The sequence below is a fragment of the Sciurus carolinensis genome, chromosome 9 (genome assembly GCF_902686445.1).
Source record: "Sciurus carolinensis chromosome 9, mSciCar1.2, whole genome shotgun sequence".
Taxonomy (NCBI): domain Eukaryota; kingdom Metazoa; phylum Chordata; class Mammalia; order Rodentia; family Sciuridae; genus Sciurus; species Sciurus carolinensis.
The window spans coordinates 78,445,952-78,518,040 of record NC_062221.1 but is presented as its reverse complement, the minus strand read 5'-3'; the positions used below and the strand labels follow the sequence as shown (position 1 = coordinate 78,518,040).

Here is a 72,089-nt window from a genome sequence, read left to right as displayed (position 1 = left end):
AGTTATAAAAAAATCTTTCAACACAGAAAAGTTCAGGACCAGATGGAGTCTCAGCTGAATTCTACCTTTTTTTTATTGTAAACAAATGGGGTAAAACTTGTTTCTCTGGTTGTACATGAAGTGGAGGCGAACCATTTGTGTAATCATACATTTACACATGGAAATAGTGTCTGATTCATTCTGTTACTTTTTCCTTCCCCCCACCCCTCCCACCCCTCTTTTCCCTCTATACAGTTCCTCTTTCCTCCATTCTTGCCTCCCTCCCTCCTCCCATTATGTATCATCATCTGGTTATCAGTGAGATTTGTCTTTGGTTTTTTGAGATTGGCTTATCTCACTTAGCATGATATTCTCCAATTTCATTCATTTACCTGCAAATGCCATAATTTTATTATTCTTTATGGCTGAGTAATATTCCATTGTATATATATACCACAGTTTCTTTATCCATTCATCGGTTGAAGGACATCTAGGTTGGTTCCACAGTCTGGCTATTGTGAATTGAGCAGCTATGAACATTAATGTGGCTGTATCTCTGTAGTATGCTGATTTTAAGTCTTTTGGGTATAGACCAAGGAGTGGGATAGCTGGGACAAATGGTAGTTCCATTCCAAGTTTTCTAAGGAATCTCCACACTGCTTTCCAGAGTGGCTGCACTAATTTGCATACCCACCAGCAATGTATGAGTGTACCTTTTTCCCCACATCCTTGCCGACACCTATTGTTGCTTATATTCTTGATAATTGCCATTCTAATTGGGGTGAGATGGAATCTTAGGGTAGTTTTGATTTGCATTTCTTTTATTACTAGAGATGTTGAACATTTTTCCATATGTTTGTTGATTGCTTGTAGATCTTCTTCTGTGAAGTGTCTGTTCATTTCCTTAGCCCATTTGTTGATTGGGTTATTTGTATTCTTGGTGTAAAGATTGAGTTCTTTATAGATTCTGGAAATTAGTGCTCTATCTGAAGGATGAGTGGCAAAGATTTTCTCCCACTCTCTCTCTTCGCGTTGCCGATAGTTTCCTTTGCTGAGAGAAAGCTTTTTAGTTTGAATCTATCCCAGTTATTGATTTTTGCTTTTATTTCTTGTGCTATGGGAGTCATGTTAAGGAAGTCTGATCCTAAGCCGACATGTTGAAGATTTGGACCTACTTTTTCCTTCTATAAGATGCAGGGTCTCTGGTCTGATTCTAAGGTCCTTGATCCATTTTGAGTTGAGTTTTGTGCAGGTTGAGAGATAGGAGTTTATTCTCATTCTGCTGCATATATTTTTCCAGTTTTCCCAGCACCATTTGTTGAACAGGATGCCTTTCTCCATTGCATGTTTTTGGCACCTTTGTCTAGTATGAGAAAATTGTATTTATTTGGGTTTGTGTCCGTGTCCTCTATTCTGTACCACTGATCTACCTGTCTAATTTGGTACCAATACCATGCCATTTTTGTTACTATTGCCTTGTAGTATAGTTGAAGTTCTGGTATTGTGATACCCCCTGCTTCACTCTTCCTGCTAAGGATTGCTTAACTATTCTGTGTTTCTTATTTTTCCAGATGAATTTCATGATTGCTTGCTCTATTTCTGTGAGGTACATCATTGTGATTTTAATTGGAATTGCATTGAATCTGTATAGCACTTTTGGTAGTATGGCCATTTTGACAATATTAATTCTGCCTATCCAAGAACATGGGAGATCTTTCCATCTTCTAAGGTTTTCTTTAATTTCTTTCTTTAGTGTTCTGTAGTTCTCATTGTAGAGGTCTTTCACCTCTTTTGTTAGATTGATTCCCAAGTGTTTTATTGTTTTTGAAACTATTGTGAATGGGGTAGTTTTCCTAATTTCTCTTTCTGAAGATTCATCACTTATGTATAAAAATGCATTAGATTTATGAGCATTGATCTTATATCCTGCCACTTTACTGAATTCACTTATGAGTTCTGAAAGTTTTCTGGTGGAATTTCCCGCTTTCTCTAAATATATAATCATGTCATCAGCAAATAGGGATAGTTTGAGTTCTTCTTTTCCTATTTGTATCACTTTAATTTCTTTAGTCTGCCTCATTGCTCTGGCTAGAGTTTCAAGGACAATGTTGAATAGAAGTGGTGAAAGAGGTTATCCCTCCGTTGTTCCAGTTTTAGGGGGAATGCTTTCAGTTTTTCACCATTTAGAATGATATTGGCTATGCGCTTAGCATAGATGTCCTTTACAATGTTAAGGAATATTCCCACTATCCCTATTTTTTCTAGTGTTTTGAGCATGAAAGGGCACTGTATTTTATTAAATGCTTTTTCTGTGTCTATCGCAATAATCATGTGATTCTTGACTTTAAGTCTGTTGATATGGTGAATTACATTTATTGATTTCCACATGTTGAACCAACCTTGCATCCCTGGGATGAAACCCACTTGATCATGGTGCACTATCTTTTTAATCTATTTTTGTTTGCGATTTGTTAAAATTTTGTTGAGAATTTTTGCATCAATGTTCATTAAGGATATTGGTCTGAAATTTTCTTTCCTCGATGTGTCTCTGTCTGGTTTAGGTATCAGGGTGATATTGGCTTCATAGAATGAGTTTGGGAGGGTTCCCTCCTCTTCTATTTCATGGAATACTTTGAGGAGTATGGGAATGAGCTCTTCTTTAAAGGTTTGTAGAACTTGGCTGAGAACCCATCTGGTCCTGGACTTTTCTTTGTTGGTAGGTGTTTGATGACCTCTTCTATTTCATTACTTAAAATTGATCTATTTAAATTGTGTATGTCCTCCTGGTTCAGTTTAGGTAATTCATGTGTCTCTATAAACCTGTTGATGTCTTCGAGATTTTCTATTTTGTTGGAGTATAGATTTTCAAAATAGCTTCTAATTATGTTTTGTATTTCAGTCGTGTCTTTTGTGATATTTCCTTATTCATTCTGAATTTTAGTAATTTGGGTTTTCTCTCTCCTTCTCTTTGTTAGTGTGGCTAAGGGTTTATCAATTTTGTTTATTTTTTCAAAGAACCAACTTTTTATTTTGTCAATTTTTTCGATTGTTTCTTTTGTTTCAATTTCATTGATTTCAGCTCTGATTTTAACTATTTCCTGTGTTCTTCTACTTTTGGTGTTGATCTGTTCTTCTTTTTCCAGAGCTTTGAGCTATAGTGTTAGGTCGTTTATTTGTTGCTTTTTCTTCTTTTATTGAATGTGCTCCATGAAATAAATTTTCCTCTAAGTATTGCTTTCATAGTGTCCCAGAGATTTTGATATGATGTATCTTTGTTTTTGTTTACCTCTAAGAATTTTTTTTATTTCCCCCCGATGTCTTCTGTTATCCATTCATCATTCAATAGCATATTATTTAATCTCCAGGTGTTGGAGTAGTTTCTGTTTTTTATTCTGTCATTTATTTCTAGTTTCAATCCATTATGATCTGATAGAATACAAGGTAGTATTTCTATCTTCTTGTATTTGCTAACAGTAGCTTTGTGGCATAATATATGGTCTATTTTAGAGAAGGATCCATGTGCTGCTGAGAAGCAAGTGTATTTGCTCTTTGTTGGATGGTATATTCTATAAATGTCCGTAAAGTCTAAATTGTTGATTGTGTTATTGAGATCTATGGTTTCCTTGTTCAATTTTTGTTTGGAAGATCTGTCCAGTGGTGAGAGAAGTGTGTTAAAGTCACCTCGTATTATTGTTTTGTGGTCTATTTGATTCCTGGAATTGAGAAGGATTTGTTTGATATACATGGATGAGCCACTATTTGGGGCATAGATATTTATGATTGTTATGTCTTGCTGATTTATGCTTCCCTTAAGCAGTATGAAATGTCCTTCTTTATCCCTTCTAACTTTGACTTGAAGTCCACATTATCGGATATGAGGATGGATACTCCGGGTTTTTTTTGTGTCCATGTGCATGGTATGCTTTTTCCCATCCTTTCACCTTTAGTCTGTGGGTATCTCTTTCTATGAGATGAGTCTCTTGCAGACAGCATATTGTTTGATCTTTCTTTTTAATGCAATCTGCCTGTCTATGTCTTTTGATTGATGAGTTCAGACCATTAACATTCAGGGTTATTTTTGAGTTTTGATTTGTGTTCCCGGTCATTTGGCTCATTTTTGTTTTTTAACACAACTTGGATTCTCCTTTATTTGGCTATTCCTTTAGGGTAGTTCCTCCCTTTGCTGATTTACATTATTGTTTTTCATCTCTTCCTCATGGAATATTTTGCTGAGAATGTTCTGTAGTGCCAGCTTTCTTTCTGTAAATTCTTTTAGCTTTTGTTTATCATGGAAGGATTTTATTTTGTCATCAAATCTGAAGGTAAGTTTTGCTGGATATAAGATTCTTGGTTGGTGTCCATTTTCTTTCAGAGCTTGAAAAATGTTGTTCCAGGCCCTTCTAGCTTTTAGGGTCTGGATTGAAATATCTGCTGATATCCGAATTGGTTTCCCCCTGAATGTAATTTGATTTTTTTTTTCTCTTGCAGCCTTTAGGATTCTATCTTTATTTTGTATGTTAGGTATTTTCATTATAATGTGCCTTGGTGTGGATCTGTTGTAATTTTGTATATTTGGAGTCCTATAAGCCTCTTGGACTTGATTTTCCATTTCATTCTTCAGATTTGGGAAATTTTCTGATACTATTTCATTGACTAGATTGTTCATTCCTTTGGTTTGTTTCTCTGTGCCTTCCTCAATCCCAATAATTCTTAAATTTGGCCTTTTCATGATATTCCATAATTCTTGTAGATTCTGTTCATGCTTTCTTACCATCTTCTCTGTTTGGTCAACTTTGTTTTCAAGATTAAATATTTTGTGTTCAATGTCTGAGGTTCTGTCTTCCAGGTGTTCTATCCTATCGGTTATGCTTTCTATGGAGTTTTTAACTTGGTTTATTGTTTCCTTCATTTCAAGGATTTCTGGTTTTTTTTTTTTTTTCAGTATCTCTAACTCTTAATTGAAATGATCTTTTGCTTCCCCCATTTACTCTTTTAACTGTTGATTGGTACGATCATTCAAAGCCTGCATTTGCTCTTTCATCTCTTCATCTGCTTCTCTGATCATTTTAATTATGTACATTCTTAACTCCCTTTCTGACATTTCTTCTACCATGCTGTCATTGGATTTTATTGATGTAGCATCTAGGTTTGTTTGGGACATTTCCTTCCCTTGTTTTCTCATATTGTGCATGTATTTTCCCCTCTAGTAGTGAAACTCTGAGATATTGCAGATTTCCCCTATTGACTTATAGTGTCCCTGTAGATTTCCAATAATTCACCTCCTAGCCTTCAGTAGCCCGAAGTCTTGGAGGAACTTGATAATGCAGTGATCCACCAGGAAGCTGCCCCTCTAGGGGTAGTGACCTTCAGGTGGGTATATTCCCTGCTAGTGGGCAGAGGCGCCTCCACTTGTTGACCGATGGTCAGCCAAAGGGAGACTAGACATCAGGCTGGGGCACGGCGGGTCTGGGCCTGGGTCTCTGGTTCTACAATCCTGTTGGGAAAGCCTTGCCTGGCGGGGAAGACTCACTTGGCAGCCCTCCTCTGTGACATTCCCTGTGGTCTGCAACTACCACCTGGACTGGGGAGCATGGCCCTGGGAGGGAATCTCCCGCTGGGCAGCCCTGCTCCGTGAAGCTGCCTGTGGTCCGGGCCTGCTCCATGGGTGGGAGGAGCCTAGCTCTGCGTGGAAGCCTCTTTCTGGGCAGCCCTCCTCTGTGACTCTTACAGCTGTCCGGGGTCACTACTCCAGTTGGGGAGTCCCGCTGGGCAACTCTTCTCCACAAAGTTCCCTGACTACCACCCGGCTGGGGAGCCTTGCCCAGTGGGAGAGACTCACCTGGCAGCTCTGAGTTGGTCCCGAGTCTCTCAAAACCTCCTCTTCTTGAATCCTGAGTTCTGGAGCCTCATGAGATGCAGTCACCCTCTAGTCCGCCATCTGGTCTCCTCCCTGAATTCTACCTTTAAAGAAGAACTAATGCCAATGCTCTCAAATTATTCCATGAAATAGAAAGGGATGGAACATTTCCAAATTCATTCTTTGAAGCTAATATCACTCTGATACCAAAACCAGGTAAGGACACATCAAGGAAAGAAAAATATACATCAATATCCCTAATAATCTTAGATGCAAAAATCTTCAATAAAATATTGGAAAATCATATGCAACAACATATTAAGAAGATCATACATCATGATCAAGTTAGTTTTATCCCAGTGTTGCAAGGATGGTTTGACATTTGCAAATCAATAAATGTAATTCACCACATAAATAGAATTAAGGACAAAAGTCACATATCCTCTCAATAGATGCAGAGAGACCCTTTGACAAAATTCAGCACCCATTCAGGATAAAAAGCACTGAATAAAATAGGGATAGAAGGTACCTCCCTCAACATCACAAAGGCTATATACAACAAACTCAAAGTCAATATCATATAACTGGGGAAAAAACTGACACATTTTCCCTTAAAATTCAGAATAAAACAAGAATGTCCACTCTCATCACTCCTATTCATTGTAACACTAGAATTTCTACACAGAGCCATGAGACAAGAGAAGGAAATAAAAGGGATAAAATAGGAGTAAGTCGAATTATCAATGTTTTTCCTATACTTGGAAGATCCAAAAAGCTCTATCAGAAGACTGCTAGAGCTAATAAACAAATTCAACAAAGTAGAAGTTTATATAATCAGCATGCAAAAATCAGTAGTTTTATTATACACCAATGATGAATCTACTGAGAAAGAAATCCAGAAATTCCATTCAGAATAGCCTAAACAAACAAAAACAAACACTGGGAATAAATATAACCAAAGAGATTAGAACACTGAAGAAAGAAATTGAAGAAGACAAAAGAGAGAGAGAGACCTCCCATGTTTGGGGATAGGCAGAATTAATATATCTGATAAAGGATTCATATTTGGAAGTTATAGAGAAGTGCTAAAATTCAACAACAACAAAAATGACAAAACCTGATTCAAAAATGGATAAAGATATTGAATAAACTTTTTTTTCCCAAAGAAGATGTACAAATGGCCAATAAGCACATGAAAAAAAAAAAAAAACTTCACTGTCACAATCATTAAGGAAATCCAAATCAAAACTATGAAGAGATGTCACTCACATCCATAGAGATGGCTACTCAAAAAAAAAAAAAAACTATAAAATACCAAAGATTGGTGAGAATGTAAAGAAATTGGAACCCATTAGCACTGTTGGTTAGAATGAAAAATGATGCAGTCACTGTGGAAAACAGATCCAGAAATTTCATTTCTGAATAGGTTATGACCTGAAGAATTAATATTGTTAAAATGGTCATATTACTAAGAGAAATATACAGACTCAAGCAACCCATATCAAAATACTGATGACATTCTTAACAGAACTAGAAAGAAATGGTATATAATTCATTTAGAAGACCAAAAGGGCCAGAATAGTCAAAGAATTCCAAGTCAGAAAAGCAACACCGGAGACAACACAATAACTGACTTCAAACTATACAGAGCTATAGTAAAAAAACTGCATGGTAGTGTCATAAAAATAGACACACAGACTAATGATACAGAATGGAAGACACAGAGACAAACTCACACAGATACATTTTGTGTTTGTATTTTTGTTGCCAAAAACATACATTGGAGAAAAGACAGTCTTTTTAACAAATGGTGCTGGGAAAAATGCTTATAATATGCAGAAGAATGAGACTAGATCCTTATCTCTCAGCATGTACAAAACTCAAATCAAATGGTACACAGACATAGGGATTAGACCAGAAACTAAGGATTGAGAAAGTTCAGGAAATAATACCAAGAATTAGTAAATGAGATGGCATTAAATGAATAAGCTTCTGAACAGCAAAGGAAACAATTAGGGATGTGAAGGGTGAATCTTCAGAATGGGAGAAAATCTTTGGTAGCTTACTCTTCTGACAGAGGATTAATATATGGAATACATAAAGAACACTTGATAAGGAATTTATATCTAGAAATATAAAGCAATTCCATTCAGAATAGCCTAAACGAACAAACAAAACAAACATAGGAGCACTGCTGATGAATTACTCTTACAACTCAATAACCAAAAGAGAAAATGCCTAATTAACTACGGGCAAAAGATTAGAATAGATATTTTCTCCAAAAAGGTATATATAAATGGCCAATGAACACATGAAAAGACGATTAACTTATTCATCATTGGTAAAGTGTAAATCGAAACCACAATGAGGTTCCACTTCACATCTGCTAGGATGATGAAACTGAAAAAGACAGTAACCAGTATTGGCAAGGATGTGGAGAAACTGTAAACCTTGTATATTGCTAGTGAGAAAGTAAAGTGAGGCAACCACTTTGGAAAACAGTCTGGCGGTTCCTCAAAAATTCAAACATGGAGTTACCAAAGGACACAGCAGTTTCACTTTCAGATAGTCATAAGAGAAAAATTAAAACATAGGTCCATGCAAAAACCTGTACCTGTGTGTTCATAGCACATGATTCATAATAGCAAAATTAAAAACAACCTAAATGTCATGATAAGTAAACATGGTTTGTGATGTAAATGGAATACTACTCATCCACAAGGAACTAAGCACTAACGCTACAACATGGATAAACTTTAAAAACATTATCCTATGTAAAAGGAGTCAATCATGAAAGAATTTGTATTGCTTCATTCCATTTATATGAATTGTCCAGAACTGGTAATTCTATAGAGATAGAAAGTAGGACTGGGAGTGAAAGAAAGGAATGAGGATTGAGTGCTAGTGGTTATGGAGTTTCTTTTTGGGTAAAGAAAAAATGGAGATGGTTGGCTCATGGAGATGGTTGAACAACTTTGTGAATAAAAAGCATTGAAGTGTATACTTTAAATGGGTGAATTTTATGTATGTGAATTAGATCTCAATAAAGCTATATTTTCTGCCTTTTTGAGAACCATATTCAAATGTTCAAAAGAAAATTTCATTTCAGGCATGTACACAATAATATAATGACCACCCTTATATTTTCATGCAGCTTAATAGATAAAATCCTTCAGATGCAATGAAAGCTTCTTGACTCAAACTCATGCCACTTTTGGAAGAAACTGGATTGTTCATCCCTAGAGGTGAACTTGCTAGCTATCATTTCTTAAACATTTTTTAGTCGTTTGCCACATCTGTATTTATATATGTGCATTTAGGAAACATATACATTTACTTGCAACGTGTACCCTGCTCTTCATCTATTACTCTGAACTCTTCCAAAGTCTAGGTTGTAATCCAGTGTAATCCAAGACTGCATTGCCACCAGTCCTATGGAGATCTTCCAGAATATCCTGAGGAAGGTAAGGATCGCTCTGCTTGCAACTCTTTGAAGATTCTAAATCCATTCTTATAAAAGAAACATTTCTCTTGAAGAAACTGAGGATGAAAGGTATCACTTTCTGTGCTATGCAGATTGAGTGCCACAGGATCACACAGAAAATTTATGCTTTGGAATCACAGTTGTCTTTTGCTTCTATTTCTTTGTGGTTCACATTCTTTTAGGAGGCACTTCTATATGGTAATTTTCCACCTGTTCTTTAAAAGGTTTCCCAATACCCTAAAAAACAAAAAACTGAGAGTTAATCTAACTAAGGAGGTAAAAGAGCTCTATAATGAAAACTATAGAACACTGAAGAAAGAAATTAAAGACAACCTTAGAAGATGGAAAGACATGCCATGTTCTTGGATAGGCAGAATCAATATTGTCAAAATGGCCATACTATGAAAAGCAATATACAGATTCAATGTAATCCCATCAAAACATCAATTACATTCTTCACAGAATTAGAAAAAACAATTCTTAAATTCATTTGGAAGAATAAGAGACACAGAATAGCCAAAGCAAAGCAGGAGGCAGCAAAATACCTAATCTGAAATTATACCACAGAGATGTAGTAACAATACAGCATGGTACTGGCATCAAAATAGACTTGAGGATCAATGGAACAGAATAGAAGACACAGAGACAAATTCACATACCTATAACCATCTGATATTTGACAAAGGTGCTGAAAATTTATCTTGGAAAAAAGACAGTCTGTTTAACAAATGATATTGGGAAAACTGCATACTATATGTAGAAAAACAAAATTAGACTCCTATCTCTCATCCTGCACAAGATTCAAATTGAAATGGATTAAAGTCTTAGAAATTAGACAAAAAATGTTACAACTGCCAGAAGAAAACATACAGTCAACCCTTCTCAGATAGGTGCTGGTACTGACTTTCTTAATAAGACCCCCAAAACACAAGAAATAAAACCAAGAATAAGTAAGTGGGATGCCATCACACTAAAAAGCTTCTGCACAGCAAAGGAAACAATTAAGAGCACGAAGAGAGAGCCAGAATAGGAGATAATCTTGGTTAGCTACTCCTCTGATATGGGATTAATATCTAGAATCTACAAAAAACTCAAAAAACTTAACACCAAAAAAACCCCCAAATAACCCAACCACTAAATGAGCAAAAGAATGAAACAGAAACTTTCTCAAAAGAAGAAATGTATGTGGCCAACAAATATATAAAAAATACATTCAACTTCTCTAGCAGTCAGGGAAATGCAAATTCAAATCAAAACTACACTAAGATTTTATCTCACTCCAGTCAGAATGGCAACGATCAATAATACAAACAACAGGGCTTTGGTTATAGCTCAGTGGTAAAGTGCTTGCCTGGCATGTGTGAGGCACTGGGTTCGATTGTTGGCACCACATAAAAATAAATAAAATAAAGGTACTGTGCCCATCCACAACTAAAAATATTTTTTAAGAAAGAACACAAACAGCAATAAACACTGCCAACATTGTGGGGAGAAAGGTACACCTGCACATTGTTGGTAGAACTACAGACTAGGACAACCACTAGTACAACCACTCTGAAAAGCAGCATGGAGTTTCCTTAAAAAACTAGGGATGGAACCATCATATGACCCAGCTATTCTACTCTTTGGTATTGTTCTAAAAGATCCAAAATTGGCATACTACAGCAATACAGTCACATCAATGTTTATAGTAACGCAATTCACAATGGCTAAATTATGAAATCAACCCAGATGCCCATCAATAGATGAATGGATTAATGAAGTGTGATATATACATACAATGGAGTTCTACTCAGCCATAAAAAGAATGAAATTATGGCATTTGCTGATAAAGGATGGAAATGAAAAGTATGCTAAGTGAAATTAGTCAAACTCAGAAACTCAAAAGTCAAATATTTTCTCTCATATGCAGAAGCTAGAGTAAAATAAAGGAAAGGGGGAGGAAAGGATAGGATACCATAAAGAACCAGTCAAATATAAATTAATAAATGAGTAAAAGGAAGTCTAGTAGAAGAAGGAGAATGGGAGAGGAGAGGGAGGAGAGGAGGGGAAAGGGTGAGGGAAAAGGGGATTATGAACTGAAATTGAATTCCTTGCTTGTATGAGTGTGTTGGGATGACCCAACTCCTGTGTATAGCTATAAAGTTCTAAAAAATAGAGTGTGTTTTGTTGTCTAAACTGTTCTGTTGCAAGTCAGTAGAAACAGAATATTCCCATTATTTAGTCTTAAAAGCTGGTCCCTGAATCCAGCTATAGCTGTGAAGGATTCCATTTCTATGACTAAAACTTAGAGTAGCTCCTTTCTATCTGGGGCATACCCAATCATCTCAGGGTGCTCTTGGACTTCTTTTTCATCCAGCACTAAGTCCTTCATAAGCTCATCTGTGTTGATAGGCCTGTAGTCTTCCCCAATTCATCCCATAAAAATGCTTAGTTTAGAGAGATATTCCCTTGCCATCTCTGTCTACCACAACTGTATAAAGCACAGAAAGAAGGAAGAAGAGCAGATCTGTATGAGCAGATCTTTGGCCACGATCACCTCTATAACTCCAATTTGAGATTTAAAACAGCAGATGGACACTGTGTTCATTTTAATTCAGTGTATTTCCCACCACATTCAGGATTCCCCACCATAAAACTCTTAGGTCATTGGCTGAAAAGTGAGATGCAATCTTTGGTTGTTTGGATGTGGAGGTTCATGGCCTCTCTAAGAACTTATTAACTAATTCTCCCATTACCGTCCTTTCCAACAAACCACTCCAGCCAGAGAACAGGGGCTAAGATGAGGAAGAAGGGATCTTGTAAATAACCTATTCTTGAGTATAAGAGGGGATCTCCCAAACTGTGCCTTCCCCATTCTTTTCTTATAGCTTCTTCTCATTTTCTTGTCTACTTAAAGGCTGCTCCGTACTGTTGGCCCAAAGCTCTGAAGCAGCCAGTTTGAAGACTCTTCTGTTAGTAGCTAGACAGGTGTGGCTATTATCATTTTAGGACTTCAACTGAAGACTCTTTGAAGATTTTTTTGGGGGGGGACTCCTCAAACAAGAGCAGTAAACAGAGTTCCTCCACATGTGGTCTAGTGCTGTTTTTGACCTTAGGTAAATGTTGAACTGATTATTTTGATGGTGAGCTCTGGAATTTTTGTACAACACAGACTGATTTACTTCAGCCCACTCTTTCTCTCCACTAGTTCTTTAGAAGATAGTGCTCAGTTTTATAGGTTTTTATTGTGACCTACAGGTTCAAATCTTTCCTAGGAGCTGATAGATAATAACTCTTTATCATTCTGATATGCAGAGAACCCAGAGCAGGGTTCCCTTGAGGAACCCTCTCTCTCACATGTTCCAAAATAGAGGAGTTGTACATCCTTCAAAATGCCCAACTGATCCGGTCCCTGAGTGTTTCTCAAACAGTCTCTTTATTTATTCAGTAAAACTTAATTGATGGACTCTAGTTCTAGTCAAGATTGAATAGCCCCATTTCTCACTAGTCTTACTTCTTATAACTAAAAACTCCTGGATATAACAAACAAAAGATGAATGTGAAAAGTGAGAGGGAAGAGGCGAATTGCTGGCACCTCAGGACTTGTAGAATCACACCTTGGTACCTTTCCTGGGTCCTTTTACTTCTAATATATCCCGAACTACAGGGTGTTAGAGAGGGCTGCAGTCTGGAATTGCCAACAGGCAAAGACAAAAGAAACCCCAAGAGCAGAAAACCTTTTTGATAGCACCTGGCTTCCTCCAGGCAAATGCCAAAGCAAAAACAATGACTAATCTGTGGTGACAGATGTATAAAGTGCAAAAGTAAATGAAGCGGATGAAACTGATGACACAGGCAGTGCCTATATTTGAGGAGGACCCTGTGAACCAGAGGAAGCATAATTAAGCATCTTTGTACTTTGTTGTAAGATTAGGGGAACTATAGATATGACTTAGGGGAAAAACATCAAGTTCAGATTTGAGTTTTAGGTGGATCATTTTAAGGGTTAATGGAGGCAATGGCAGTATTCCAGGTGAGAGGTGCTGAAAGTTTCAATCTGAGCAGGGACATTGGGAATGTGAAGAAGGGACAAGATTCCAGAAATTTAGGGGCTTGGGAACTTGATAGGTGGTGGTGAAAAATAAGCAACGGGTCAAGAATGACTTCTAGGCTTCTGACTTGGATGGCTCGGTATATGAGAGGCCACCAACTGAGAGAGAGAACATAGAAGAATGATATTTGGGAGATGGAAATGTTGAGTTCATCTTTGAACATGGTGAGTTTGAGGTACCTGTGAGTCATCCAGGTAGGGAATTTCTCCCATGTCACTAATGTAGAGTCTAGATACAGGAAGTAGATTAGCACCCAATTAGCGTGTCTTGACCACTTGGACCTTCTAGTCCTATGCAAATGAGTCTGGGTGCATAGTCATGACTCACCCATAATTTTCCCCTGGAGGGCAGAGTCATTTGGTCTAACCAGGGTCTTTCAGTTATTTTCTTTCTACAGGTTACACATCTCAGAAGCAGCCCAGGTCTTTTTTATAGACCTGGGCAGCCATATCTGCATAGTACATTTGATTAGGCGAATTCTCAGGGAGCTCTTATTTTAACCTGAACCTTTTGAACAAAGTAGGATTTTTATAAGACCCTCCAAATGGGCCCAAGTCCACCTCCCCCGAAATATCCCTCTAATTTCCAGCATAAGAAAGAGTGAGTTACTCTGGCTGACATCTTAAACAAAAACTGGAAAGGATAGCATGAGTGAGCTGCATTTGCAAGAAGAGTGGTAGTGCTCAGTTTATGCTCACTTTGCAAACCTCAGGGCTATCACCCCTGGTCATAGTGGGGCCAGCCTCGACAATGTGCCTTTCTCTGAGGATGTTTTTTAAATTTTTTTAGTTGTAGATGGACGCAATACCATATTTTATTTATTTATTTTGATGTGGTGCTGAGGATCAAACCCAGTGCCTAAGGTGTGCTAGGCAAACGCTCTACCACTGAGCCACACTCCCAGCCCTGACCCTGGTCCTCTTATCAAATGATCTTCAGTTAGCTTGAATTAACAGGTGTCTCTGCAGAGGCAGCCAGCAGCACCCAGATCTATCAATCTGCAGACATCTAAGAGCAAGCCCAGGATCTCTGCATCTAAACCTTATGGATCCTCTGTGCACAGGAGCAAGACAATGATGATTCAGACTCATGACCCCTGGTAACAAAGACATTTGCTGGTAAATGACATAGACTCATGCCAAGTTAAGAAGAATGTATTACAGTCCCATAGAGGTGATTGCAAATTAATGAAGGATTAATGCTGTGATTTAATTTAGAGAAGAGATAGGGTGGCAGGTTATGAATTTGAGAGATGCTTCCTGATGAGGGTAGGGAGATTTTATATTAAGTTGTTAATTAATGATTGATTAAGCCCCAATAATTTCTGAGGCACTACAGTTGGTGTATTGGAGAATGTGAAGGTGGATAAGACACTGTTCCTACATTCAAAAGGCTTATAGCATGCATGGAGATACACATACAGGTGGAGATGAAGGCTAGAAGTTTTTGTTCTGTACCCTCCCTTTGAAGTCACAAAGGAGATAGTCAAAGACCAATGGGAATTAGAATACTTATGTTTATGTAGTGATACTACTTTAACTCATTTTAAAATTTGGTTCAGACAGGTGTGGTGTTGCAGGCCTGTAATCCCATCCACTCAGGAGTCTAAGGCAAGAGAATCACAAGTCAGAAGCCAGTCTGGGTAACATAGTGAGACCCTGTCTCAAAATAAACAAATAAACAAACAAACAAAAAAGGGCTGAGGATGCAGCCCAATGGTGGCGCACCCCTGGTTTAATCTCCAGTACTGCAAACCAAACCAACCAAAAACTCAACCAACCAACCAACCAAAAAATTGGTTCTTAAAACAACTCTTTGAAGTTAATGAGTAGGTGGTACAACTTTTATTTTACGAATGAAGAATTTTAGTTCAGCAAAATCCTAGTGTGTGAGGTTCTAAGATCTAAGTAAGAATGCATGCCTTCTCAACTGGGCCTTGTGGAGAGAGTTTGTTGTAATATGCCAAGAAAGACACTCTGGGCCAGCAGAGGCCTTGCCTGTGAGGTCATCCCACACCCTAGGATGCTGAAGGAGAGGAAAGTAAGAAGGAATAAGGTGGTAACATTCTGTCGTTGCCTGTTTCCCAGGCCTCCCCTGTAGCTGTAAGAGGAGGATGATTACTTTTATATTTCAAATTATACCCCCCTTTGCCTTGATAAGCTTGATAGGCTTCCTGCTCTTGAACCATTTCTACCAGCTATTTCTTGGAGTTCCCACCAGGAGGGTGGGTCAGTCTGCTTGGATTTTATGTTGGTAAAAACGGAAATCTCACAGGATGGCGTCACTGGTGTCCATGGAGAAGGGAAGAACCCCCCTTCTAGTGATTCATGAAGTTATAAGGAGGCTTAAACAGGGAGGGGAACAGATATTTAGTTTTTCTTCAAATCCCTGACTCTCATCAGGGTCCTGAATTCAGATTGTCTGAAGGATAAGAGCTAGGATAGATCCAGGTGACATATGCCCTTTGGGATCTGACAGGAGAAGAGATTCTGAGAACCTAGACTTTGTTTCACTACAGAGGGCCTCATACTGGATTCTCTTAGGAAGACCACTCTCCTGGACTTTCCAGTCCTCTGGTAAATAGGTTTCTGGTAGGCCTGCCCCATCTGGGACACATATACCCAAATTCCCGTTTTTATGTCAACAAGAAAAAAGGGGGCTGAGATGGGAGGAGGGTAAGTGGCATGCCAGATACAAAGTGGTAGCTCTGAGGTGCAGTAGGGAGTGGTCTGAGTCCAGGAAAATAGTTCAGGCAGCACAAAACATATTCCAGAACATGATAAGGAGATGGGGTAGGAAAGGAGACTGTAGGAAGTCAGGACTTTCTATGACAGGCTCTGCAGTCAAGTTAGGGAGGAAGGGTCCATAGTGCCAAAGTTGGAGTATTTGGACCACTGGGAAAGAATCTGAAGGATCAGTGAGATCAAACCACAGGTGGGGCCCTGAAAGAAACTTTCAGTGTGTTTTTTTTATTTTTATTTTTTTAAATTTTTTTAGTTGTCAATGGATGTTTGTTTTATTTACTTGTATGCAGTACTAAGGATGGAACCCCAAGGCCTCACACATGCCAGGCAAGCATTCTACCACTGAACCACCACCCCAGCCCCATCATTCAATTTTTATGGACCTGGTCACCTCCATCCGCCCTCAGGAAAAGAGAGGAACCAGAGGGTCGTGAGTGACTGTGGTGTTCCTGGACCTCTGAGTGAAGGTGAGTGAGTGGCAGGAAACTTCGTGGGTGACATGAAGTTCATCCAAACTGTACATGGCTTGCAGGAATTTAGAAAATGCCCCAAATTTCTCTGAGACTCCTTCCTCTGAGAGGTGTGGTCCCTATCCACTCCCCTCAAACATGAGCATGTTTGTGACTGCTTTGTAAAATCAAGCATGGTGGAAGAGATGCTATGTGACTTCTGAGGCTAGGTTATAAAATGTCAAGCCTGGGCTTTCATGGGAGCCACCACCATGTGTAATATCTGACTGTCCCAGATAGCCAGGATGGAGAGGCCACGTGACAACACTCATCAACAGTCACACTGACCTCAACTTTCAATCATCCCCATGAAGCACCAGACTTATAATTAAAGATATTTTAGACTCTCCAGACTATACCATCTCACCATTTGAGTCCCATTGAATGACATCAGTGAATGTCATGTAGGAGCAAATAAAATTCACTATTGTGGGCTGAATTTTGACCCCTCACCCCTACCAAAACTCATATATTGAAATCATAAACCCCTGTACCTCAGAACATTACCGTATTTGGAGACAGGGCTTTACAGAGGTGGTGAAGGTAAAATGACGTCCTATGAGTAGGCTCTAATCCTATATGACTAGTGTCCTTATTAGAAGAGGAGATTTGGATGGAGACACACGGAGGGCATGCGAAGACACAGGGAGAAGAAGTCAAGGAGAAGGGCCTCTCAAGAAACCAACTCTGCCAGTACTGCAGTCTTGGACTTCGACCCTCCAGAACTGTGAGAAAACGTATTTCCAAATCTTGTTAAATTAGTTTGTAACTGTAGTATTTTGTTATGCAAACAAATACACTCCCCCACTTAAGAATTTGTCACCTATGGGAATAATAAATAGTAATAACATGATTGCTGTTTTAAGTCACTAAGTTTTGGGGTAGTTGGTTACACAGTGACAAAAATGGGAACAAGCTCGGATTTTTAAAGTTCCTCTTGCTTTAGGGATTGAGTTTTCTGTACAGAATGGACTGCAATGGGCAAACCGGAAGAATGGATTCAACCCAGCCAAGATGATGGGGCCAAAGGCTGCACCTCAGGGCTTTTGAGGGACTTGAGATACAGGAACTTAGAGGTTTAAAAATATATTCTCATTAGTTTGAGAAAAATGGAAAAAACCTGCATACAATGCATCTTTATGCAGCTATTTTATGGATATGCCATTTGGTCAGGTGGGATTCCTTGGGAGAGAAAATTACAGTACCAGATTGCAGGCCCAGGGCCCCGTCTGACCTAGATTCTGGTTTTTTAAAAGAGTGATTATAGCTCTGGAGGTAGGGGTTAGGTCTCAGGGCCTCTACCAGGAAGCACTTTTCTTAGCCATGGGGGATACTACATTACAGCTAATTACAGGCTGTCTGCTAAGATTTTCTAATTACTTCATTTGCATTAGTCTTAGTTTCTTAAGGAGCCTGTAAGCTTTTTGAAAGCATCTTGAGGACAGGGACACACTTCTCTGGGTTTTCTACCCCAGGCAAAGCCTATCTCTACCAGATGCCCCAAAGACATTATTGAAGAGTAGAGTGAGGGAGTTTATCACCAGTCATTATGTTATGATCATGGGTTCTGCGGTCAGCCTGGGTGGGCTCAAATGCAAATTTTACTTTTTACTAGATATGGGACCTTGGGCAAGTTGTCTGACCACTCCACAACAGTTTCCTCATCTGTCCAATCAAGATATTAATATTATCTATCTTATAAAGCACTTGGAACAGTGCCTGGGACCTACTAAATGCTTATTCCATGTCAACAAATATTTATATTAATTAACATTTTAAAAAACCTTTCATTTGGCTCCTATATACTCACTACTGTCAGGTTTGGGGTTTGCATTTGGGGAGGGGAACAGGGAGGCAGGTAGGCAGATGCTGCTGGAGTTGAAAGACATGGCTTTTGGAGACACCTGAATCCCAGTTCCCCTATATATAGGCTGGGTGAATTTTACATAAGCCCCTGTCTTGACACAAGCCCATGTGTTGATTTCCAGGGCTTAGCCATCACTGCTTCTCTCTCCCCCACTACTGCTGATCCCAAGTGGACAAATCCCAGATATCCACCTGGTTTCCAGACCTACCTGGCTCCTCTGTCATACCTGTCCCCATACCCCAAAGACTAAGGATCCATCCCAGCCATAGGAGGGGCTTTGAAAAATTAAAAGGGAGCAAGTTAATTAGAAAATGCTTAATTAGAAAATTAGTTCCTTAGAAGAAAGGGAATTAACTGAAAAGTAGACCTTAATCAAGAAGCTTTGGGTACAAGAATTAACAGCTGGAGTTGGCTTATACTGGTCTGTGAATCTCAGGGATGCACATCTTTTTCCAAACTCCATGTTCAGCAATGTCATATAGGTAGCTTGAAATTAGCCACAGTGGGAGTATTTACACCACTGGCATTGACCAATGCTTCAAACTGGGGATTTTTCTTGGTGATCTGCTTGTTAAATATTTAATGTGACACCACTGCAAAAATCTAATTTAGATCCCTAGTCCAGAAGCCTGTGTCTCTGGTGATATTAGTTTAGTAGATTCAGAAATTTAAAGTGGAATCTCAGACCTCACAATGTCTCAACTCCTTCAAGACTGGTATCTCCAAAATGATTTGCACAAGACAAGTCATTGGAATGCATAAAGAAAATACCTCACCCTTTTTTTTTTTTGAGATAGGACCTTGCTAAGTTGCTGAGGCTGGCCTTCAACTTGCAATCCTCCTGCCTCAATCTCCCAAGCTGATGGGATGACAGGTGTGTGCCACACACTTGGCAATACCTCACCTTTTATTTTATCATTTTAACTTAATTTCTATTCTTAGTTTTTATACTATATAAAATAGATCACTATGGACATACATGTCATACTTTATATAAATATATATATTTGAGAATTCTCAGCTTAAAATTTTATAAACTGAAAACATGCAAAATAAAAAGAAAAAAGACATGAGATCATCATTTTAGGATAAGAAAAAAGAATTAGTGCTAATAAATTCAGATAGCATGATTCATGAGTAAAGTCTGTGTGTATGTATATTAGAAGTTAGAGGTGAAGATAAAAGGTAGAAAAGATGGTTTCTTTACTATTTTAGGAGAGGTTATTTTAATTAATATGCAAGAAGGGAGCTGGGTCCCTGTAGAGATCAAGGCAGTGGATCAGCTGCTCCTCACAGATCTTGGGAGGAGAGGCCTGGCCAGGTGCCTCATCCACTACTGAAATGCTTGGAGGGCTTGTTACAGTGCAGCACTGATAGCCGGCCCCAAAGATTTGGATTCATTAGGTCTAGGATAGGGTCTGAGGATTAATCCCCCAATTATTTGTCAGGTTCCATTTAAAAATTTATTAGGATCTGGGAATATAGCTCAGTGGTGGAGCACTGGCCTAACATGACTAAGGACCTGGGTTCAAACCCCAGCTCTGCTAAGTAGATAAATAAATAATAATAAAATTTAAAAAATACAAAATAAAATTTAAAAATAAATAAAATAAAAATTATTATACTAATCAGACATGAAATCACAGTTAATTTATTATATACCTCTAGACCTTCACTCTAGTTTCTGGTCTTCTCTTAATGTACACTAGTAACAAACAGCTTGCTTCTGGCACTGGTTCCTAACTCCCACTAGAGTAGAGGTGGGGTAAGTTTTGCTAGGGTCAATGATGTGGTGTTCCTTACATAATCACTCTCTTCTCTGGACCGCCCCCCCCCCTTCATATGTTGGCTTTTATTTCTAAATGAATTGACATAAAACATGTCCAGATGACAGCAGAGGGAGAACTAGCAAGTTTTTAAGTGATGTGATGTGGCAGGTCCAGGCCCACACTTTGAAAACCAGTGATTTAAAGAAAAATTTAAAAATAAAAGGGATTTTTGCCGATGAAAAATCATGAGACCTATGGAGCAGAATGGAGGCCATTTGGAGTAGGAGAATGGGAAGGGTGGAAAATTTGGACAAATTAAAGTCACAAAAGAAGAGGGATCTAGGTGCCCAGCATTGACCTGGGAGGCTTGGACTTATGGTGCTGCTTTACACAATCAGTAATGGAGGTCATGTTGGGCTTAGCCTGGCATGGAAACTCCCTGTTGGCATTAGTCTCTAGGCAGATAGTGCTGTGGGGTGGGCAGGAGGTAGACTGGGTTGGTAGGAGGGATGGGGAAAGGTCTTATTGGGAGACAAATGGAGATGTGGAGGCCACACGTATAGTTTGATTGTGTTTTTCTCCCTTGGAGAATTCTACATGCTCTTAGTTACTCGTACCTCAGATCATCTCTCCCTTTTTGAAACCTTCTCTCAGGTACTCTGGAAGAGTAGCTTCAATTGGATAAGGCAAAGAAAATGTGTGTCTGTTTTGAGAAGGACATTTGGAGGCCAGAGTCTGACATCCTGTCACTGTCCAGCCCCACCAGGGTCATGGCTTCCATATCCACTTTTACAAGAACATCAGACATTTGCATGGACTGCTTTCTCTGTCTGAGCAAGGGAGCAAATTAAGTACATCAATCCCTTTGGGGAGAGGTGGAGACGTGAAGAAATAGCCCTCTCTTTTACTGAGACTTTTATTCTACCTTTCTTTGATCTATGACATCATCTACATCCATGTTTTTTCCCCCTATAATATATGCTTTTCAACATTCAGCCTAGGCATACCTGAAGGTCCCATCATGTTTCTGAGGTGTTGCCTAAGAGCATGGGAGACCGGATGTGAGGATTAACACTGCCATCACAACCCTCCATAGGGCCTGCCTGTCAACAGTCGTTACAACCTCCACAGTGCTTTTATATTATTTAGGTCTATCTTCTTGCTCTGAGATTAGATATCCTTGCTTCATCTACACAACAACTTCCTTCTCCTTTTACCTGATAAAAATGACTCTTCTATAAACTTGTCTATACCAGTCATTCACTCTTATGGTTTACATTATTGTTTACATTATTTTGGTTCGGATGTAAAATTTGTAACTAGATTCTAAACTCCCAAAGTTTCTTCTTTGTAACAACCATGATGCCTAGCATAGAAGTTTTGCAAAGGAAGTTCTCAATGTTTGTTGATTGATTGACATGAAGAAATGTGTTAAGGCTGTTAAATTTGTTATGACAGAGAATCAAACAGTCTTAGCTCAGACTAGTAACTGCCTATCCAATATCAGGAATTTGGCTACATATTGAAAAGCTCTTTTAATTATTATGACATTTTAAATTAATTGTATATTTCCAACTGCATTTTTTCAGTTTTATGCATAATTATTATTATGCTGAACAGTATTTATATTTAAATGTTTAGCAGTTCATGTAAGCGACTGAAATTAGTAATGTTTTACTACTAACCCAAATTCATTTTTAATTATTCTCCTCTCTCAGTCTTGCCATTGATAATTCCTCTGATGTGCAATTTAATTCTATTCACCCAATATGTGTACAGATGTATTAAAAGATGGAGGCCTTGAATTCAACCTTGAAACAGGCTGGACTCTCCTGTAAGGGCCCCTTTCTCCTGGTCTCTCCTTTTCTGTGTCCCTGCTTCTTGTATATCCAGCCTGGTGCTCACTGTCTTTAAGCTGTACTTAAAGATTTCCTTTCTTTTCATTTTGATGTTTTATGATGACTTTCAAGTCACAGAGAAGTAGAAAGATAATACCCATATTACTGAACACCTGAATTTCACAATTAACATTTTATCACCTTTTCTTCATTTATTTGTTAAGGGTTTAAAATTTATAGACATTATGGTATTTCTCACTTAAAAATTTCATCAGAAGTCTCTAATTTTTTTTTTTTTTCTGATATGCTATAGTTTGTGTCTGGAATGTCCTCCAAAGGTCCTTGTGATAAAGACTTAGTCACCAGCCTGTGGTGCATGGGAAGCGGTGGAACCTGTAAGAGGTGGGGTCTAGTGGAAGGAAGTTAGGTCATTGAGGGCATGGCCTGGAGTTGGGGTGGGGCCCTGGACCCTTTCTGTTTTTCTCTCTTTGCTTCTGGATCACCATGAGGTGAGCAGTCTTCTCTGCCACATGCTTCTGACATGATGTTCTACCTTGCCACAGTCCCTAAGGTAACCAGGTCAAGTGACTATGAGCCAAAATAAACCTTTCTTCCTTTTGCTATCTTGGGTATTCTGTTATAGTAATGAAAGCTGAGTAACATACTATGTAACCCCAACATCATTATCACACTGTGTTAGTTTGTTAGAGCTGCTATAACAAAATACCACAGACCAGGTAGCTTAAATGACAGACATTTAATTTTTAAAATTTCTGGACACTGGAAGTCCAAGACCAAGGTATTGGTAGATTTGGTATTTTCCAAGGCCTCTCTCAGTGGCTTGCAGTTAGTCACCTTCTTGCTGTGTTCTCACATGGCTGTACCTCTGTCTTTATCTAAATCTCTGTGTCCAAATTTCCTCTTTTTCTAAGAACAATAGTCAAATTGGATTAGAACCCTCCCTAGATAGTTCATTTTACCTTAATCGCCTCCTTAAAGGCCTTATCTCCAAATAGAGTTACATTCTGAAATACTGAGGGTTAGAATTTCAACATATGAATTTTGGGAGCATACAACTCAGTCCATAACAAACACTTAACAAAACCAACATTAGTTTGAAAATGCAGTTTGAAACCAATCCATATGTATTTCTTAGAATTGTCCCCCCAAAATCTCCTTGTTTGAATCAAGGGCCAACCAAGGACTTGTGAATTAGATTTGACTATTATGTCTTCTAGATTTATTTCAATCTAGAATTGTTCTTCCCTGTTCTTTTTTCCCATGACATTGTCTTGTTAAATTAATTGCTGTTTTCTTTTTGCATTGTAGTGGTAATTTAGCTTGTTTTCACCTCTGCTGTACTGGGTTTCCTGCAAACTAAAAGTTATGCCTAAAGAACTCATTAGATTCAGGTTAAACCTTGTAGGCAAGTGCATTTCATAGATGGTATTGTACCTGGGGTCCCATAGATGGCATCATAACTCTGGTCGTTCAAGTTTAAGTGATGTTTCGATTAGTCACTAGGATCAAGTGCTGACAGCTGATCCCTCCTTTGAGCAGTTATGGTTTTGCCCCTGCCACCAGTGGGCAATCTGTGGATGCTGCGTTAGCCCTTGGAACACCTGCACACCATCATATTTTTGTCTAATGGTTTTAGTGTTCACTGATGATCCTTAACTAAACCAACTATTTCATTTAGCCAACTATTTCTACATTTGTTAGCTGGAATTATTCTGTAAAGAACTGCTTTCTCTCATCAACTGGGGGTATTTAGTTATCCTGAAATACAGTTCTGTCAGGAGAGTCAGGATAAATGATTGCTACCTTTACCAAACTTTAGAACAAGGAATTGGGGAAATACCACCTCCAGTGGGGACATACCTGGTTTGTTTTTTTATTTGGGGGGTATCATTCTTATAAACGTCTTTAATCTGTTCTTATAACCATTTTTCTTTTTCATGTTTGAATTGGCTGATTTTAGCCAGTCATGGGCCCTTCAAATTGATATATCTTTTTGATGTGCTCCCACTGATCTTTCAAAGCTTCCTTGTTTCCTGCAAGAATGAGAAATCTCAAACCTGCTCTGTTTATTCCTTGCCCCAAACCTGGAGTGAGTAATTTCTTTAAGAAGCCCTGGTTTCTCAAATACCAGAAAGGCATTTAGGAACCACAATCTGGCTCTAGTAATATTTGTTTCCACTACAATTTTTTTCTCTTTTAATAGGCAGAGCTAGATTGTGTGTGTGTGTGTGTGTGTGTGTGTGTGTGTGCATGTACATGCACATATATTATTTAAAACCATGGTTTTGTAATAATAGTTAATATTATAATTGGATTTATACTTTTAACTTTTCTCTTATGCTGAGAATCTAACATTAAGGTAGATATTTATTATATCATAATTTTAAAAAAATCCAACTGAATGAATGGAATTTTTATCACAGATTACAAATGATCACTTAGGATAGTTTGATTTTTTTTTTTTGCGGTACTGGGATCGAACTCAGGGCCTTGTACTTGCGAGGCAAGCACTCTACCAGCTGAGCTATCTCCCCAGCCTGATAGTTTGATTTTTGATTTCTTGACTTTATGATGACATGAAAGTGCCACACATTTGTCAGAAATCATACTTAGTATTTTGAATTTTGATCTTTTCCCAGGCTAGCCATATGTGATGCTGGGCAGTGGCAGGGAGCCACAACTCTCAGTCAGTCACTTGATTTTGAAAGCAAAATGCAGATACTGCACAGTGCTGTGTGTGGCTAAGATGTCACATTGGGCGGTTTAGGTGTATTTCAGTATTTTCAAGTTATAATGAGTTTATCAGGAGGTGACCCCCACAATAAGTGGAGGAGCAATTTATATCCCACCAAAGAAATACAAAGAGCTAATTTCCAGACTTAGTTGAAATTGCTTTCTCTGTGTGGTTATTATTTCTCTGTGTGGTTACTATTACTAAATTTGCAATTAGATTAATTTGTGACTTTTTCCCCCTTTGATTGTATAGATGGTCTTTCTTCATCTTTTTTCTATCTTATATATCTCAGTCCATTTTGGCTGCTATAATAAAATACCTTAGACTGAGTAACTTATAAACAACAGAAATTTATTCCTCATAGTCCTGGAGTCTGGGAAGTCTAACTTCAGGGCACCAGAAGATTTGGTATATAATGAGGGCTCATTCTTCACAGTTGGTGACATCTAGCTGTGTTCTCACATGGTGGCAGGAACTAATAACCTCCCTCCTCCAGGTCTCTTTAATGAGGGTGCTAATACACTGAGTGCTCTGTCCTCATTACTTAATCATTTCTCAAAAAGCCACACCCTTTCTGTATTTTTTCTTTTTCTTTTTTTTTTTTTTTTTTTGGTACCAGGGATTGAACCCTAGGTGCTTAGTCACTGAGCCACACCCCTAGCCCTTTATATTTCTATTTTTCATTTTGAGACAGGGTCTTGCTAAGGTGCTTAGGTTCTCAACAAGTTGCTGAGGCTGGCTTTGAACTTGTGATCCTCCGGCCTCAGCCTCCCAAGTTGCTGGGATTATAGGCATGTGCCAGCCACCACACTGGGCCAGTTTTCCATCTTGTGGAAGTACCAGAGTCTATTCAACCATTCTCCTATTAGTGGATATGTAACTTGTTTCCTTTTTTAAAAATTGCTAGTATGTACCTTGTGCAATTATTTCCTTGGAATTCCTGGGTCAAAAGTAAACACAGTTGTGATCTTGACAGACAGTGATGAGTTGTCCTCCAAGGAAGTTATATCATTTTCCTCCTAACTACAGTATACAGCACCACTTATTTCTCCATAGCCTTACTAAAAAAATAATTGCCAAAATTTTGACTTGTCAATTTGATGAGAGAGAAAAAAAGTATCATAGTGTAGTTTTGATGTTCATTTCTCCATTTATGACTGAAGTTGAGGAACTTTCCATCTGTTTGTATTTCTTTTGCTAGATGCACTGTGAGTTCAGGTATTTTGATATGTTCAGTCTTATTCTTTTTCTAGATTTCTTATGTTAAGGAGACAAACCATTTGACTGTGAAGTAAGTTCCATCTATTCTTTCCTAGTTTTTCACTTGTCTCCTGACATTTATACTTTCATGCAAAAGACTTTTCAAAAAATTTATTCATCGCCAAATTTTATGTATAAATTTGTGATTTTGATTCACAGTTAAAAAAATTCTTTACTTGTAGGTTTTAAAGTAATTCACCCATATTTTCTTTTAATACTTATAGGGTATTATTTAAAAATATATATTTGGTGCTCGCTTCGGCAGCACATATACTAAAATTGGAACGATACAGAGAAGATTAGCATGGCCCCTGCGCAAGGATGACACGCAAATTCGTGAAGTGCTCCATATTTTTAAAAAAAAAATAATCAAACATCATTGCCCTATGTAAACGTATGATTACACAAATGGTATGCCTTGACTCTATGTACAAATAGAGAAACAACATGTATCCCATTTGTATACAATAAAAAAATATATATATATATATTTGGATAGCAGATTCTTTGGAGTAAAGATTTTTTTCATATGACTATTGCATATTTCCTGTTAAATTTATTCCTGTTTTGTCTCTTTTTTCCTGCAATTGTACATCGGAGTTTTCTTCCAAAATAATTCTAACTGGTTAATGATTGCATGTAGAAAGACTATTTATCTGTATTAATTTTATATCCTGCCAATTCAGAAAATTCTTTTATTGTTAATGGTATTTTTACCATGAACTTCCTTTTGGCATGTATACATATAAACATACACAAACACACACACACACATATATGTGTATATATATATATATATATATATATATATGACAACTAAAGAGACACATGACACATGTATATATATATGTATATATAATATGACATAACTCTTGTAAATTCTTATAAAAAAGTATTCTTATGCTTTTAAATACTTCTCTTACTTAATTGAATTGATTCCAGTAAATCTTTTATTCTTGGCTTTTGTGGGAATAACTCTAGTGCTTTGCCATTAAAAGAGATATTAGCTTTGGGATTAACTCTCTTTGTGTGTGTGGTGTGTGCGTGTGTATGTATGTAATTATGTGGAGAAATAACTTTTTGATTTTTATCTTAACAGTTTTTTAAAAAATCAGTCACGGTTATTGACTTTTGTCAGATTTCTTATCAGAATCAAAGGAAGTGACCACATCCTTTTAAAAAATATAGATCTAATAATTAATATTAATGAATTTCCTAGCTTTGAAGGAGTCTTGCCATCCTGGAGTAGGCCCTACCTGATCATTCTGTATTTCATTTAATATGCTATTGGAGTCTGTGTGATAATATTTTACGTAGAATTTTTCTCCTCGGTATTTGGAAGCAAGATGGGGATCTGTCTTTCTTTCATCGTATGTGATCTTTATCATTTTTACATCAATTTTCTTTCTGAGGGGGCATTACGTCAATTTTCAATTTGCTTCATAGAACTAATTAGGAGGTTTTCCTTTATGATCTCTGTGTATTTTAAGCAATATTGAAATGATCTGCTTTTCAAAGTTTGCTGTAGCCCCGTGTGAAATCATCTAGGCCTGGCAGTCTTTCTCTTTGGGGAACGGGGGCTCTTGATGATGGAGAACTTCTTGGAATGATATGCTTACCTGTACTTCTGTCTCAGTCCTCGTTGTCCTACATGACTGAGGTCTGCAGGGGTCAGAAAGTAGAAATTAAGCTTCCAGGAGTAGAGAATACCTTTCCTAAGGCATATAGGGGCAGGGTTTGTATTGATAATATGAAGAGTTGACAGTGACAAATATTCTTTACTTGACCAAACTTTAGTCAGGCTCTAAACTTTCTAGGCCCATCTCTGCACTTGCTTGTAATCCGGTTTTCACAGAGTCCTGCCAAGTCAGTTGAGCAACAAACCCCTCACCCTCTGTATCTGATCATGCTTCTCATCTGATCAGGTCCTAATTCTTCACTGTTTCTCAGGTGATTTCTGGTCATCCTGGCCTTTCTTCAGCAAGAATCACATTAGGTCGGTTTAGCCAGAGTTCTATGCCTGATTCTTCCTCTTAGTAATTTTTTATGCACTGACTGCCAACCTGTTCCTTGGCTATAGTTTCTCACTCGTTCATGTTATCTCAGAGTTGAGCCTGATCTCTTCCTCCAACTGCAAAATTCCATTACCTTGGTGCCTGTACCCTTCCTGATGAATAAAATCTGCCTTACTGTACCTTACCAGGTGTCACTGAATAATTTTTCCACTTATACAATAGTGTAATCCCACCCAGGATGGAGTAGGATGGAGGAGGAGAAGGATGGAAGCGATGTTGGTGAGAGGGGTCTGTGGAGAGAATCTGAGCCAATGGCTAAGCTGAGGAGGCAGGATCAGCTGCTTCTTCCCAGAGAGTTTTCATCTTACTCCACATTCCAAACTATCCTGGGGGTCTCTGTCCTGTTTTCACAGCTGGGAATGCAAAGAAAATCTTCCAGAGCCTATTGAACTTTTTGGCAGCCTTTGGGGTTGGATAGGGTCCTCAAAGTCACATCACCAAGGGAACTTGAACAAATAAAAGTCAGAGATCCCACCCCAAATTCTTCTCACTTGTATTCACTGTGAAGCTGTGTTGTCCATAAGCCTTGTGGCTCACAAACTTATTAATACACTTCAGATCATAGACTTACCTTATGGATTGAATCTTTGGTTTTCTGAGACAGCTTTCTCTATAGCTTTGGAAGAAATATCCCATTGCCGTTATAAGTCTCCTGTGAGGTGACTTTGCAAGGCTGAGAGGCAGGTAGGGGTCAGAGAATGTGGGATGACGAAATTTTGATCCCCAAAGGTTGGATTCTTTTTCCTTCTTGGACTCAAGACTAAGCACCAATTGATTTTAAAATAAAATATTTATCACTGTCAAAAAAAAAAGTTAATGAAAATAAATAAAAGTTTTTTTAAAAATGTCAAAAAAAGAGATAACATTAAAACAAAACAAAACAAAACTAAGCACCATTTGAGCAGTGATGGAGACTTTTTATTCTTGACCAAAACAGAAGAAATGGAAGATAAACTTTAAAATGAACTTTCTACCCTTGGGGGTCAGGAGGCTATCAGATATAAGGTAAAAGAAATAAGGATAATGGATTGGCTAACAAAGGGGAGGAATATTTTATTATAATGAAGTTAGAGATGGTCTGGGTCACTCTGGCAGCCATCTTGGATTTGAACAGTTTAGCCAGTTCATCTGAAGAACTTCCGGTCTTCAGGCATCCTGTCCTCAATGATAAGCAAGATTAGGCTAGGGTAAAAGTTCAGCTAAGGCTCCTGGGCTGTATAAGACAGGGGCAAGGTAACAATAGTGGTCTTGTTCTTCCTGGTGCCAAGAGTCATCTGCCCCCTCTTTCCCCCTGCTTCCTGTCCCCCACACTCACTCAGCCCTCTTTCTTGCTGCCCTTTACCAACAACACTGCAACCACCAGGAGGCACTAGTCTGAGGGGGAGGGTGGGAGTGCTGGATAAGTCACTGCCCTCAGCAGTTGCAAGATGTTCATTCTCTGTTAGAGGACTGGACAGGAGGGAGAGGACAGTTGTGAGAGCCCTGGAGCTCCTGCCCCCACTTCCAAGCCAGAGAGAAGTCTGGAGAGGCTGGAGAATGTAAAACTCTGCTGAGAAATTGGTCTGTCTCAAGAGAGGACCCCCTGTTGTTTCCTGTTTTTCACAGACCTTGTGGAAAGTATGACCACTCAGACCTCTTTGCTCAGAGCTGCGGTCCCTGCCAGCCACATGTTGTCAGGACTGGGCCTGAGTAGTTGGCTGGGGTTTTGGGGGGGGCTCTCAGCAAGTTGGGCTATGGAAGGGTATCCCGGAGAGTGTTTTTTACATGCTAAATGTGCACTTCTTCCCCTTTTCAGGCAAATGTGAAGTCTGCTCTCCAGCACCCATATCCACCCAGCTGCACCAAGGCTGACCAGGCCCATCCAGCCCACAACCTCCAGCGGAAATGTGAGTCGGCACCTGCCTGGCCTCACAGGTTTCTACTGTGCTTCAGCGGCTTGGGACTGGCCCCGAAGCACAGGATGGTTTTGGCAGCCCTCTGCCAGGCCACTTCCCAGAGCTGAGTTGCTCACTCTGGCTGGGCAGATGGATCAGACAGCTCCCTACCTGGAGTCTCTGTAAGAGGTCCACAAAGGGACCTGCAGAGGTTCCATGGAGTGAAGCTTCTGTTGGTTACTTTCCACTATGGCAGCCTCAAGCTCTGGCTGGCACAGTGGCCCCTTCCCTGCAGAAACATCATATCCTCTTATTTTTATCTCAGATCCATAGGATTAAGAAGGTGTTTTAGAACCATGACTTTGTAGTCTGGAGATTGGGGTTTTACTCTTGGTAAAATACATTAGATAGAGAAGGGTATCCTCTTCTGATTATCCTTTCACTTCTTTGATATTGTTATCAAGGCACCTTACCAGATATCAGTTTGTTGAATCCTTATAACAATCCTCTGCGGGAAGTATTATTATTCTTATATGCAGAGGAGGAAACAGACTTGGGGTGGCTGAATAATTTTCCCAAGGTCACCAAGCCAGGATGACTTGGGTCTCTGGTATTACCCCATAGTCTGTTAACTGTTACCCTTAAATGAAGAGCACCACAGATCAAAATGGACTTGATCATGTTTCTACTGACTTAGTTGCTTAGAAATAAATAGAAAATTTCTTTAAGCTTTTTTTCAAAAAGCAACTCTAGGTTTCTTTGGATTTCTCATTATGTAAGGTAGGTCCCACCTTGTTGGCCTCTGCCTGCTCCACTATAGAAATTTGAGCTGTAAGTCTGAGTATCTACCTTTGTCTGTGCTGCAACCCCACTAGCTGTCCATGGCTCTTCCACCTCTGGTACCTCTGCCCTGGCAACTGATTTGGATAAAACCCCTCCTGTTTGACCCAGCACTTCCCCTTAGACAAGTGTTAGGTTTTATCACTTCTTCAGCTGAGACATTGCAGCTGTTGAAAGGTAGTGGAGATGTCTCCTGATGTGAACCTTAAAGGACAGGTGGAATTTGGGTGGGCAGAGAGAAGCTGGTAAGGCATACATTGCCTAAGGGTCTGGAGGGGGCTGTGAGGGTCATGTGTGGAGTGAAGGATGGGAAGAACCCAGGGAGGGGAAGAAGCTGCTCTGAGTACCCTGCAGGGGAGAAGGAGGGCTGAACCTGAATGTGGCTGGAATGAAGGGAGCAGGACTAGGCTTTGGATGTTCTCCCTGGTGGAGATACAGATATTGGGGATTTCTACCATGGAGCCTGCTCAGGATAGCTGTGCTGAGAGCCTAGGAGGCCCATGAATATGGTCCTTCATCTCCTCTCCCAAGTGGCTTCACCAGAAAGCAAGCTTAGTAAAGCTATGACTACTCACCTTGGTATCTTCAAACCTCTGCGTCTGGCGCTTTGTAGGCACTCAGGGACTTTTAAATGAATGAAGGGAGAGAAAGACAGAGCAGGGGAGAGGAAGGAAGGGCAGGTCAACAGTAGGACATAGCGATGAGACAAGAGTCCCCGAAAAGCATCAACCAATCCCTTTCCAAAATCAGGTCTGCAGGACTCACTCTTCTCCATACTTCAGACTCTCACGGGTTCCCTGTGTACAGGAACACTTGCTCTTATAGTGTTCTCTGATTCTACTGTATCAGAGGAACTGGACCAGAGTTCAACAATCTCAATCCAGATACACAAGACCAAAGAAATAAAGATTCAAGGAGAGGATATCGTTCAGGGGAAAATTGCTCTGTTTGACCCTTGTCCCACACATGCATTGTCCCCAACTGTTAGATTTTGAGTACCGTGTTGGCCTGCAAGTACCCACAATTATAAGTTTTTGTTAGGGTGCAGATTCTTCAGCAGGGGGATGTGGGGGAGCCTGGTAAGCTGTTCAGGATCAGTAGGTACTGTTCAGAATCTTAGGTACTGCTCTGATGCCCTTGAACTCTTTAAAGTCTGATTTTTAAAAACTGCATTAAGGCAGAACTTAATCAATTGACTAACAGTCACCAGAGACTAGTGTACCTTTAACCACACTTTTGTTTACTTTTCAATGTGTTTCCTTCATGGTCTTTCTTGTGGCTCACCCTATGTAGTTTGTGTACTTGTCGAGAGCTTATCTGTTTCTGACATTGCTTTTGTGAACTCAGTTTTTCCGAGACCCTCTTTCTTCGCAGGCTCAGTTTCGCCTTGCCATCTGCAGTCGGCCAGTTTTGGTCACAGAAGAGGCCACACCTGCTTCCTGTAGGCCCCCTGGGCAGAAGCATGCACTGGTGTCTACTCCTGATCTGGGCCCAGGGGCTGAGGCAGGCTCTCTTCGCCTCAGGTAAGGCCTGGAAACCTATCCAAGTGGGGAGGAGGAAAGAGCAAATTTGAGCTTGACCTAGAGACCAGGGCACTCTCGTGGAGGGAAGTCTCGGAGTGCTTGCTGCCAATGTGAGGCAAGGAAACATGGTTCTCAGAGTCCTGTGTACCCTCGTGTGAGAAAAGACCTTCTCTGAGAATGAGATACCATCTATATTGGGTGGCTGATGCTCAGGGTTGTGGATCTTCAGGGTTGGGGGGCTCCAACCTGCCAGCATAAGAAAGGAGGCAGGGGAAGTAGAGGGGAGTAAGAAGGAGGACAAAAAGGAGGAATCAGCAGTTTGCTTTTAGAAACTCTCTCCTGCTCCATCCTCTTTTCTATTTTTGAGGAATCTTCTAGGTGATTGGTAGTAGTTCTCTGTGGATCAAAAATATCTTCTTCACAGATTCCAGAGGTGTTGACCATTGCAGAAGTGATTTTTTGTTAAATTGATTTCTTCTATAATAAAAACCTTAGACAAATATTTCTGAGACAGGGGGACAGAAATATTTAAAAACTGAAGTGCAAACAAATTAATGTTGCTTCCTGAAACTTTTAAGACTAGAAAGGCACCCCAGGATGCTGGGGGTGGTGAGCATTGGAGAAAATAGTTTTGCTTGGGAGAAGCAGAGTTTCTGGCTAAGTCCCCTTCTGAATTTTTTAGCTTCCATGAAAGATTTTCCAGACACCCCAAATGTCCTTCAACCAAATAGCCAGGTTTTACTTCAAAGGGTAAGGCACCCCGCACAGGAGTAGGCTGCTGGAGTACACAGAAAAGTGCTATCTCTGGAGGAGACAAAATAAGCATGTGGAAATAATCAAAGAGCTGGTCACGAGGGTAGACAGCCCTGAGAGGGTGAAGTGCTAAGTCGCACAGTCATCAGCCAGGCCCTTAATAAAGTGCTAATTATACAACAGGCAGGGAGTGTGAAAGGACAAGGGAAGTGGCTTTGGGCTGGGGTCCTCAGGGATGGAGGGAGGAAGTGCAGCTTTGACAAGGTGCTAAGTGGGTGGGGGCAGAGAAACAGAAGAAAGCTCTGGAAGCAGAGGTGATGGAGGAAAGAAGATGGACTGGACAGAATGGAGGTGTGTGGAAAAGGGGCAAGGAGACTGGCAGGAGCCATGTGCTAGGGCTGGGAGACTTGAATGACAGGGACGAAGAGGAATGCCTCTTGAACTGAAAACAGGAAATAATAATTGTCTATTTAGAGGAGCGACAGAATGGATTGAAGAAATGATCATTCCTAAAACCAATTCTGACCTCCTTGGCATTTCTGTAGAAAGGTTGCAGGCCCACTGCTAACCTGGGGCTCATATGTGACCTTTTCCTCTTTTCTAAAAGCTATGACAGGCACAATAGTGACAAAAGGGAACATTTCTGCCGAGGAAGGTGGCTCTGTCATCCTACAATGTCATCTCTCCTCCACCATGGCTGAAGTGACCCAAGTCAACTGGGAGCAGCGGGACCAACTTCTGGCCATTTGTCATACTAAATTTGGGTGGTACATCAACCCAGTCTTCAGTGAGCGGGTGACCCCAGGCCCTCGCCTGGGCCTCACTTTCCAGTCGCTGACCATGAATGACACGGGAGAGTACTTCTGCATCTATCACACCTACCCTGATGGGATTTACGAGGGGAGCATCTTCCTGGAGGTCCTAGGAAGCTCAGGTATTTCCTCAGGAGCAGCATAGAAAATGCTGTTCTGACACAGTCTGGGGAGCAGAGTTCAATCCTGGAGCACATTTGGATCACTTGCGGAGCTTTTAAAGAATTCTGACACCAGGGCCCTCACCCAGACCAAAGAAATCAGAATCTCTAGGGGCAGAGCAAGGATGTGACATGTTCCCAAAGTATTCTGGTGATTCTAATTTGCAGCTTGAGTGGGAAGCACATCTTGTCTATATTATAAGGAAGACCAATTGGTAAGGTCATAGGCTCATTTACTGGTTTAGTATCAATCACACACATTATAACTGGCCTTTAAGTTTATAAAGATTAGAGCTAGTTAATGTATGATAATTGCGTTGGTGTTGCACTTCAGAGTTTTCAAAATTCCTTCAGTCCTTATCCACTTGGATACTTAAACCATGTCTCCAGAAGTTGGGAAAGGATTATTATCATATCTGAGAGAGAGTATAGGAAGTAGTTCAGAGCTCAACTTCTGACATCACACAGCTTGGGTCCAAATTCTTCTGTTATTGACCTCAGACAAGATTACTCAGTTCCTCTGAGCATCAGTTTTTTCATTTGTGCAATGAAGACATATGTAAGACCTTATGAGGTGCTAATGTGGGATTGGATTACCTACTGTATGAAAATGTCCTTACATCAGTGCCTAGAGCGTGGTAAACACCATGTTCGCATTGATTGTGAATGTGATTCTCATTTGACTGAGAAAGACAAAAGTTTAGGCTTGGCTGTAGTTGTTCAGAGTGGTAGGGATGATGTTAACACAGGTGTTCTGTCTCCATGGACCTCCAAACTCAGAATGTCTACTTGCTGCCATCAATTATGTTGGAGACTAACCTTCATGAGTTTTCAAACTATGCGTATATTGAGAAAATGAAAAGTTACCTTAATCTTCCTTTTAAATGGCACTTCTTGGCTGGTTCCAACCTAGCCCAAAAGCAATGAGTAGTTAAGTGCCTAGGTTCTGGAATCACATTGCTGGGGTTTGATATTGTGGGTAAATAATTAAGCTTTCTCTCAGTTTTCTCATTTATAAAAAGTAGTGAACAATCTCATGAGTTGTTTTGAGTAAGGTCTTAGAACAGTGCTGAACACATAATAGGTTCAACTTAATAAATACTCATTTATTATACTATTTATTGCCTCATGGTTAGAGGAGGTTTAGACGATAAATAAGGCAGGGAGCCCAGCAAGTGTAACCACTTGATGGTCTGATCATTTGGGGCTTTTTGCCAAAGTGTCATATGCCCAAAGGTCCATCACCTCACTGTAGGACTGGGGATAGGGTGGGATCCAGGCAGAAGATAGCCCGCCCCCACTCCCATTGCATGGAGTTCCCAGGAACTGGAGCCCATAGAGGAACTATATTATGTTTGCTCGTGACTAGGCTAAAACATGTTCAGGGACTGATGCTTCTAACAAGGATACTTGTCCCTGACCACAGAGGCACAGCTATTCTCCACATGAAAATGGAGAAATGAAGGTGCAAGGGATTTCCCTGTGTCTCATGGGCCACCTGGGGAGTGCTCAGAAGACATTCTACTGCGGCCCTGCTCAGCCTCTGCTAAGGGCCACATGTTTCCACTCTTTTTGCCATTGTTAACGACCAGGGACACCACTGACCACTTGCTGTTCTCCTCCTGTTTCTCAAGGGCTCAGTTGCTTACTTGGAGTGCAAACTCTTTATAATTACTTGCACTAACTCCAACCCTGGCTTCTTTCTGACCCTAATCTCAAATCTTCGCCCACATTTCTAGTATACATAAGCTATTTCTAACTTAACCCTACAGCTCACCTGTTACTAAGCATAAGTCTTAAGTATCCTTTCAGAGTCTACCCCTTCCCCAGCTGCATGTTCTGGTGCTCTGGTGCTTGCTCTAGGGCTGCTTCTGTTTCAAAGAATATGACTGTGGAAGGAGGAATTGATGTTTTAATTTCAAACAAACAAAAATTTCCAATGAAGTTGATATTCTCAGTATCCAAAATACTTTCTGGTCCTAATTATATCTCTAAACATAAACTAACTCATTTTCATAACCTCCCCTTAAATGTGGTCATGGTATTAATCCCTCTGCTTCTATCATCAAGCTATAAGCGAATCCAGTCTCAATCCTGGTCCCCAGGGTCTGGTGGTGACCCCAGCTCTGAGCACAGGTCCTGTTCAGGCTCTGTGGATAGCCCTCTGCAGTGGCCCTGACTTCTGTAGGGTGACTGCTGTTTGGCTCCTACCTGCTTTCTTTCCTATCGAGTGAACTTCATGGCTTGGCCTACTGAGACTGAGTCCTCAGACTGGGAGGGGCTTTTGGACACATCAGGTACTGCCCTTGTCCTAGAGGATCAGAGATCTTAGCTGCCATTCCAGTAATCTCAGCCCTTAGAGGAAAGTAGGGCCAGGCCTCTGCTAGACCCTTGTCCTTCCAAGTCGGTCCTGGACTCTTGGGTCCTGTCTGAACTCCTGGGGTGGAGGTAGAGGAGGGACGAAGTGGCCTAGAATCTCTACCCATAGCACAGCATGCATCAGGACAACTGTTTTGTTTCTCTCATATTCTCCTTAAATAAAATATGACTCATGTCTTCAAAATTCCCCTCTTGCCTCTTTTTCCTTTCCATTACATTTTATGTCTTAAAGAAGTTCACTTGTTCATACTCTCATTCATGCTACAAATACTTAACATCTTCTGTGTGTCAGGTGCTGGTAAAGCAGCAAAGGATGAGGCTCCAGAGCTGTCCTCCCTCCAGGGTTTCTCATCTTAGCTGGAAATAAGGTTTAAGGTGAAAGGTCACATGCTTTTTCTTTTTGTAATTTAATATTAATTTATTGTATTTCTAATTAAATTGATTTTAATTACATGGTTATATATATGAAGTGTAATAAAATAAATTGTTCACTTTTGGTGTTCTCTTCTGATGGTGTTGTTTCATTTCATTATTACTGAAAATGATCTTGTTGAATAGAGGAAAGGAGTGTTAAAAAGGATTTGCACTGGGTCAAATACAGGAGGCATGACACTGCTTGAGAGATTAGTCACTGATTTCCTGATAGGTCAGATAGATGCTCTGCTGTCCATAGAGTTGGACTTAAAGACTCAAGTCCTGTGGTTGGAGGGAGGGACTTGCAGATCCCTGAGTCTAGAAGCTGAGGTTTCCCTGGGGAAGGCAGCTTTGCTTTGGGTCTCTGCCACTCACCTCGATTTTGTCCTCCCTCTAGTGGCAGAGCACAGTGCCGGGTTCCTGATCCCATTGCTGGCAGCGCTGGGGGTCATCTGCATGGGGGTCGTCTGCATAGCTGTCATCAGGATGGTTGCATTGGCTAGAAAGGTAATGATGGCTGCACATTTCAGTCACAGGCACCCCATCCCTGCCACCCTGCTGTTTTCAGGTGTCCTTTCTGTCCAGAGAGAGAACCAAATGTGACCTTCCCTTTGCCCCTTGTGCTTTTTTCTTGGCCTTGTTCTACCTTGTCCTTCTTCCAGGCTAGAAGCTCCTGGAGAGTTGGACCTGTATCATACCTGTCTCAATGTCACCTACAGTTACTGGTTCCTGCCTGACCCATAAGCCGTTACTCTAGGAGTTTATCTACTAGACGTTTCATGCATCTTAGAAGATGTCTACTATATGTTAGGACTTTCTTTATAGCAGCTCATTTAATTTTCACAACTCTTTCCTAGTGCCAAGTAGTACTGGGAAATAAACACCAAAAATCTGGGGGCAAAAGATGCATGGCAGGATCAATGGGTTGTAAATCCTCTGCTACTTTAGCTTAGAGGCCTTGTGGTAAAAAGAGTAGTGGATGGGGAATTGAAAGATCTAGCTTCTAGTTTGGCACTGGGTGTATGACTTTCGGGTTGTCAGTTAAATGTTTCCAGGTCTTCCTTCCTTCATAGGTAAAGTGGGGATTGCCATTCTGCTTGCTCTGTATCACAAATTTGTGATGAACAGGTGGCATCTTTCATGTGAAACCTTTGTAATGGTGAAGAAATATGTCAGTGTCCTTGCTGTCACAAACTGGTAGTTATTGCTTGGGATGAGTAGGGAAATCCTCACTCCTTGATATGGCTGTTCTTTGGGATCCTTTTAGTAGCCCAGCTCTCCATAATTCAGTTCACTACACAAATATTTTGGGGAATGCAGCCTGTGATCCCACACTGTTTTCCTTCTTTACCCTAGAAATTCCTCCTCGATCCAGACCCACTTTCCCTCAAAGGATGGTTGTGGTCAGTTAATAACTCATCTCTGTAGTCCAAAATTACTCCCTCTGGACTATGTACTTGGTGCTGTATTACTGATGTGTGTGGATCTACAGCTACCATCTTCTTTTCTTCATGTTTTTCTATTCCCCCTATTCGCCTTGCCATCTTTTGAATTAAAGTTTTCCTTAATTCAGAATAATTTTCTTCCTTATTAAAAAGAACTATTTGTTAGCTATGTACCCCAACTTATTAAAATCTCTATTAGTGCTAATAAATTAGTACTTTTATCATTCCCTAGGTTATGCAAGAATCAGAGCATGTTAGCTCTTTTTATCTCCCTCCTTCTCCAGCTTATTGCTGTTACTACTATGCCTTTCATTATCTGTACATTTTTTTTGGGTGCTGTGGATTGAATCCAGGTTTGCTTAACCACTCAGTCACATCCCCAGTCCCTTTATAAAATGTTTAATTTTGAGACAGTTGCTGAGTCTGGCTTTGAACTTGGTGATCCTCCTGCCTCAGCTTCCTGAGTTGCTGGGATTATAAGTGTGTGTCACTATACCCAGCAGTTTTGTCTACATTTTAAATCCCCAAAGAAATGGTTTTTATTATTTTAAGAGTCAATATTCATTTAGATCCACCCTTTCTGTTGCTCTTTACTCTGTCCTGTGTTATAACTGAGATCATTTTCCTTCTACCTGAAGTAAATTCTGTCATATGTCCTTTACTGCAGGTGTGCGGGTGAGGATTTACTTTGGTTTTTGTTTGTTTTTCCCCCTAATTTAAAAATGATATATTTGTTTTGCTAGGTATAGAATTCTATGTTGGTGATTATTGTCTCTCAGCACAAGGAAAATATTATTCCATTGTCTAGCTTCCTATAGTTTTGTTGAGAAACCTGGTCTTGTTTTCGCTACTTTTTTTCTTTCCTTTTGGTTCTTTTAAAATTGCCTTGTCTTTAGTATTCAACAAATGTACGATGATATAATTAGGTATAGTCATCTTTGTATTTATTCTGTTTGGGGTTGGGATGGAGTGCCTTTTCAATCTGTGTTTCGATGGTTTTTGTCAGTTTTAGGTCAATCCTGGCCATTATTTCTTCATATTTAACGTCTCCAATCTTTCTTTCTTCTACTTCTGGAGCTCTAATTACAGGTATTTTCAGACATTTTCACTTTTCTCCCAAACAACTCTGAGTCTCTCTTTTTTTTTTTTTTTTTTTGTATTTTCCATCCATTTGTCTCATTATATTTCATAGTAGATGCTTTCTTTTTTTTTTTTTTTTTTTTTCACTTTATTTATTTATTTATTTATTTATTTTTACGTTTACATAGGGTAATGATGTTTATTATATTTTTCCCCTCCCCCCCACCCCTCCCACCCCTCCCACCCCTCTTTTCCCTCTACACAGTCCTTCTTTCCTTCATTCTTACTGCTCTCCTTAGCCTAACTCTAAACCTAACCCTAAACCTAATGCTAGCCCCTCCCACCCCCCATTATATGTCCTCATCCGCTTATCAGCGAGATCATTCGTCCTTTAGTTTTTTGAGATTGGCTTATCTCACTTAGCATGATATTCTCCAATTTCGACCATTTGCCTACAAATGCCATAATTTTATCATTCTTCATTGCGGAGTAATATTCCATTGTATAAATATGCCACAGTTTCTTTATCCATTCATCAACTGAAGGGCATCTAGGTTGGTTCCACAATCTGGCTATGGTGAATTGAGCAGCAATGAACATTGATGTGGCTGTATCTCTGTAGTATGCTGATTTTAAGTCCTTTGGGTATAGGCCAAGGAGTGGGATAGCTGGGTCAAATGGTGTTTCCATTCCAAGCTTTCTGAGGAATCTCCACACTGCTTTCCAGAGTGGCTGCACTAATTTGCATACCCACCAGCAATGTATGAGTGTTCCTTTTTCACCACATCCTCGCCAACACCTATTGTTGCTTGTATTCTTGATAATCGCCATTCTAATTGGGGTGAGATGAAATCTTAGGGTAGTTTTGATTTGCATTTCCCTTATTACTAGGGATGTTGAACATTTTTTCATATATCTGGTGATTACTTGTACATCTTCTTCTGTGACGTGTCTGTTCATTTCCTTAGCCCATTTGTTGATTGGATTATTTGTATTCTTCGTGTAGAGTTTTTTGAGTTCTTTATAGATTCTGGAAATTAGCGCTCTATCTGAGGTATGGTTGGCAAAGATATTCTCCCACTCTGTAGGCTCTCTCTTCACATTTCTGATAGTTTCCTTTGCTGAGCAGAAAGCTTTTTAGTTTGAATCTATCCCAGTTGTTTATTCTTGCTTTTATTTCTTGTGCTATGGGAGTCCTGTTAAGGAAATCTGATCCTGAGCCAACAAGTTGAAGATTTGGACCTACTTTTTCTTCTATAAGATGCAGGGTCTCTGGTCTGATTCCGAGGTCCTTGATCCATTTTGAGTTGAGTTTTGTGTAGGGTGAGAGATAGGGGTTTAGTTTCATTCTATTGCATATAGTTTTCCAGTTTTCCCAGCACCATTTGTTGAAGAGGCTATCTTTTCTCCATTGCATATTGTTGGAACCTTTGTCTAGTATGAGAAAATTGTATTTATTTGGGTTTGTGTCCATGTCCTCTATTCTGTACCATTGATCTACCTGTCTATTTTGGTACCAATACCATGCCGTTTTTGTTACTATTGCTTTGTAGTAGAGTTGAAGATCTGGTATTGCAATACCCCCTGCTTCGCTCTTGCTACTGAGGATTGCTTTAGCTATTCTAGGTTTTTTATTCTTCCAGATGAATTTCATAATTGCTTGCTCTATTTCTGCGAGGTACATCATTGGGATTTTAATTGGAATTGCATTGAATCTGTATAGAACTTTAGGTAGTATAGCCATTTTGACGATATTAATTCTGCCTATCCAGGAACATGGGAGATCTTTCCATCTTCTAAGGTTTTCTTGAATTTCTTTCTTTAGTGTTCTGTAGTTCTCATTGTAGAGGTCTTTCACCTCTTTTGTGAGATTGATTCCCAAGCATTTTATTTTTTTCGATGCTATTGTGAATGGAGTAGTTTTCCTAATTTCTCTTTCTGAAGATTCATCACTTATGTATAAAAATGCATTGGATTTATGAGCATTGATCTTGTAACCTGCTACTTTACTGAATTCACTTATGAGTTCTAAAAGTTTTCTGGTGGAATTTCCAGGTTCCTCTAAATATATAATCATGTCATCAGCGAACAGGGATAGTTTGAGTTCTTCTTTTCCTATTCGTATCCCTTTAATTTCTTTGGTTTGTCTGATTGCTCTGGCTAGAGTCTCAAGGTCGATGTTGAATAGAAGCGGTGAAAGAGGGCATCCCTGCCTTGTTCCAGTTTTTAGGGGGAACGCTTTCAGTTTTTCACCATTTAGAATGATATTGGCCATGGGCTTAGCGTAGATGGCCTTTATAATGTTTAGGAATGTTCCCATTACCCCAATTTTTTCTAGTGTTTTGAGCATGAAGGGATGCTGTATTTTATCAAATGCTTTTTCTGCATCTATTGAAATAATCATGTGATTCTTAACTTTAAGTCTGTTGATATGGTGAATGACATTTATTGATTTCCGAATGTTGAACCAACCTTGCATCCCTGGGATAAAACCCACTTGATCGTGGTGCACTATCTTTTTAATATATATTTGTATGCGATTTGCTAAAATTTTGTTGAGAATTTTTGCATCGATGTTCATTAAGGATATTGGTCTGAAATTTTCTTTCCTTGATGTGTCTCTGTCTGGTTTAGGTATCAGGGTGATATTGGCTTCATAGAACGAGTTTGGTAGGGTTCCCTCCTCTTCTATTTCATGGAATAGTTTGAGGAGTATTGGAATGAGCTCTTCTTTAAAGGTTTTGTACAACTCGGCTGAGAACCCATCTGGTCCTGGACTTTTCTTTGTTGGTAGGCTTTTGATGACCTCTTCTATTTCATTGCTTGAAATTGGTTTATTTAAGTTGTGTATGTCCTCCTCGTTCAGTTTAGGTAGTTCATATGTCTCTAGAAATTTGTTGATGTCTTCAAGGTTTTCTGTTTTGTTGGAGTATAGATTTTCGAAATAGCTTCTAATTATGTTTTGTATTTCACTCGTGTCTGTTGTGATGTTTCCTTGTTCATTCCGAATTTTAGTAATTTGAGTTTTCTCCCTTTTTCTCTTTGTTAGTGTGGCTAAGGGTTTATCAATTTTATTTATTTTTTCAAAGAACCAACTATTTATTTTATTAATTTTTCCGATTGTTTCTTTTGTTTTGATTTCGTTGATTTCGGCTCTGATTTTAACTATTTCCTGTCTTCTACTACTTTTGGTATTGGTCTGCTCTTCTTTTTCTAGCGCTTTGAGCTGTAGTGTTAACTCGTTTATTTGTTGATTTCTACTTCTTTTTTTGAATGCACCCCATGAAATAAATCTTCCTCTAAGTACTGCTTTCATAGTGTCCCAGAGATTTTGATATGATGTGTCTTTGTTCTCGTTTACTTCTAAGAATTTTTTAATTTCCCTCCTGATGTCTTCTGTTATCCATTCATCATATAATAGTGTATTATTTAGTCTCCAGGTATTGGAGAAGTTTCTGTTTTTTATTCTGTCATTTATTTCTAATTTCAATCCATTATGATCTGATAGAGTACAAGGTAGTATCTCTATCTTCTTGTATTTACTAACAGTAGCTTTGTGGCATAAAATATGGTCTATTTTAGAGAAGGATCCATGTGCTGCTGAGAAGAAAGTGTATTCGTTCTTTGTTGGATGGTATATTCTATATATGTCCGTTAAGTCTAAATTGCTGATTGTGTTGTTGAGATCTATAGTTTCTTTATTCAATTTTTGTTTGGACGATCTATCCAGTGGTGAGAGAGGTGTGTTAAAATCGCCTAGTATTATTGTGTTGTGGTCTATTTGATTTCTGGAATTGAGAAGGATTTGTTTGACGTACGTGGATGAGCCAATGTTCGGGGCATAGATATTTATGATTGTTATGTCTTGCTGATTTATGCTTCCCTTAAGCAGCATGTAATGTCCTTCTTTATCCCTTCTGACTAGTTTTGGTTTGAAGTCCACATTATCTGAGATGAGGATGGATACTCCAGCTTTTTTGCTGTGTCCGTGTGCATGGTATGTTTTTCCCCATCCTTTCACCTTTAGTCTATGGGTGTCTCTTTCTATGAGATGTGTCTCTTGCAGGCAGCATATTGTTGGATTTTTCTTTTTAATCCAATCTGCCAGTCTGTGTCTTTTGATTGATGAATTCAGGCCATTAACATTCAGGGTTATTATTGTGATATGATTTGTATTCCCAGTCAATTGACTCATATTTGTTTTTGACATGATTCGGTTTCTCCTTTATTTGGCTATTCCTTTAGGCTAGCGCCTCCTGTTGCTGATTTGCATCGTTTTTTTTCATCTCTTCCTCATGGAATATTTTGCTGAGAATGTTCTGTAATGCTGGCTTTCTTTTTGTAAATTCCTTTAGCTTTTGTTTATCATGGAAGGATCTTATTTCATCGTCAAATTTGAAGGTAAGTTTTGCTGGGTATAAGATTCTTGGTTGGCATCCATTTTCTTTCAGGGCTTGGTATATGTTGTTCCAGGCCCTTCTAGCTTTTAGGGTCTGGATTGAAAAATGTGCTGATATTCTTATTGGTTTCCCTCTGAATGTAATTTGATTCTTTTCTCTCGCGGCCTTTAAAATTCTGTCTTTATTTTGTATGTTAGGTATTTTCATAATAATGTGCCTTGGTGTGGGTCTGTTGTAATTTTGTATGTTTGGAGTTCTATAAGCCTCTTGTACTTGGTTTTCCATTTCGTTCTTCAGATTTGGGAAATTTTCTGTTATTATTTCATTGAATAGATTGTTCATTCCTTTGGTTTGTTTCTCTAAGCCTTCCTCAATCCCAATAATTCTCAAATTTGGCCTTTTCATGATATCCCATAGTTCTTGGAGATTCTGTTCATGATTTCTTACCATCTTCTCTGTTTGTTCCACTTTGTTTTCAAGGTTAAATATTTTGTCTTCAATGTCTGAGGTTCTGTCTTCCAGGTGTTCTATCCTATTGGTTATGCTTTCTATGGAGTTTTTAACTTGGTTTATTGTTTCCTTCATTTCAAGGATTTCAGTTTGGTTTTTTTTCAGTATCTCTAACTCTTTATTGAAATGATCTCTTGCTTCCCGTATTTGGTCTTTTAACTGTTGATTGGTGCGATCATTTAATGCCTGCATTTGCTCTTTCATCTCCTCCTTCAATGCCTGCATTTGCTCTTTCATCTCCTCATTAGCTTCCCTGATCGTTTTAATTACGTACATTCTGAACTCCATTTCTGACATTTCTTCTGCTCTGCTGTCATTGGGTTTTATTGATGTAGTATCTAGGTTTGTTTGGGACATTTTCTTCCCTTGTTTTCTCATAATGGTCAGTTGTCAGTGGGACCCTGAGATATTGCAGTTTTCCACTATTGGCTTATAGTGTCCCAGTAGATTTCCAGTGTATCACCTCCCAGCCTTCAGTAGCCTGATGTCTTGGAGGAATCTGATAAAGCAGCTCATTCGAAGAATACTGCCCCTAGCCCCCTACTGGTTCCACGTTTTGGAACTGGCTCTGTGCGGAAATGCTCTCACTGTGGGCCTGCACCGTGCAGCTGGCCGTGTGGGAAGAGCCCACTGCCGGAGTGTGGAAGACTACCTTGGGAAGACTCAAGCTGCCCTGCCCGGCTCTGCTAAGCCACCTCTATCTGGGCCTGCCACCCGGGCTGAGCTTTACCCAGTGGGCAGACTCACCCGTGGCTCCACTTCAGTCCGAGTCTCTCAATGCCTCCCCTTCTTAACTCCTGGGTTCTGGAGCGACCGGGGGTGCAGTCTCCCTCTAGGCCGCCATCTTGGATCGCCCCGTGAAGAGAGCCCGCAGCCGGAGTGGGCAGTGCCGCCTGAAGAGGTCTCCTGCTGCCCTGCCCTTATCCCTGAGGCTGACTGCAGATCGAGGCTCTCCGCTGGTTCTTTGCAGGAGTACACTGCACTGCAGGGGCTCCGGGACTCGGAGCGTGCTCTGTTCAGACAGGCTCTCACTAGCGGGCCAGTTCCGTTCCGAGAACCTGGAGAAGCTGGCTGTGTGGGCGGGGCCCACCGCCGGAGTGTGCAGGACTGCCTGTGGATGACTCTAGCTGCCCTGCCCGGCTCCGATAAGCCACCTCTATCTGGGCCTGCCACCCGGGCCGAGCTTTACCCAGTGGGCAGACTCACCCGTGGCTCCACTTCAGTCCGAGTCTCTCAATGCCTCCCCTTCTTAACTCCTGGGTTCTGGAGCGACCGGGGGTGCAGTCTCCCTCTAGGCCGCCATCTTGGATCGCCCCGTGAAGAGAGCCCGCAGCCGGAGTGGGCAGTGCCGCCTGAAGAGGTCTCCGGCTGCCCTGCCCTTATCCCTGAGGCTGACTGCAGATCGAGGCTCTCCGCTGGTTCTTTGCAGGAGTACACTGCACTGCAGGGGCTCCGGGACTCGGAGCGTGCTCTGTTCAGACAGGCTCTCACTAGCGGGCCAGTTCCGTTCCGAGAACCTGGAGAAGCTGGCTGTGTGGGCGGGGCCCACCGCCGGAGTGCGCAGGACTGCCTGTGGATGACTCTAGCTGCCCTGCCCGGCTCCGATAAGCCACCTCTATCTGGGCCTGCCACCCGGGCCGAGCTTTACCCAGTGGGCAGACTCACCCGTGGCTCCACTTCAGTCCGAGTCTCTCAATGCCTCCCCTTCTTAACTCCTGGGTTGTGGAGCGACCGGAGGTGCAGTCTCCCTCTAGGCCGCCATCTTGGATCCGACAATCGAACATTCACTTTGGAAGCTTTCTGCTTAAAGCTCCCTGCTTTCATTCAGGGCAGTGTCCCTCCAGTTTTATGAACCATTTCTTGGTGTTCAGGATCCAGTCCTTCTCCCTAGGGTTTTTCAGCTCCTGCACAGCAGAGCAACCTGGGGCTCCTAAGGAGGAGAGTGAAGCCTGGAGCCAAATGGCCATAGTAGATGCTTTCTTCTGACATACCTTCCAGGTTGCAAAGTATCTCTTATGATGTATCTATTCTTTGTTTAAATAGTTCACAGTCTGTCAAAATTCCCAATCTTGTCTTTAATTATTTGAAAAAAATAATCTATTTTGAAGTCTGTGCCTAGTCATTCTATTAATTGGATCCTCCTTGGGTATTTTTCTACTCCCTGTTTTTACTTGCTTATGGGTCATAACTTATCTTCTTGACTAGCACTTTTCATTAGGTGCTGTGAATTCTACATGAAAAATGATAATAATGATTTGAGGCTCTGGTAATATCATCTTCCTCCAGAGACTATTCTCTTTGCACCTGGTGGGTGGCAGGTCTAGAGCACTAACAATCCCAGGTCACCTTAATTAAATCAATGTTGAGAGACTTTCAACTAGATTTCAATTTCTGCTAGTCCCTTGCTCTTGGGGTGTGGTCCTTTGGGACCCAGTGGAAAAACATGTTTTCCAAAGTCTTCCCTTCCAAGGTGATTTCTGAACCCAACTTTGGTCCCTCTGTCAGAAGCTCTATGCAGCTTATCTGCCTCTCAGCTATAACTTTAAGGCAATTGTCTCCAGGAGAAACTGTCCCACCTTCTCACCTTCTCTCTCTCTCTGCGTGTCCTTCTTTTGCATCTTGCTTTCGCCCCCAGATACCACACCAATTTTTCAGATCTCTAATTTCTTCAAACAGATGTTTCTAATATTTTGTTGATATTTACTAGCTTCTCTCAGTGAAAGGTCTGGTTCAAAGCAACATAGTCAACCACAGGGCCACCTGAAGCAAAGCTCCTCTTTTGGATGTCATCTTTCACATTTGCATCTGAAGCTTGACTTCCTACAAGCAGGTAAATTCAGCTGGCTTACCTTTGCTCTACCTTGGGCTGTTTGGGGTCAAGGTCCTCACAGGAGTAGCTCACTTTCCTTCCGTCTGACTGGGTCCTCTGTAGTCCCAGTGAGAGAAGAATTTCATCAAATTTTGTGCCCTTAGTCTCTGGTTCCATTTTGTTTTCTTGTGGGTTCTTACCCTCTTTTACTCTTTCTCCCTCTCCCAGAGAAGAACCACCCTCTGATTTTGTCTTTTTTTCTAATTTAGCTTCTATTTAAATTTTTTGTTTTATTTTATTTTTACTTGTGTTAATCTTTTGAAGACCACAGACACTTGATTTCCTCCCCAGATCTCAAATTTTGGATGAATTGCATAAACGAGAATTCCTTAATAAGAAAGTGTTATTACAGGCTGGGGAGATAGCTCAGTCGGTAGAGTGCTTGCCTTCCAAGCACAAGGTCCTGGGTTTGATCCCCAACACCACAAAAAAAAAAAAAGTGTTATTATAATATTCTCCAGCTTAAACCTCATAGTATTTTGCATTTTGAACAGTCTTAATTTTATATCTTTGCCTTGACCTCATTGTATATGTTTTTCTAGTGTTATCAATGCTGCTCATGGGATTATACATTTTCTCCACAGATGTGTATTATCAAGGAAGGTCTTGAACTTTTAGCCCAATATTTAACATCTTAAATTTTGTCAGTTTTCTGTGTAGATAAACCTACTCTCTTTTTCTTAATCTACCATCAATAACAAGGGTATAATATAAAAAATAATATGTTCTATTTGACATACATTCTGTCTCCAACCTGATGCACAAATGAGGAGAGCCCAAGATCCCTTAATCTAATCTTCCCTGATGGAGAAGAGACTGAAATGAGGATGCAGATAGATATTTTGGTGGCAGAGCCAAAGTCATGCATCCTCAGAGAGCTACAAATTGCCCAGGTCTTCCCCAAGAATAGGTCCAGTGGTTCAAAGGCACCTGTGGGACCTTGCTGATTTGGGGACTGAGATGTGGCTGGTACTAACATGGAAACCTGCAGTCCATAATATTTTCATTTATGTCACAGGTGTCACAACTGACATGGTTAGGAAATGAAACCTCTAAGGGAAAGTGAGGACAAGAGAAGTGATAGGTCAGTGGGAGAGGAGGAGAGATTACACTGATCCGCGAGGTGGGAAGAGAGCTGCCGTGGTGGTTGGTGAACAGATGTCCTCTGCTGCCACCAGCATTATGCAGCTCTGGAAGGGAAGGATTAAAGGCTCTTTAGAGGCAATAGAACACATTTTTTCTGTTAAGTGTTCAAGTCTGGTTCATTTTCATCCCAGGAACCCAGACTAACTTTGGTCAGGATGGAGATCGAGAAAGAAGAAAAGGTGCAAATAGAGTCAGTAGCTATTCCTGTTGTTCCCTGTCTGTGGTGTTTTCTTTCCCAGCCCTCTTTGACATTTCTACTGTTTCCTGTTTAGTTCAGGTCCTTTCTACTTTTGTCCTGAATCTTGACTATAGCCTCCAATGCTCTCTGTCTTCTCATCCAAAACATTTTATGTATGTATTATTCAAGGTCCCACATGGAACACATAATTTGAAATTACATTGTTTGAGAATGCTTATTGTTGTGGTTTGGATGTGAAGACATGTCATGTGTAAGACAATGCAAGAACATCAGAGATGAAACAACAGGGTTATGAAAGCCTTAACCCAATCGGTGCATTAATCCCCTGTGAGGGATTAACTGAGTGGTAACTAAAGGTGGGTAGGGTGTGGCTGGAAGAGATGAGCCCTTGGGGGTGTGCCTTTTTTCCAATATATTTGGTGAGCTGAGCTTAGTCTCTATCTCTACTTCCTGATCATTATGTGAACCACTTTCCTTCACCATAATTTTCTGCTATTATATTCAGTCTCACCTTGAGCCCCAAGGAATGGAGCTCTCTCTATGAGAACTCTGAAACTATGAGCCCTCAAATAAACTTTTCCCCCTCGAGAATTGCTCTTCTCAGGTCATTTAGTCACAGCAGTGAAAAAGCTGACTAAAATACTTATTAAAGGGACTTACAAAGGAAACTTTACAAAGGGGGTGGTAGCAGTATGTAGTAACCACCCCTTATTCTTTAGGGGAGATCACAGGGCATGACTACTGGAACCTGGAAAGAGAGTCATATGGAGGGGCTACCTTGAGAAGTGCTGTAATCAGCAATTGAGTGTCACAATCAGTTCAAGACCAGCCTGCAGAGAGAAAGCAGGGAATAGTTGCTGTCACTTCAATCTCTTTTCTTCCCTTCCCCTACTGTTCTCAATCAACTGAACCCAAACTTAGGATGGAGGACAGGAGAACCCATTTATGCAGTATATCTGGTGTACTTTTCTCAGGGCACAGAAGAGGATGGAGAAGGTTGGAGATTGGAGCTCAGGGACAAGTGGATCTTATCTATACCAGTACTGTTTAGGGAGCAGGAAACTGGGCAAGGGATCTAGAATTTCCACAGGGCTGACTGACTTCAGCCTTCTCTCATGTATCTTTAATGTTCTTTGATTCAATATCCAAGCAATGCTCCAGTTGGCTGCCCATCTACATTTCTCCTGGGAACACTGTGCTCTATTAGCCATCTTAATATCCCTCGAATCGGGCTTTTTTGGCTCCTACTACAGTAATTACATCCACTTTGTTTCTAAAGTGCTGCCATTTGTACCCTCTTATTTTGGGGTGTCCTCATTCCATTGCTACTAGGGATCCAGTTCTGCAGAAGCATCTCCTACTTCAGTCCCTGCCTGTAGAGGAGAGAGGTCACTGACCCTCTCACTGATGCTAGAGTGGCCCTTACTAGAACATTCATTCTCACCTTAGGACAAGAAGCACTCTCTGGTTCTGCTCTAGAAGATCCAACATAATCAACTGTCAGATTCTTGAAATTATTTACTACAGGAATTGGCAAAGTTTCTCTGTAAAAGGCCAGACAGTAAATTAGGCTTCGTGGGCCATATGGTCTCTTGCAAAAATTCAACTCTGCCATTGTAGTGTGGAGGCAGTATAGATAATATTTAAATGAATGAATATGGCTTTGTTCCAATAAACCTTTATTTATAAACACTAAAATTTAGATTTCCTGCAATTTTCATGTGTTATAAAATATTACTTATTCTTTTTTCTCCCTAATCACTTCAAAATGTAAAAACCATTTTTGTCTTGTGGGCTGTACAAAAACCAGCAGTGAGCCAGATGTGATCCAGGGGCCTTAGTTTCCCAATCCCAATTTTGGTAGGTTCATTGTACCATTCTCCTTTTTCTGAGCATTTTGTTTTCTTCTTCCATTGTCTGCCAGAGCAGTGTTAGCCTCTCTGTTGAAACAGTACACTCTACTTTTCTCCTGTGGCCCTCACAAAGGTGTTAAATCTTGAGTCATAAGATACGTGCCAATATTGGTAAATTATCCTTCATCTCGTCTTCATATTCTCATCCACCCCAGGTCCATCACCTTCAGGATTCACTCTTATGTTAGCCAAATCCTTTTCTGTATAACCTTTCCCTTTCCTTAGCAGACTCATCACTTCCACCATTAATGTAGACTGACAGTTTTACCCTATCTAAGGGTCTCTGGCCAGTAGTGGAGGAGTAGGTGGGTTCTAGCAAGGATTATATTCTATCAAGGAAAGTGAACCTCTTCTACAGCTCCTGGTGGTGCAAATGAAGCAGATGGTTCAAGGTTCTCACATGCACCTACCCAGAGGTTTCCTCCCAGGACTCAGAGTCTCCTCCTTTCCTATTAAGACCCTGATTTTGGCATGGAAGACTTGCCCAATCTGTGAGTCCTGTGAGGTTCTGTTACTCTTACAATTAGCTACTGGACCTGGTCTTCAGCTGCTGAAGATGAGTGTCTCTTTTAGAGGCTGTCAAGAAGGAGCTTTGACTTCCACACTTTGTTGGAAGTTGATGTGTTTGAACCTGTGAATTTCTGTTCAGTGTATCAGGGGACTTTGTCAAAATCCATTCACTCCCAGAGTCGTAAGAGTTTCTGTTTACCCCATACTTATCAAATACGGAGATGTTGCACCAGCTCATAGTCCCCTTCCATCTGTGTCTCATCCCATTTCCTCACAAGTCTTGGAGGCAGTGTTGCCACCACTGGGAAGTGTACCCACCCCAGTTCCACCCTTCCGGGCTGCCTTGCAGCATCCTTCTCAGGAGCAACTGCTGAGAGTGATTTATTGGGAAGGATTCTCTGATGAAGGGTAGTGAGGGGTACAGTATAGGCTAAGGGAGGAAAGCTCATCATGAATGTGACCTCAGCTGGAGACTTACTTGAAGAAAGAATTATATACAAAGCTGGTTGCTTCTTCAGGGAAGGAGCTGGTCTTTTGAAAACCTGCTTCAGCCAGTCAATGACCACTGGCTGCTAATCAGGAAAGGCCGAGAGCAACTCACCAGAGTTGTGTGTAGCTGTGAGCTCACAGCTTAATGCTTCCAGCTTCTGTGGAATGGAAGAACCAGACAGGTGGAGGACTCTGAGTAGGGTATCAATGGCATTCCCTACAGAACCGAGAAGCCAGCAGGTTGCACTATTTAGGGACCTAGTTTTTGGAATCAGGCAGACCTAAGTTTGAGTCCTGGCCCTACCAGTTTGGTAGATAAGTCACCTAATTTTACTAAGTCTTATCTGTAAACTCTGAATAATTATGGCTTTCCCTCATAAAGATGTAGGGAAACTTCAGTTAAACAATTCATTTAATAAGGCACTTGGAATTTTTTATTGGCATGTCTTGATAACCATTATTTATTAAGTTCTTATAATCATTACAAATTTTACTTACCATAGTTCATCATAATACCTGGTGTTGAAAACTATAGTTTATGAATTTAATATGAATAAATGTTATTGGCTAAGCAGACACTGAGAAAAGTGCCCCTGGGGGATGAGATAAAAGAAAGACTTGTATGTCCAGATCCTGTCCAATGGCTCAGCCAACCCCACGTCCATTCTCACATTCTCCTGAGGCCAATGTTTGTCCTGGGAGGACTCAGCTGCGATCTCTATCGTTTTCTTTGGTCCTTGAAGACAACATCAGTGCATTAATCCCAGACCTATTTTTTATACCAATTATAATTATAGATCCCTCACAGAGGAAGAATGAAAATGGAACAGCTGAGGGACCCATCTCAGGCATATTTGCATTTCTCAGAGGACTTTTGGAACTCAAAATAGTTTTAAGCTTAAAAGACAAGGATGGCTAGTCTTACCAAGAATGGGAACAAGAACACATAAGCACCAAAGGTCATTATTAGTTCTTTGAGAAAGAATTGAGCGTTCATATTTTCAAAACGAATTGGATTGCATCAGGGGATGCAGTAGTTCTTTTACAGCATGAGCTACGATAACCATCTTCTTCATATTCATGTTAAGGTTTGAATCTTAACCTTGTAAGATTAAGATTGTAAAGGAGTGACCACTGACTTGTCTGTGTGCTTCTGAGAGTAGCTGTCTCTAGGTCCAACTCCTCCAGGCCTGCAGTGATTCACCAGCCCTAATTTTTGATATTTGTTCACTGTGCCCATCCACACAGCCCCATGCCCTCCCTCTCAGCCTCACAGCCTATACTTGTGCACTGCTGGGCTTGACAGTAGATGATGCCAGAGTCAATGTTTCTCACCTTGGAAGTAGTCGTTGTGGGCAGAAGGAAATTCCATGTGCATTTTTTGCTGCTATTTTCCATGCCTGTGTGGCTCTTTGTGATTCTGTCATTCAGACATATGGTGAGGTCAGGTGACCTGCATTACAGCGCTCTTCAGTAAGGTTGAGGGGGTGTCAACTTTGCACTGAGATGTCAACAAGCATTTCTTCTGCCATCCTACTTGTGCCTGCTGGTCTTCAATTTCCTTGTCTTAGCACAACCTTCACCTATGATGCTCACACATGGATGTTTTGACTGATTGCGTATCCCTGATTTTACTAAACAAATGTCACTGTTCTGCCCTATTGTTGTAGTTGACTGGTCATGAGACTCTACTTTGATTTAGAAAATCAGGTTCTTTTAGATATGGGACTGTAGGTGTGTGTGTGTGTGTGTGTGTGTGTGTGTGTGTGTGCACGTGTATGCCATGCCTGTATGTGTGCCCAGGTATGCATCTGCATTTCAGTCCCTAAGACATATATTGGGCTTTGTTATGGACTCTGAGGTTACAAAAAGGAATAGAGCCAGACCCTTCCTTCAGTGACCTCACATTTCAGAGCATGGAGAAGATAGAAGGATAAACAAATAAGTTCCAGACAGCATTGAATATTACAAAAGAGAACTCCAGGACTGTATTCCAGCACACAGGATGAAGGGGGTCAGAGAAGGCTTCTTGACAACATGCTGTAGAACTGAGTTGGGGAGAATAAATAGAAAACTTCATGGAACTACATGGAATGAGTGGGCACAGCATATACAAAATTGGGAGGGAAGGAAGAGTGTCTGGCATTTGCAAATCTGTGAGAGAAAAGCCATTTAACTGAGGAGAAAGCATGGCTTGGAATCAACCTAATCTGAGTCAGTGCTGGATTCGTTCTGAGGCACGAGGCTTCCTCTTGTCCTTTCCAGCTCATCCAAAAGTAGACACAGTAGAGTGGTTTCTGAGTTCCATGCAGAACCTTGTCCAAGCTGGGATCAAACAAGACTCTTAATAAGTGGTAGCTGTCTGGCACCTAGGCTCCAAGAATTGAGGTAGGAGGCAGGAGATGAAGCTGGAAAGGTGGGTATGACCAAGTCCTAAAGGTGTTTTGGAGGCTTCAGTCTCCTGTGGGCAATGTTGTGAAATTATGGATATTCTTTCCCAAAGAATGCTACTTAAAATTAACTTTTTAATGCAATTGAAGGGTATTTGCAAATCCCCTGAAGTCCAACTGTGCATGCCAGGTGAAGCACCCCTCCAGTATGCAGTGGGAGCTATTGAAGGGTCTTAAGTGGACTTATGGACAGATCCAATTTTCACTTTTGAAAGATCACTACTGGTGGCTATGTGAAGTTGGATTAGAGGTCACAGGGAGTCTAGAGTCAGGCAGATATGAAGTGCTGGTGGCAGAGACGACCTGAAGCACAGATGGAGTAAAATCAGGTGGGTTTTTTGGATGACTGGAGTTCAGCATTCGCTTCCAGGTTTCTGGTGCCATAAACCAGAGTAAAGAATGTAGAGGCAGGAGCAGTTTGTGGGGGAGGAACATGATGGTTTCTTTTGGGACAAGCTGTCTAAACTTTCCATGAGTCATCAGCCAATGATGCCCAGTTAGTGGATGGACACCTGGTTCGGGAACACAGGGCAGAGCCTGGGATCATTTGGATAGTGATTTGGAAATCTTCAGCAGACAGATGCTAGCTGTAGATTTACATATGGACAACGTAACTTAGTAACTGTGGGGTGGGCGGAGAGAGAGAGTTTAATGTGAGAAAGGAGAGGACAGGATGCTGGAGAACCTCAGTTTGGGGATCCAATGTTCAAAGAGAAAAAGAGCAGATCTGGCTGAAGATTAAGGTGGTGGTGCGGGGCAGGTGAAAGAGGATGCAAAGGAGTATGGGGAGAAAGTGATGTCATAGAAGCCAAGAAAGAACATTTATAAAAGGGAGAAATCAACAGTGTCAAATGCAATAAAAAGTAAAAGAAAATAGAGACCAAAGGTGGCTTCACTGGACATAGTGAACAGGAAGTAACAGGATGTGGAGCATACTGCATGTGTGGCGATGCAGTCTTGGTGGAGCTGTTAGTGTGGAGATCCAACTGCAACAAGGTTGCAGAATTAAGGGCTAAAGGATTGGTGTTGGTAAGAACAAGTTTGCCTGTGTGTGTGCATTTGGAGGGTAAGAAAGGGACATGATCATAACCACATGTCACATTAGGGATGTTTGTGAATATCATCACCATATACTTATTTTGTAATTTGTTTCTAGAAGACATCTCTCAGAATCCATTCTGCAGAAAGTGACCTCAGGAGATCACCATCAGAACAGCAGGAGTGGAGCCCCAGCATCTCCTCATCCCCTGGAAGCTGTGTCCAGGCAGAAGCTACCCCTGCTGGCCTCTGCAGTGTGCAGAGGGAAGATGACTATGCTGAGCCTCATGATTACTTTAATGTCCTGAGTTATAGAAGCCTGGGGAGCTTCAACTTCCTCACAGAGACTGGTTAGCAATCTGAAGCATCTTCTGGGAGATATGTTCCTGGCTTTGTATTATGGATGAATGTGTAAGCTTCTGTCCTCTGCATAAGTCCTCTCTCTCTCTCTCTCTCTCTCTCTCTGTATGTTCAATAGAGTGAATGGATATCATCCTCTTCTCCATCTTCACTTCCTCTATCTTACCCTTCCATTCTCTTATGGAAGACCAGAGGTGAAACTTGCATCTTGATCATTAATGTGAGGTTAAAAAACAAAAACAAAACGCCCATGACTGGCTTTGAATCTAGTGTTTTCAGGTGACCCTGTGACTCCGAGAAACACATTCCTCATAATAGTGCTGGACAGGGTTTTGTGCTACAGAGTTTGTGGTGGATGATGAGAATGATACAGGTACAAAGCCAAGATGTATCATTTATCCCTGTCATCTTCATAAATATTCATTCATTCAAGGCAATTTATGAATGAGGCATGGTTCCAGCCTCTTTGGGGATGCCCAAGGATGACTAAACCTTGCCTCTGCCCTTACCAACATACTGCGAAATGGGGAGACAACATTTACATTAAAAGGTCATAAGAAGATGAAGACAAAGGACACAGGCTTTCAGGAAGAGATGTCAGTTCTGGGCGAGGTGTCAGGATGGGTTTAGCTGTGGTGAAGTGGCTTGGGGCACAAAGGGATCAATGAGGCTGGACTGGTGTGGGGAGGAGTTTTTTAGGGAACAAGCAGGAACCGGAGTCTATGGAGGTAAAGGTCCCATGGGGAAGGCCCAGGCACCCAGGGAAGTGAGGAACCTCAGATTTTATTCTCTGGACAGGAACTTCAAGTCCCCTTTTTTGTGATGTACTCAGAGTTCACATGTGATGTCCTGATACAGAGGATCCCAGGCTCTTCCAGCCCTGTATGCTGGGGAGGCCCCCAGGAAGTGTGTGTCTACTGAGGAAACTGAGTCCTGGTGTTTGAGCCAATATGCACCTTTTCTGGATCAGTCTACCAGTGATCCATTGAAAACAGATGGAAAAAATCTGGATTTTTTAAATAGAGACTCTTGCTAGTGGGTGATAGAGATTTTAAAAAGTAAACACCCTCAAACTAGCTTCTTTGAACACTTTTATCTACTCCTGACTTCTTTGTGCCAGGAATGGGGCATCTGAGCAGTTCACTTCTGTTGAACTGTATTCAAACTGAATTTAAAAGACTTGATCCTTCTACCAACTTCTAGAGGAACAAACAGAGAGGCTGGCGTTACCACGATTTTCTTTCATGGGCACTGGAATTGAGAGAGAATGTGAAGTAATCCCTGCTCCCTAAGAACTAGGCAGGGAGTTGAACAAGAAGACAATTCAACTCCTAATTCTCCTTGTATTTGTATTTTTATTTTTTCTCACCTTCCTTCCAAATGGTATGTAGTTAGAAGCAATGAACTGAAATCTGTCTCAAGCTCTGGTCCTTTAGAAGAAAGATAAGTGTAAAATGCTGTTGTTTACTATGGCAGTTCACAGTATTTTTCTTGCAGAACTAGTAATGAAAATTGGTTAGGAGTAGAACATGATTCATGAATTAGAAATGAACTAAAATGCCATGACAGAGAGTGAGTGATACTTTTATTTGGAGGAGATGTATGTTGAGCTGAGGTTGGACTGAGAGTTTGTTGTTACTTAACCTAATTTTGGTCATTGGGAGACGTTTCCAAACCATTGAGATAGTGATAAGATACCAAAGGGCCTTTAGATGTTGGAAATGAGTCAGTTTACTAAAATGACGTTCAGTTGGACAGAAAATAAATTTCAAAATGTAATTCACTGAACTAGATTCTCCTCTGAGAATACAATCCCCCAACAGTCAGATTTCTGGGGATGCGTGCTGTCTAGGACAGTAACCATTTTTCACATGTAGCTCTTGAGGTAGGTTAGTCCGACCTGGGATGACCTGTGAGCATAAAACACATGCCCAATTTTGAAGACAATAAGATTAATAAAAATATAAACTATCTCATTTGTAATTCAAAAATATATATTACTTGTCAAAATGATAACATTTTGATATATTGGTTTAAATAAAATGTATTGCTAAAAGTGATTTTATGTGTTTCCTTTTGCTTTTTAAATGTGGCTCCTGGAAAAAAAAAATCTATGATGGCATGTGTGGTTCCCATTATATTTCTGTTGAACTCTGCAGCTCTAGACTCTAAATCCAAGTCAAGTTGGTTTCAGGGAGTATGTGTATCCACATCTGTTGGTCTCTCTTATTCAAAGTAGTGTTTGGTAAAGCTTTTCCCTCTTATGTCTTCTGAGAAGTACAGAGGGAAGGAACACAGGGGAGATTGAGGTAGGGGACCACTAAGTTCTGACAAGGAGATCCCAAATTCTCCTGAATTCCTCTTAGGATCCATTATAGGAAGTGAGAAGAATAAAGGAATGAATGAATGAATGAATGAATGAGAGTGCAGAAAGTTATGCATTTACTGATTCTCTGCTGACATTCTGAGCCTGGGTTTATAAACAGTATGAGCCATGACCCAGAAAATTATACTTAAAAAATGTGAGAAATTTAATCATGAAACTTAGAGACAGATGGCCTTTAGTGTGGACAATACCTTACACAATTTTGTTTCAAAACTTATCCCTTCTCATTCTTTGAGCCTCAGAAATAATCACATACTCATGTTCATACAGAGTCCATGAGTGCTGAGCTGGACAGGTAGGAGTCTGTGTGTGTTGAATGGGAATGGCAGTATTCTGGAGAACCCGCCATGCCCCACAGACAGGAGGGAATATACAGCTTGGCTGTGGTGTGGCTACCAGCTGTGGTGTATGAGTTTTTTTCAGTCTTCTGATTCTTCCCAGTCCTGCTTCATGACTATAATTAGTAGCCACCCCCCCCACTTCAAAGCACAACCATTAGGAGGCCCAATGGAACCTTATATGTGGCAAGAGCCAAGTTTCTGGGAGTCAGAACATATTTGATGTCTGTGGGAATTATTTGCAAAAGGTAGTATATAGGATGGTGCTATCCAGTAGAACATTCTGTGATGCTGGAAATGTTCTATGTCCATGCTGTCCAATATGGTAGTCGCTAGCCACATGTGGCTACAGAGCACTTGAAATCTGGCAAATGTGACAGAGGAAATTCAGTTAATTTTAATTAACTGAAATTTAAATGTAAATAATGACATATGACTGGTATATAGCATATCAGATATCACAACTATAGTAACTACCTTGCATGTGGAAGAAACACAGATATCTGTGTTTACAGACATTTGATTCCTCAACAACTGTTAAGCTTTTAACTGGGTCACCACCAGGAAGAGACATGAAAGTTCCTTCATTCTTCTGTGTCCTTTCTCTGATTAAGACCAAGTGTGGAGTCAAAAGCAGGCTAGGCACTTATTTATTTCCATCTCTTCCTAAATCTAGCTGAGGTAGCTAAATGGTCCAGTTCACATAAACAAGGCCAGGATTGTTGGGAAGTTTGCAATTCAATGGTATTATGCAGGAATAGACTTTCATCATGGGACTTACCCTGGACAATAGACACTCTGATTTCATGTGGGTTGTAAAGAACATCTTTCGTGGAACTAAAATTCTAATGGATTTCATAGAGATCAAAAAGAAACCACGATGTATATTGAACTGGAAACTGGGCTACTCGGTCCAAGTACTAATCTCTGCAATTAAGCTTCATGACTTTGGATGAGTCAACCTTTCAGAGTCTCATTAACTTTATTTGTAGAATGATAATACTAATACCTACTTTATAGGGATTTTAAAAGGAAGAGGCAAGAATATGGTTGACTGTTTTGTAAGCTATAAAATGCTACGTTAATAATAATTATTGTATTGGGAGCCATGAGCATGCGCACCTGTGTTGTTCATGCTACAGAAGTTTCCAAGGGGGTAACAAACTTGTTGGAAGTAAGTAAGGAATCTGGAATCCATGCTCTTAAAAACTGGAATTTAAGGAAACCTAAGCGTTGCACATATAACATGGGTTCCACAGGATCCTGTAAGCATTTACGAATTTTGTGTTTTAAGTGAGATGATGCTTTTTTTTAAAAAAAAGTCAAACATGTCTTGACTATTGTTATAGTTTGGATGTGAGGTGTCCCCCAAAAGCTCACACAAGCCAATGCAAGAAGGTTCAGAGGAGAAATGATTGGATTGTAAGAGTCTTAAGTGATTCAATCCCTGATGGGATTAAGTGAAGTGGTAGGGTGTGGCTGGAGGAGATTGGAATTGGGGTGTGACTTTGGGGTATATAGTGGAGACTTTCTCTCTGTCTCTCTGTTTCCTGATGATGCGAGCTGCTTCCCTCTGCCACACTCTTCCGCCATGATGTTTTGCCTCACCTCGAGCTCTGAGGAATGGAGTTGGCCTTCTATGGACTAAGACCTCTGAAACAGTGAGCCTTCAAATAAACCTTTCCTTCTCTATAATTGTGCTGGTCAGATAATTTAGTCACAGTAGCGAAAAAGCTGATTAAAACAACTATCGATGGACTTCTTATAACAGGGTGCTGTCATCGTTTTCAGTCTCCACGTTTGTGTTTATAATCAAGTTGATTTCAAGGTACAAAGGCTTAATTCATAAATGATTCATGTGCTCCAGGTGGTTGAAACAGTGGAAGATTTTGCAGTAGTTGATATACTAGGAAAGTGGAGGGAGAATTGTCTTCACTTTGCACACTGTACAGGAGGAGGGATGCTGAATTCAGGAAGTATGCCAAGCTGGCAGCACACTTTGTGAGCTGTGACGGAGTCAGCAAAGCATCATCCAATGCATTAAATTAACATTATTGAGAATGTAATTAATTTTATATTTTACTTGTGTTCAGTTTGTAACTTTGGTTTTAAGATTCTGTTTGTGCTACAAGCATAACAGGTTTATCTGATATCATCTTTAGGTCAAATTAAGAATATTTATAATAAAATAATTGTGCATTATATTTTTAATTTATTAGTAAACAATAAAAATAATCAGACTTCCTCCCATATGAGAGTTCTTGGAGAAGTTTTTTTCCTAGGAGTTTATACATTCCTATTCCTATAGGAAAGGGTCTAGGGAACACATAGGAGTCTCTTTGTTCAAAGTCATCAAATAGAAATATACTTTGTGCCATAACTTTTCTATTTTGCATATAGATCCAAGAAACCCAAAAGATAAAAAGGAGGCTCTATAATAGAGTCTCAGCATAACGCTGATGAGGGGACATGAGGATAGGCGGGCATAGTGCCATATGAGATGGGTTATTTCCAGAGCAGCGAGATACTGGTTTTCATGTGGGAAAAGACAAAAACGTGAATGGATTTATACAGTAGTAGATGGGCCTTGTTGTCATGTTTGAAGTTTGGACAGGTGTAGGATGATGCCCAAATTTGTCCTGTATTTCCCCAAAGTGACTTCAGTATCATCAGTCCTGTAATTCCTACTGCTTATCAAGAGGACTGATACATGGATGTATTTTTTTGGCCTTCCAGGTATAGTCCTCCATTTGCATAATCTCAGACTACAGCTAGACCCTGAAGTGTAAAAAAATGTGGAGCGCTGCCCTAAGCAGACACCATTACGGCCACCGCAAGAAGAAGGCACGACAGGAAACCAGGAGAAGAGTTTTGTTTTTTTTTTAATTATTCCTTCATATTCAAACTTCACAAACAGTGTGAACTTGTACAATACCTCGGAAAGTGAAACTTACAAAAAAAGTGCTGGTAACATTTAAAAAAAAACAACAAAAACCCCAAAAAACAAACATCATTCTTAGCAACATCAATTACTCTTCCACACAAAACAGAAACCTTGTAAAATTTATTTTCGTATTTTTAAGGCGTAATACTTCCGTATAAAGTATATGCAAGAGATAAAACTTCACAGTATTCCAAAATGTCACAATAATAATAATAATATAATAGTATAATGAAGCGCTACAGTTAATTTTTCTTTTTTTGAATGTTTTTTTCCTGTTTAAATAACAAATACAAGTCACAGGTAAATATACGTGAGAAAAATACGAGGCTAATATTAAATGGCAGGTAAGGATACTGTCACTGTAAGAAAAAACTGGCAGGATGTGTGTATTTAGTCTATATTTTAAAGCACTTGATAGAAAAGGCGTATGCAAGGTTTTTCAAAACAATTTTTTTCTGTTTGTTTGTTTGATAACTGACAAGAGTATAATGAGAAAAAAAAAAAAAGGAACAAACTCCCTCTCAAAACTATTGACCTGCTCATCCCAAACCATGTACATCTTGATGGATGGATGTGTGAGTTCATGGATTTATACAGCACACAGATTGGTACAAGCAGTGTTCCATGCTCGCCTGCAAAGATTGAAGGGTAGAGTCTGCAGTCAGTCATTTAGCCCAGGCTCCTCTTAGGAAATTATTCTTTCAATTTAAAGCTCTCTTTCCCTTCCTCTCTCTCTTTCCAAACTCTTCCCAATTTGTAGATGTTCAGTCTGAAAAGACATTCTGGTTAGAAAAGTTTCCCTCCATTCAAAATTCACCGGGAAATGGAAGCTGCATATACAGTGACACCCACACAGACATTGGAAATACCACTTGGACAAATGAATTGTGTGTGTGTGTGTGTGTGTGTGTGTGTGTGTGTGTGTGTACAGTAGCAATTGCAAAAAAAGGGACCATATTCCTTTTCATACTAAGATACAATGTGACAAGAAACATTTCTGTGCAGGGAAAAGAGTTTCTTTGAATCTTATCACAACACTGTGGCGGGAAAATCAGGAAATTGGTTCCCCTTTCAGCAGTCACCACAGTAACCTTCATTGAGAACACACATGCCCAGGTATCTGGTCTGTGCACGTGTGTATGTTAACAGCTAGCCATTCAGCCAACAGGTAACAGAAAGACAGCAGATAGCAAAACACGGCAATAAGGTGCTCAAAGAAAAAAGTGGCACCCACTCCTCAAATGGATGGCCACGTTAAGGTGCTTCAAAAAGGTTTTTTTTTTTTTTTTTTTTTTTTCAGTTTTTATTTCAAACATTAAGAGAGTACTGATTTGCACATGGTAGTTCTGAGCCAGGTCAAGAGTTTTGAGTTTTCTGACATCTTCCTCTGAAAAGGGCTTTGACTGTCGATGTTTTGTTCAGTTGGTTGTGATCACTTGAGTGGAAAACTTTTTATTTTTTAATAGCCAAGAACTGAAATCAAATCAACATGACTAAAAGAAATAACTGATGAAATGGTATAGAACATTACTGCATTCCCATTGGATCAAGATGGTTTCGCCCATTTTTCCTTTTTCACTAACACTGTTCCTTTTTTCTTTGTTACAATTCATTCCTTATGAACCTACAGAAATGACCAAAGTCACTGCAAGTGGCTGTTTTTATTTTTTGTGATCTGTTGCAAGAGTCCAACCTTGTTTCCTCTGCTGCTGTTTGTGTAGCATCTGGTTTTGTAATGAGCATCTGGATTTGTAATGAACATCTGATTTTGTTATGTGCATGTGTGTATATATGCACATATACACACCTATACATGTATAATATATACACTATATATATGTAGATATATATATAGGAAATGTGTATACATTTATACATAATATAGTGTATCTGTTTCAACTGGAGATAAACTGAACTGGGTTCAGACACTAGCACATGTTTATCTTTCCCCTGCTCCCTCTGTATATTTTAAACAGTCTGGAGCTTTTATTTATATTTTTAAAGTGCATTTTCAATGCAGAATAACTGTAATCCACTGATTCCTTGGAAAACATTTTTGATGAGAAAAATCTGACAGTTCTCAGCCCCAAGCAAGAGAAACCTGGGTTTGTTCGTGCAAGGGGCTGACGTGGCAGTGCCAGGCTTGTGCCTGAGTGATTACTGGGCATTCTGGACTCCGGGCACCTTAGCAGCAGCAGCAGCAGCAGCAGCACCTTTGTGAGAAGGTAGAGATAGAAAAGGAAGAAGGAAGGAAAGCTCAGATGAGGAAGAATGAATGTGTTGTGTGTGTACACGCTGGAATTGTGAACTCTGACTGTAATAGGTTTGTGCAGTACCTGCTTGACTTCAGCTAAGAGAGGCTGTTTAGCTTCTTCCCCATCAACTGACATCAACCTCCTTGTGGCCCCCGCATGCTCAAGTATCACCCATAGTCCCCACTCTCGAGGCTGACTTCTGTGTCAGTTTCCTGTGGGTATGTGAGTGCCAGCATCAAGTAGGAATAAGGCACCAGAGAAATCAAAATGTCACAAAAAGATGCAAAACCCCATTTCAAAGAGCCTCTCCATTGCTCCATTCGAATATTGCATGTGATACCATTCATTTGTATGTACGTAAAGTGTGTCGAATACAGTCTCTGAAAGGAACTTGAGGCCCTTCAGCACCAAAGGTCTTTAGGAATGCACCCTTTGTCTAAACATACCCACACTCCCACCCCCTGCCCACCCCACCGCAAGCAAAAGCACCAAGTCGGGAGAACAAGGCAGACTGCCTTTGCTCACCTCATTTTGATAAGATTAAAGTCTATGAAATAGAAATTTCAGGAATTGCTCTAAAATCAAATGGATTTAGGCCATTGGATATCTGTTTACTTGATGCTCTAAATGTCCAAAGAGTGTTGTGAAAGGGTTGAAATGTTTGTGTTTAATATGCTAAACAGAAATGACTTCTCAAATGATGCCCAAGTCCTCCACTAACAACTTCAACCTCCTCTATCTTATTAAAAAAAAAAATTTTTTTTTAAAAACGACATTGTATAAAGGAAGAGGTTCATCTAACTATAAAAGGAAAAAATGAAGGCACGTGATTTTATTCGGTCCCACACTCCTTAAGAAAAAATGTTTTTTGCAAGTGTGTGTGTGTGTGTGTGTACGTGTGTGTGTGTGTGTGTGTTTGCACACATGAAGTGGGAGGCTGAGGGTCATTGGGGCAGTAGTCCAAAGGAAGCTGGAAAGGAGAACAAGAGAGAATATTGAGACAGAGAGAAGAAAGGAGAAAGGAGGAAATGGAGGCCTCTCTTCAGCTTTCTGTCATTGACAGTCTCAAGATTTGGCTGCTTTAGGGTCCAGAAAGGAATTTGTTTGTCTTGGTCTAGAAAGTGCCCCAGTTAAATATCTCCAGTTAATCATGTTACAGCTTTTGGTGTTTACCTTTTCCCTTCCCTCCAGCCAAATGATTTTTTAAAAAAATATCACAGTTTTTAAAAATTATTTTTTCAATGTTGAAAAAATATGGAAAAGCTATTGTTCAGCCTAGGGCCCACTGCCTCTCCATCTTCACAGTGAGCAGATGGATGGACAATCTACAGAATCAAAGGGGAGGCGGGCAAGGTCCCTTGTGCTGAGTGGTCCCTTACCTTGCCTCCTTGTGGGTGGGGGGTGCTTTCACAGCGCCCACAGCCACTTCTTTCATTTGGATCCTTGCCCCCCTCCCATCCATGGAATGTGGGCTACTGAGAATGGGCTACTGAGAAAGGCAGAGCCATTCTAGAGAGCCATGGTGACAGGAGAGTCTTAGAAGCAGAAGGTGAAGGAGTGTGGTTAGCAGTGCGCTCTCCGGGCAGTTTTGCCTGGGGATGGGACAGCGTGGCTGCTCCTGAGGCTGAGGTCCCACTCACATTTTACTTCCTGAGACCTCAGCTCTCAGGTTCACCACCTCTACGCCTCTCTTTGCATTAAGAGCTGGCCCCCGTCCTTAAGAAGGCAATGATCCAAGATGAAGAGGCAGAGCCAACTGGCTGTGTCGTACAAAAAAAGGGCTATGGACAGTGGGATTTCAGAAACAAATTTAACTTTGGTTTTCCAACTTTTTCAAACCATAAAATTAAAGCAGGGCTTCGGTGGCTTCGATCATCTGAGAGCTGTTATTTTTTTCTCATTTGGCAAGGCTAAGGCGGAGGGGAAGAGAAAAGGGGTTTCCCATAATTGGTTGAAGACACAGGGTGGTAAATGCTTCCACACTTAAACTCACAGTCCAGTGTTTTTGACATTTCATAAATAGCTTTTTTTTTTCTCTAAAAAAAGAATAAAACAAGAACAATCCCTTTACTTACTCATCTGAAACAAAATAAACAGCAGTGGGTACAAACTTCTTCTTGTAACAATTACAAAAAACAACAATATAATCCCAACTTTTAACACGCATCTTGAATCAGTTATTTTTTTTTTTTAACCTCAAAACTGCAGCATATCCTTAAGGGCAAACTTTTCGATTAGTTTTTTTCTTTTTTTTTTTTTAAATAATGTCTTCACCAAAAAAACAGTCTTGTACCAATAAAATGCATTCAAAAATAGAAAATATTACACAACAAAAATATGTATCCTTCCTTTCCAAAAAAGATTCTTCACAAAAAAATGTAGAAAAAATTCCAACAATTATTTTCCTCTCCTAAACATTAACTTTCAGTCTAGGGCACAATTATTTATTGATTTAAATGTCTGTTTTTGCATAAAACATGGAAGATGCAAAACATTTACTGTATTAAGATTGTGAAGTTACATCTACTCCCACCCCTATTCTAAAACAAAACAAAACCCAGAAAAACCCAGCAAACATTAAACAAATGATGTAGCTGGTAGATTAAGAGAAATACCTCTGTCCTTCCACTGTGCATTCATATGGGTTAACTAGCCCATTTGGTACTGGGGAATGCTAAAGAAGGAGATCAGGCTGGAGCAAGAACATCTTTAGCATATGTCAATGTTCAATGAGTCATTTACGGTCTTCCATGTTGCAGGACCATCATTTCAAAATCCTCACAGAAGAGAAAAGTGTGAGGTAGCGCATAAGCAGTTAAAGGACTGAAGTGTGTCCATAGGTATATGGTACACATACATACAAAACAGTTTCTCACACATTGTGTGTGTATGTGTGTGTGTGTTGTTTTCTTCTCAAAATGGAGCTGAAGCCTAGGAAAAAAAGTAACTCAGAACTCCAGTGGTATGAGGAAGGCTGAGGTTATTTCCTTCATAATCTTTTCCACATTTAACCTGTTTAGGTATTAATTGGAACAATGACAAGATTTCTGATTGCAAAGGAATGCCTTGTTTTCTCCACTCTCATCGAACCCAGGTTCCTTTATTATTTTTAGCATTATAGTTTAGGCTATGTGTTTTTCTTTCTAATGATATTTATCTTTGATGTGGGATGTAGTTTGCATGTATATTCAGTATGAACAGATTTTTTTTTATAGTTTTTTTCCCCCTGTTGCTTATTTGCTTGCTAGTTTTTTCTTCATGGTTTTGTTTTGTTTTGTTTCTGATTTTTAAACAGTGAAATGTGTCCAATTTTATTTCCAGTGCATTAAACAAATTTTAAATTAAAAGAAGAAATAAAATGTTTCCCCTCGTTCTTCTAAAAGAAATGACTTGATAAAAGTACAATATAATAAAATCAGGCATTGCCAAAAATAGCATGATGTACAACCTCAATTACATCAAAGAAAACAAACAGACAAACAAGAAATTATAGAACATAAGCATGAAGAAGCCAAGATAATATAATCCCAACTATGGTATGATTGGCAAGCACTGTTTAAAAAATAGGTAAGGCTACTCTTAGATTTCTAACTCAACATAGTTAACCACTGCTCTTCTGTCTTTTCTTTCAACTCTTAACCTCTTACTCATTAGTTATTTATATCTTTAAAATGAACGATTTCGTTTTTATATTTTTGGTCTACAGTAGAATTACATATTAATAATATAATAAAAAGATATTTCATTAACAGGTTGGTACTGCATCCATGTGGGGAAAATAGGAAAAAAAGTCTCCAATAGACATAGCAAATGGACTCTATTCTTACAAAAATAACCACAAATGTAATAGAAATGATAATCAGGGCAACAGATTAAAACAGGTATAGAAGGATATATTTTGGATCATATAAACTCCTGACAAGCTATGCCCTAGAATTGCAGTCTCCAAACCTTTCCCATGATTTCCACCCTTCCATAGCCTCACTCAAAATTCAAATAGAAATTGAAACAAAATGAAAATAAAGTAGACAGGTGATTGAGCCTGTCAAAATTTCCAAGTCATCTTAGTTGAGATATCCACTGCTCAATGAGTCCTGGTGGATAGTATTTGAGAAACTGGCTGGCCATGGGGAGCTGCTAATGGTATTTGTTTTTAATTTTGGAGGAGTTCCCAGCCCACTGATAAAGAGAGAAACCAAGGAACCAAAGAGTTTTTCTGGTAACACATGAGATGAAACTAATTGTGACAGAGAGGGTACTGTGGTGAAAAGGGAAAGAGAACAGAAGGGGAAAATGGGCAAACCTTAGGCACTGCCTCCATCTGTTTGCTTCCACACTGGTCTCCTCTTTATGAGCATCTTTTAGGATGAGCTGCAGGGCCCAATGTCTTCTGAGCAAATATGTGTCCACTTAACTGTTGACATGATAACCATGCTTACTGGCCTCCCTAAGAGCTGGGTAGCTCTTGGGGATCTCCACCTCCTACTGCCAATGGTCACCTGCCCTTGATGGGCAAGTTGTAACGGTAAAGGCTCTTCTCAATAACTCTTCTTAACTGGTGGCTGATTCACACTGATGGAGCAGTGTGGGGAAAAAAATAAAAGAAGGAAAAGAATTGGTAAGAGTTGAGCTTCATAATCAACAAATGGGAAGTTTTCTTCCATTGGAAGGAGAAAGAAAAATAGAAAGGATAGGAGGGGAGGGGGAAGAGGAAGGAGAAGAGAAGAAGGGGAGAAATGGCATAAGTCAGAAAATACTGCTTTTGGTTTCTTTTAACATTGAGTTGTCCTTGGTTTTTCTCTCATTCAGTTGCTCCAGTTTAAAGGAGAGTTTAGAATCTAGTGCAAATATCAGCAAATCACAGCATTCCAGGAGCAATATCCTATCCCTTCATCTTAAATGGATACTATCCCTTCAGACCTCCTCAGAAGACTGGGGGCAATGGTCCAGAAAAGCATTAGTGAATAAATTATTTATCTAGTACTTGCTACGACAAGAAAGGCACTATCACAACAGATCAGCCTCCAAGCATTTTCCTTACTATGGGCTTGGGCATTTCAACCCTCCAGCAACCACAACAAAATCTAGACCCAGGTTTTTCAAGACTTGCATTCATCGGCCACTGCTATTGACCCTGACCATGTAGAGCCCCAACCTGCACTTACATACATGTTGCCTTATGTTTCACCAATGATCCAAAGATTGAGTTCACTCTCTTCCTTGGAAGTTTCTTTCTCTCCATCAGTCTCTAGGTCATGACTACTAAAGACAGTTAACAGTGTCAAGCACTAATGTGTATTTGTCCCTATTTTTTCAAACCAGTGACCAAACCCTAAGTCATAAAGACAGTTCAGTAACTCCTCCACTGACAAGTTCTCCTGTTAATACCACTACAAACGAAAGGAAAACCAAAGTGTAATCCCTTGAACACCAAAAGCATATCCCTTGAGCCTACTGTAGTACTTTTGTCTGAGAGAGAGGTTGGGCTCTGGAGATTAAAATCTTTGGTGACAGAACTGGAGTGGGTATGCAAGATTCAAGGAAGAAATTGTCCCCCAAAACCTCAAGAGAAGTATCCTAGAACGTTTAATGTGAGTATATTTTAAAAGATCAACTATTTATTTCCTCAGCTTTGGTTTGGTGTAGTCACATCCTCTTAGTGCTTACCCAATAAATATTTGTTAAGGGCTCTGAATTGAGAGTTTCTTATTTAAAACAGAGATAATGCCTTGAATTAATAAGGGATTGCTAATGTTAGTTCTGAAAGATCTACATGGAGTTTATCTAACCAGCAAGGCTGACAACTTCCTTAAATTTTTAAAAATTTGGAATGGTAAACTTGGACGGATGGTAAGGAGGAAAGAAAGAGACAGATATCAATGTTGTAATCTTAGGAAAGAGGCCTCAACTGAGAGTTTTCCAAATTGATGATCTCACATGTGATAGTGTTCAGAGAAATTCAACATTAGTTGTTGATATAGGTTGTGATCCTTTCTTCCAGAACCAGAATTTTCCAAAGCTGTCACCCTGGTTCTGGAAGAGTCCCTCAGCATTTTCACTCTTGTTTCATTATTCCCCATACAACCTATTACTTTTCCTGTGGTGCAAGATTTTTTTATTAACATTTACTAAAGAGCTGTCAAACTGATTGCTTCTAAGATTAAAAAAGGCAATAAAAATAAATCTAACAAAGAAAAGTTAGGAAAAAAAGGAAACCTCAAAGCTAAACTTTTAGGCACTGTTAAGGTCTCTTCTTACTAAGGATAGTCTGTGATGGAGCAGCTGTTTGGTTCTGATTAGCCCTCCAACCCTTTCTCCAATTTTAAAGTTGGCCTAGCTTGTTTCAAAATAAACCTTTCACCTCACTGGTTCTCAGTGTTTATTGCACTGTTCCCTTACTGTCATCCTAAAGGACTCTACCACATGCATGGCCTTCCTCTTTGGTTAGCCCAATCTAGGTTTCACCCAGGGATGGAAAAGTGTGCTCAGGCTGAAAGGATATCTTAATGTGAACAAGGTTATTTATTTATTTATTATTGTAAGGAGCAAGTACCACTACCCTCTGTCACACTGACACATGCACCAGCCGGGGCTTTGTGAGGAAGACTTCAACATCATTATCAGTTGATCCGTTCGCTTCCTTGCTATGGCAACTCTTACTGAAAAGCTTAGCTGGAAACAACATTGGGTAAATTTCTTCTTGAATGCCCTCAGTTTGCTGTATGAACCAGCTTCTTTACAATAAGAAGACAGGTTTTTTTTTTTTTTTTTTTTTTTTTAATCAGCGTGGCAGTTTCTAGGCTTGAACAAGAGTTGGCAAGATTCCACAGATTCTCACTAACCCTGCTAAAACCAAGCATGATGGAAATAACTCTCCATTTTTGTGATGTTTCTCATTTTATAACTTTTCTCTTTCTTTCCTAACACACTTTCTCCCAGCACAAGTAAATACATTTCAGTAGTGCAGTGCAGTGCAGTCATACTTAGTGCAAAAAATAAAAACAAAAAACAAAAAAATATAAAACAAAAAAACCAGACTCAAAGTTCAACCCCAAACAGCTCTTCTTAATAGATACCAGTGCTACAAAAGTGGGAAATTCAGTCTTCACCTTACACTTCTATAAATCATCTCTTTTGTTGTCCTTGTTTTTTTAGCTCAAAAGCGAGAAACAACTAGCATGCACCTATGTATTACTCTGTAAAACATGAAGTTGATAGCCAGAAAAGAAAAGGAAGTAGTCAAATGAAATCAGGGCTATTATTTAGAAGAGGAAAAGAGCTACTTAATGCAAAGGTCAGTAGTGGTTTTTATTTAATGGGTTTTTATCATGTGAAATGGCTCCATGCTAAGGGAAATGGGTATAGAAAAAGATAAAAATTTCCTGTTTCCCAAAACAGGTCCTAAATTTAACAGTGCTGGGTTCTTATTTTTGAATAGTGCAATCAGCTCTTCTTCAAGGGCTACAGGCAGCAGTTACCTTACCTAACACACAGAGCACTAGGAGTGCTCACTTCCCTACAGTGACCATGTTTCCCCTCACTTCATTCCTCTTCTATTCACTTTTTCCCCTGACTACACACAGATATAGATACTCCCACATACACAGAAATTCTCAAGGCCCCTCTCAGGATGATGGATTGAAAACTGGTTCAAATAACTCAATGACACACTTAAACAAAAAGTACAACTATTAAATATGAAAGTAAATTATTATACCAAAATAAAGATTCAGCATTGTATTTCTTCTTATATTATTCAGCAAGAAAAAAATTCATAGTAGGATTTCTTATGGCGCTCACTTCTCGCTAAGATGAATCTAGAATCAGTTTGAGATGTGACAATGAGTGATTCTGGAGAAATGTTTTGCCTTTGATGATCCCCAAGAATCTGTCTCTTTGTCTGGATTGCTACTCCGAGAATGTGAATCTACTTGTATGCTCAGACCCACACATGTATTGGGAGTTTCAGGTGAATCCCTGTGCAGTTTAGAATAGATCACAGAACAAAGGAGCCTGGCATACTGGGATCAGCAAATTATCACTGATATTTCTCTATCATCAGCTTCTCATCTTTGTTTGCTACATAGGATGAGGATTACAAGACATTCCCCTTCATGTACTCTGAAAAATGACAATTCTTTCAACAATAGTGCAAAAGTCAATTTTAATTAGATATATGAAAATTGTCCTTAATTTATATCTTAATGTTTCCTTAGGAAAAGTGAAGTTCAAATCAGTGGGACTTAAGGAAGAAGTTCAACTTCTGAAAATACCTTTGAAATTTTTCTATTATAAAACTACAGGTGATTCCAGATCAAAGTTTGTCCCAAGGATAGCAGGAGTAGAGTTTTGTTTTGCAAATATTCCCCTAGCGATGAACACACCCAAAGTACTTCAGACTATAGCAGAATCTTATCTCAAATTTGAGCCATTATTTTCAGTTATCTTTCTGCATGCTCCTCATGTATCCTGGAGAGCAGATTAGGTATAGGAGCAGTATAGGGTTTCTACAAATTCTTTAGATGGGTTTGAAAGCAGTAAGAATAGTCTTAAGTAAGTATAGGTATCATACTAACTCTTCGAACTATCATCATGCCAGGCGGCCAAGACAAGGAGGAGTTGCAACAACTTCCTCTGGTAATCCTAAAAACTGGCTTAAGCAATCCAGGATGCTATCAAATTTGGTCCCATCACATTGTCCTGCTTCCTCTTTTTGCTTTGCCTCTGTTCACTTAATTGAAATTGCAAATAATTTAAAGAGTGGACCAAG

At 40.0% G+C, this 72,089-nt stretch overlaps 2 protein-coding genes and 1 non-coding gene across 21 annotated transcripts in view; 2 read left to right on the top strand and 1 right to left on the bottom strand.

The window, feature by feature from the left end:
- The first annotated feature begins 26,405 nt into the window (after positions 1-26,405).
- Positions 26,406-26,512, top strand: LOC124993844 (U6 spliceosomal RNA). The gene has a single exon (XR_007110362.1). It is a non-coding gene; the product is annotated as a U6 spliceosomal RNA (small nuclear RNA).
- Positions 26,513-30,020: 3,508 nt separating this feature from the next.
- Tigit (T cell immunoreceptor with Ig and ITIM domains) lies at positions 30,021-57,381 on the top strand. Its single transcript, XM_047565000.1, has 5 exons — positions 30,021-30,117; positions 32,320-32,468; positions 33,829-34,155; positions 37,385-37,494; positions 55,155-57,381. Coding segments are annotated over exons 1-5 (825 nt in total). The 5' UTR covers positions 30,021-30,115; the 3' UTR covers positions 55,392-57,381.
- A 4,956-nt stretch (positions 57,382-62,337) lies between these two features.
- The window catches only part of Zbtb20 (zinc finger and BTB domain containing 20), a 793,136-nt gene continuing 783,384 nt past the window's right edge, over positions 62,338-72,089 (bottom strand). For all 19 annotated transcript variants that reach the window (XM_047564557.1, XM_047564559.1, XM_047564560.1 and 16 more), the window contains one exon: positions 62,338-72,089. This exon is cut by the window's right edge and continues 13,378 nt beyond it. The gene's annotated coding sequence lies outside the window, so the exon portion shown is untranslated.

Excerpts from the sequence above, each read along its gene's own strand:
- Tigit (XM_047565000.1), top strand. Across the intron at positions 32,469-33,828 it reads GCAGGCTCTCTTCGCCTCAG|CTATGACAGGCACAATAGTG; the intron begins GTAAGGCCTGGA and ends CTTTTCTAAAAG. Across the intron at positions 34,156-37,384 it reads GGAGGTCCTAGGAAGCTCAG|TGGCAGAGCACAGTGCCGGG; the intron begins GTATTTCCTCAG and ends TCCTCCCTCTAG.